This window comes from Antechinus flavipes, chromosome 4 (genome assembly GCF_016432865.1).
Source record: "Antechinus flavipes isolate AdamAnt ecotype Samford, QLD, Australia chromosome 4, AdamAnt_v2, whole genome shotgun sequence".
NCBI lineage: Eukaryota > Metazoa > Chordata > Mammalia > Dasyuromorphia > Dasyuridae > Antechinus > Antechinus flavipes.
The window spans coordinates 213064001-213136089 of record NC_067401.1 but is presented as its reverse complement, the minus strand read 5'-3'; positions in this window follow the sequence as shown (position 1 = coordinate 213136089).

The following is a 72089-nucleotide window of genomic DNA, read 5'->3' as shown; positions in this document are numbered from 1 at the left end:
AAAAAAAAAAAAAAAAAAAAAACAGTTCACTAGATCTGGAGTCAGGAAGACCTGAATTCAAATCCAGATTCAGACACTTATTATCGAGGTGAACCAGGAAAAGTCACTTAAATCTGTTTGCATTGGCTTTCTTATTTGTAAAGTGAGCATTCGATCAAATGAGATAGTTGCAAAATGCTTAGCAAAATTTCTGGCACACTCTAAGTCCTATATAAATACTAGCTATTAACTACTGTTATTCCCAGTATCTAGGAAATCCTACTGAGAACTGAGCTGGCTAGGATAAGAAATCTTAGAACATTTTAAAGCAAAGCTGCCAGAGAAATAGAGACCTATTTACTTACTCTCCAAGTCTACCTACAAATGGACTAGGATATGTGCATATGTACATAATGATGGAATCAGGAAAAGAGATATGAAGGACAAAGAAGCAGAGAAAAGTAAGAGACCATCTGCTGAGTGACTAACAAACTCTTCCCACCTGCAGCTGTGGATAATGCTTCTAGTCTTGTTTATTTCCTGTGGGAACAATGGTTTCTAGTTAGAAGAGGCAAATAATTTTGTCAAAGTGAACAAAATTGCATCCCTGTGCATCCTGCTGGTCAGGAAAATAATGCAGAGATCAATGAAAGTATTCAGAATGCCCAGCTCCCAACAGATGTTATAGATAGAAAGAGATGGGATTATGCTTTAAATGGGTGAGATTTCAGAGTCTATTTCTGGTACTCTCTTGTTAAGGAGACATTTTTTATGACCTGTGTAGAGACCTGAAAAAAGTAATTTCAGCATGTTATAGAAGACTATTCCTTTCAATTCCCTTTACCTTCATAAAATCCATGCTTTATTTCCTTTTTCAAAAATTGTATTTATTTTTAATTTTTAATGTTTTTTAATTCCGAATTCTCTTCCTCCATGTTTTCTCTCTCACCATCTAAGAAACAAGCAATATGATATCAATTATACACATGAAATCATGTAAAACATTTCAATATTAGCTATTATCATACTAAAAATAAAATTAAAAGTAAGGAAAATAAAGTGATAAAACTATAATTTATATTCAAGTCTCTAGAGACTTACATGAACTGATGCTAAGTGAAATGAGCAGAATCAGAAGATCATTGTGTACCTCTACAAGATTTTATGATGATCAATTCTGATGGACATGGCTCTCTTCAACAATAAGATGATTCACACCAGTTTCAATTCAGACTATCATAAGACCAGATCTTATGATGAAGAGAGCTATCTACACCCAGAGAGAGGACTGTGGAAAATGAATGTGGTTCATAACACAGCATTTTCACTTTTTGTTGTTGTTTGCTTGCATTTTATTTTCCTTCTCGTTTTTTCCTTTTGATTTGATTTTTCTAATGCAGCAAAGTAATTATGTAATTATATAAATATTTATATAATTATATGTATGCATATATTAGATTTAACATATTTCTATACTACATTACTTGTCATCTCGGGGAGAGGGTGGGTGAAGGGTATGAATTGGAACACAAGATCTTGCAAGGGTTTGTAATGCGGGAGAAACTGAGTCAAAATAGAGATTAGAGAGTTCTTTAATATTTTATTTGAAAGGGAGAGATTTAGTAGGACCAAATGGATGCATGGTTTGGGCCCAGGACTGACAATTGTCTCCAAGAATCTAGCAGCCAGCAGCCAATGTGAGTTCTCCATGACATATTTATACATAGTACCTACACAAAGGCAAGTGGGTGGAGTCCAAACTCTGGTGAGTGGGAATCTCTAGTTAGGAACCATTAATTCAGTTCTGATAGGTTGGGGGTAGGACCATAAATTCTTACTAACTGGGAGGTAAGAAAGTATCTGGCTAGAGACAGAATGTCTGGATTACCCCTTTCTGACTTTACACATTGACAATTTATAACCTCTGAATTATACCAGTCTCAATGAACTGGGGGGGTGGGGAGAGTTGCAACTAAGGGGATTGAGTCAGAACAATTAAGGAAACTGAGGCAGAACAATTTAGGGAAACTGAGGCAGAACACTTTAGGGAAACTGAGGTAGAACAATTAGGGAAACTGAGTCAGGACAATTAGGGAAATTGAGTCAGGACAATAAGGGAAATTGAATCAGAACAATCAAAGAGAACTGTGGCACAACAGGTTAACTTTGAAAAATTATCCATGTATATGTTTTTGAAAATGAAAAGCTTTCATACAAAATTTACATTCAGAATTCATCAACTGTTTCTCTGAGGGTACATAGGAATTTTGTCATCATGAATTTTTTGGCATTTTCTTGGGTCATTCTATTGATCAGAATAGCTAAGACTTTCACAAGATAATTATCATTACAGTTTTGCTAATGCTGTGTACAATGATTTCCTAGTTCTACTTATTTCACTTTGTATCAGTTCATATAGATGAAATCATTTTATCACAAGCTGGAAAAATTATCACCATGACCATTCTGCTGCTCCAAAATTGTATTTGAGGACTAATTTTAGTTATTTGGAGGAGTGTTAAGAAAGGCAAAAGCTGATCTACTACTACCTCTAATCTGCCATCTTAGCTCAACTTATTTTTTTTTTCTGTTTTCTTCCTGTATCATGTGACAAGGGATGGGAAATATTTAATTCAATTAAACATTTAGTAAGCTTACCTGCTATATTTGTACTGCTATTCTAAGATACTGGATGAAAAACAAAGTTTTGAGTGAAATTCCTGCCATAAAGGAGCTTAGCACTTGGATGTGTTTGCCATAGCACAAGGAAGCATTCCTAAGGTTCAGTGGGCATTTCCACTCAGTCTCAGTCTTCTCAGCCTAAAGATGCCTCTTCTCCTGCAGCTAATCCCCTTTTTCACTGTTGAGCTCTTGCAGTCATCTTGATCAATATTTGGTCACTGGACCCAGATGGGTCTGGAGAGAAAAGTAAGGCAGATTACTTTGCACAGCCCTCCCTCACTTAAATCCAATTCACCTGTATGTCATGGCATCAGCTCCCTGATTTCATGGGCCTCTGCAAGAATTAAGAACAAACAACAACATCAACAGCAATAATCCTACTTAGAATCTCCATTTAAGATAATGCTCAGGAGATCACTTCATCTCTCCTCCACAAAACTTTTGAATTCATTTTTATTTATTGTATTATCCTATTAAAATGTAAATCCTTTGAGTTATCAAGATTGTCCTCATTACTTGCATGTAAATTCCAAGTTCTCTGCACAATGCCAAATGCCTAGTTAAAACTTAATAAATATTTAATAATTTAACTTCCCATTTACTTTACACATATATGATTCCTACCACTATAGAAGCACAAAATCTAGCATAAAATGACAAGTTAGGACATATGGATTCCAAAATTTTCAAAACACTCCCATTACAATCACTTCATAAAGTGTAAATATAGATAAATAAATTGAGACTCAGAAAAAGAAAATAATATATAACATATAATATGTCAAACCTGGGACTTGAATTGAATTTTTCCAACTCTTGAATCATTTCCCCCCATTTGAGAGTCTCTAGATGAGAGTCCTTATCAACTATATAGGTCGCAAAATCATTCCAAAGCTCTCTTAGCAACAAGATGCCAAGAATGGTAGCAGTGTGAGAGGTGAGGAAAAAGCATATTTTAGAGATTTTACAAAGGTAAAATTGACAGTTTTTGCAACAGATTAGTGAGGAGGATGAGAGAATGAGAAGTCAAGGATGATACATAGGTTGTGACTCTAGAGACTAAAAAGATAGTGCTGCTCTTAATAATAAGAGGGAAGTTGAAAGGAAAAGGGGTTTGGTGGATGTGTGTGGGAAGGATAATGAATTTGGTTTTGGACATATTGAGTATAAGATGTCTACAGGATATACAGTTCAACATGAGTAATAGGCCATTAGAGAAGTGAGTTTGGAGGATAGCCAGAAAGGTTAGGGTAGGATAAGAAGATTTAAGAATCATGAGCATAGAGATGATTATTGAGTCTTTGGCAGCTGATATAATCCCCAAGTGAAAGAGAATAGAGAAGAAAAAAGGACCCAGTTATCCTCCATTGTTTCAATACTAATTAAGTATAGGTTATAATAGTAACTGGATATAAAGTCAATGAGAAAATGGATATGAAAGTCCTAGCAGTAAAAACACATCATGTCTATTAATAAAACTGGGTGAATACCACTCTGTATTTAAAAAATGTGGCAGGATCTGTGGTGGATTAATGGGAATATATTTTCCATACCGATTACTAGGTGGGGATTATCAGCCTGATTGTGTCTTCACTCTCCACACCATCAATACAATTTTCATTTTACCAATCTCATTCATTCCAAGAGTCTACTAAGACTGGTCTCTGCCTTCCTGCTCTAATTTATTAGCACTGCTTCAGCTGAGGCAAGTGGGGACAAACTACCTATGCCTCCCAAATAATAAATAAAACAGTCTTTTATTCAGAGGTTCTGATAAAAAAATAATAACTTCTGGGATCTGATCTCCATAAGAACAAGGTCATCTCAGATGAACTCAGAATCCCAGACTGTCCACTAGGATGGCTTTATTCCACTTGAGACTCTGATTCACCATCTGGAATAGACTAGCCTAATTTATTACAGACCAATGTCTCTGCTAGCACTATTGGAAGCGTTGTTGGCAGTCTAGAATTGTGCTCTGTGATTCTTCCATGGATTTTTCTCTACTAGTTATCAAAAGGTCTGTTTGAAGGAAGAAAAAAATAAAATCTACTATTGCAGATCAGCACCTACAACTTAAAAAGCTACATAGAGCACTGAAAAATTAAAAAACAATAACTTCCCATAATAACACAGCCAATACTGTCTCAGAAGAATTTTATTCCAAGTCTTCTTGGCTCTTAGTTCAATTCTCTATTATCACAACATACTGCTTCTAGGTGTATGTGAATATATGATGTATATAATGCATGTTTCTCCCCATATCCAGATCAACACTCCATTTCAGCTATCCCTTTCCTTCTTATTAAATTTATGCAATAGCATACATACACACAAGATATAGACATAGTAGATAGATAGATACATAATATATGTTTCTTTCTCATATAGATAGCTGCTAAAACTACAGACAGATTCGAGGAGGGGGAGGATTCAGAGAAGGTTCATTTTCTCTCTCTTTATCCCTATCTTTCTTTCCCGGTGCCCACTTTCTCCAAATAATGAAACCAGAAAATAAATTAGAATAAATATGAAAAATGAAATCTTTACTTAAGTTTAAAATTTGTTTAACAAAAAATGGGACCAATATCAGAAGCTGGTGGCTTAAGTAACTTATCTTCACTCAAATCTCTCCTCATTCTACCCCCTACCCATTTTAATAGTATTTTATTTTTTCCCAATCACATGTCAAGATAATTTTTTTACAATGACTTTTACAAGATTCTGAGATCCAATTTTTGCTCCCTCTCTTCCCTCCCTTGGTCTCTTTCTAAAATGGTGGGCAATTTGATATAGATTATGTATGTGCTATCATGTAAAGCATATTTCCATATTTGTCACAGTTGTGAAAGAAAAAAAGAGATCAAATGAAAAAAAAATGCACACCAAAATAATGTAGGTGAAAAAAAGTATCCTTCTGTCTACATTCAAAGTTAATCAGTTCTTTATCTGGATGTGGATAATCCTTTATTCTTATTTTGGGATTATTGTGTTACTGAGGAAAGCAGAGGCATTTATAATTATCAAATATTTTTAATATATTAAATACAATGTTTTCCTGATTCTGCTCACTTCACTTTGCGTCAGTTTGTACACATCTTTCCAGTTTTTTTCCTAAAATCTACTTGTTGGTTATTCTTATTACAGTAATACTCCATTACATTCATATACCACAGCCTGTTTAGCTATTTCCAATTGATGAGCATTCCCTCAATTTTCAACTCTTTACCATCAAAAAAGGGCTGTCATAAATATATATCTTTTTCATATGTAGTTCCTTTCCACTTTTTATGTGGTTTTTATTTTTATAAAATGACAATATTTAAGAAATTAAGTAATGCTGGGTCAAAGGCTATGCACAGTTTGGTTGCATTTTGGGTATAGTTACAACTTGCTCTCCAGAGTGGTTGAATCAGTTTACAACTCCACCAACAATGCATTAGTGTTCCAATTTTCCTATATCCTCTTCAATATTATCGTTTTCCTTTTTCTGTCATAATAGTCAATCTGGTAAGTATGAGTTGGTACCTCTGAGTTATTTTTATTTGCATTTCTCAATCAAAACTCATTAAGAACACTTCTTTATATGCCCAAAGACAGCTTTCATTTCTTCATCTGAAAACTTTCTATTCACGTACTAGGATTATATCTCAATTGTGGAATGGCTTGTATTATTATAAATTTGACTCAGTTCTCTATATATTTAAGAAATGAGTATCAGTGATACTTGGTGTAAAGATTATTTCCCAGCTTTCTGCTTTCCTTCAAATCTTGGTTGCATTGGTTTTATTTGTGCTAATACTTTTTAATTTAATATAATCAGAATTATCTATTTTATATTTTGTAATGCTCTTTATCTCTTTTTTGGCCATAAACCTGTAACTCACTAAACTTCTTTCAGAATTTGTATGTTATTTGTACCACTTGGTACATATATATTTAGTTTAGATATTACTTCATTGTCTACAATACCTTTTAGCAGGATGGTTTCCTTCCTTATCTCTTAATTAGGCCTAATTTTACTTTTATATTGTCTGAGATCAAAATTGCTATCCTTTTTTTTTTTTTAAACTTTAACTGAAGTATAATACATTCTACTTCAACTCCTTACTCTCTGTATATCTTACTTCAAATGTGCTTCTTGTAAATAATATAGTAGAACCCTGGGTTTTGGTTCACTCTACTATCTGCTTCAATTTTATGAAAGAGTTCATCCCCTAAACAGTCACAATTATTATTACTATTTCCCTCCATCTTATTTTTCTCTTGTTTGTCCTCTATCTCCTTTCATCCTTTCCCTTCTTGACAAAGATTTGCTTCTGAAATTACCTCCAGCAGTCTGCCTTTTTATTGATGAGGACAAATTTCATGTAATTCCCATTGCCCACCCTCCCGTCTTTCCTTCCATCGTAATTGGTTTTTGCATATCTTGTGAAATAATTTACCACATTCAAACTCTCCCTGCCTTTTGCACTCAGTGTACTCCTCTTTTTCATCCCTTAATTATTTTTACATCATTCTCTCAAATTCATTTTATACTTGTAACCCTCTGTCCATGTATGTTTCTTCTCGTTGCACTATTAGTATATTATTATTGAGAATTACACATATCATCTTTTCATGTAGAGATGTAAACAGTTCAGCTCCATTGAATCCCTAATGTTTTCTTTTACTTTCCTGCCTCTTAGACTTCTGTTGGGTCTTGTTACTGGAGATCAATATTATTGTTATTTGATTGTGGTTTGTGCTTAAGTAAAGCTTGCTATCTTTCTATTTCATTGAATGACCATTTCTCCTCCTTGGTTTATAATGCTTAATTTCAACAGGTAGGTGATTCTTGGATGTAGTCCTAGCTTCTTTGCATTCTGGAATATATTTTCTGACCTTCAATTCATTAATGTTGCAGCTGCCAAGTTCTGGGTAATCCTCATTGTGGCTTCCTGATGTTTAATTTTTTTTTTTTCCTGGCAACTTGCAATATTTTTTTCCTTGACCTAAGTTATGTAATTTGGCTATTATGGTCCCTGGACTTTTCATTTTGGGACTTATTTCCTGAGGTGATAGGTGGATACTTTCAAAGTAATTTTTCTCTCTTCATTCAGAATATCAGAGCAGTTTTCCTTGATAATTTCTTGAAAGATGTTTTATAGGTCCTTCTTTTAATTACAGCTTTCATATAGTCTAATCTGATATTGATTCTCCTGAATTTATTTTCTAGATTAGTTGTTTTTCAAATGAGATGTATTTTTTTTCATTTTTTTACATTTGATTCTTGATGTTTTCCAGAGTCATTAGCTTCCACTTGCCCGGTTCAACTTTTAGGGAGTTCCCTCCCCCCCCCCCAATCAGTTTTTGTACTTCCTTTATTGTTTGACCAATTGTACTTTTGGGGAGCCGTTTTCTTCAGTGGATTTTTGTATTTTGTTTTCCTTTTGGCTAATTCTACTTTTTAAGCAGTTGTTTTCTTTTCCCAAGTTATTGACTTTTTTTTATAATTCTCTTGCACTACTCTCATTTCTTTTGCCATTTTTCTTTTTTCTGCTCTTGGATGATTTTAAACTCCTTTTTTGAGTTCTTTTATGAGTTCTTTCTGAGCTTGAGAACATTTCCCATTTTTCTTTGAGGTTTTGTCCATGGCTTTTTTGCAGTCATTGTCCTCTTTTGAGTTTATGCCTTTATCTTCCTTGTAATGATTCTTTTGTTGTTTGTTGATCATATTTTTTAGCCTTATTTTTTCTTTAAATTTAGGCTTCATGTGACAGAAACTATAGGCACTGACTTTACTTGATGCTGTCTCGAGATCCATGGAGAAACCTTTAGACATGCTATTGCACTAAGGAGATGTAGTGTGTGTGTGGGGGGGGGGTGGATGACTGGTACTGCTGATTGCCATAGGGATTTGGTACTTTGCCTGATGCTGAGTGGAATCAGTGCTGTAAGGTAAGGCCAGTGGCATGTTTCTGCATTTCCCTGGGTTAATCGAAACACCTGATTTCCCAGAGTTATGCTGAAGCTCATGAAGGTCTGGTCACTGGATGAAGTCTGTTTGCCTACTTCCTACACTGAAACTGAACTTGTTATACTGAAGCATGTGGTGGTTCTGGCAATGAGATTCTGACTGTTCCTCTGGCTATGCTGAGGGATGTGTGGGGAATGGGAGGAAGGGATGGTCTGGGTGTGTTTTTCTGCTTCATCACACTGGAGCTCAGGATTTCCCAAGAGCTTGTGGCTTCCATTTTTCCATAACTTATTATCCTGAACTTCTCTCCCCTTTTAGTGAGACAGACCTTTTTATATGATCTTATTTTCTTGTCCTCAGATACTGTTTCAGTCCATCTTTTTGCTGGTTCTGCTGTTCCATATGTGTCTGGAGACATTATTTTATGGTGTTGGGAGGTGAATATGGGAGAGTTATGCAATTTACTGCTTACTCTAGTATCTTGATTCTTTGAAGTCCTCTTCCTCTTGCTTTTGAGATTTTCTCTGCTACCCAGCCCCAGCATCAGAGGGAAAAAAAAAAAAAAAAAAACAACTTGCCCTTTTAAAACTCAATTTCTACTTCTTCCAGAAGCTAATGTGGCCAAGCAGTTAAGACTTTTACTCTGCCTGTGGAATTCTGACCTCCAAAGGAAATGCTCTTTTTGTCATAAATTCTCTAATTTTATTAGATTTTCTCATTTATTCTTTGAGAGCTTTAACTTCTATCTGTATTGCAGTTATTTAATTCAGTTATGTTTCTTTTGAATTATTCTTGGAATTGCTCCATTATAATTTGAGAGCATGTTAAAGAATTTGTTTTAATATATTTACCTATTCCAGGGGATTTTGACTTAATTTCTTTTTGTGTGAAGTACTTTTTCATTGAAATGTCTCTTTTCTTTGAATGTTTATTCATTTTACTACTCAATCAGCATATATATATATATTATATATATATATGTGTGTGTGTGTGTATGTATGTATGAATGAGAAAAGGATATATTTATAACTTGCTATGTGCCAGATACTCTGCTATGTGCTATGTATACAAACACAGACAATAAAATAGAGCCATCAAGGAACTAACATAAGAGATAATAACACATAAAGAGGAATTAGAGTTGGATATCTACCCAGAGGGGTAGATATGTGTGTGGAATGGGGGAAGAATTGCATATGTATTCATAGTTGTGATTTAGAAATAGCCAGGCTGTAATAGTGTGAAGTCCTCATTCCAGGAATAATAAAATAAAAGCTACCTTATCAGAGCCCAATATCCCAGGAACAAAGATTGAATTGTGATGAGAGGAGGAAGAGGGATCAGGCTGCATGGTTTGGAGATGGACAAGAAGTGACTTACATATCTTTATTCATTACTCTTCTGCTTTTCTATATGTCTTTGAAATAAATTAATAATTATAAATGTAAATATACATTTCTCTTCTATAGGGATAGAAATGTTGTTCCTCCTTTAGCTCTTGCTGCCTGGTCTTGGTTCTCTCAGATGTATTTTGTAGGGTTGGGTAAGATCTTATAATTCAGGGAATGAAGGCAACCTCGTAGAATGATGGTTTGTAGAAGAGACTCTAAGGAGTCACTGTAGTTGGGTCTATTTACTTCCCAACTTCAATCTTATGGGTTACACCTTTTTTACTCTGCTGAGTTTTCTTTGGGCGCTTTGAGCTGGTTCAGAAAGATTGAACTATGAGAAGCAAAAGCTTTTGAAATGTTGCATCATTCATTCTTATTTCCTACTGGGCAACATTAAAAAGTTATGAACAGATGTATATTTTTGGTGGCCTTCATTTTCTAATATATTTTTCTTCTCTAATACACTGTTTTTTCATATTTCAAGCTACCTTGGGAACAGGGACTCCCTGGAATAGTGCAAAAACTGACTCAAAAAATAATCTGTGTCTAAAATCTCAGAAACTAAGGAGAATGGCTTTCATAGGCTGGAGTGGGGATAGGAAAGAGAAGGAAGTAATTAATTGGCAGGCAACAATCTAGTTATTATTTTCTAAAATTAGCTGCTAGTGGGTGATTTTGATTTTCTTATGATTTTTATGTTTGGTTCATTTATTGATGTTAAATTTATTTGGGGTGATAATTATGGAAGAGAAACTATACCTTAGATTATATCTTATTCTATCTTCTCTCTATGATTCCCTATTCTATTTTTTAATTAAAGCAATATGGAATAGAGGATAATGGTCGGCTATTTCTAAGGACTTTGGGCAGAATTTAATATGGTATTCAATGACTATTATAATGCTCTGAAAATGTAATAAATATTTATTAAAGAAGGAGTGATTTAATTGATAGGATTGGAAATTTAACTTACCTATGGCTGACAAAACTCATGAAAAGAAGAGATGCTTGTACTCTAGAATTCATGGCTGGGAGAAGTGTATAAAATTATTTGCCACAGATTAATAAAAATGAAAAATAATGCCTATAAATATTACTGGAGACAAGGAAGTGGATTAGCTTCTTTCTAGGGATCCCTTGCAATAAAGCAGTGCTATAATTATATGTTCATAAGGAATTCAAAATTTCTTTCACTCTATGGACCCTAAACTTCTTAGTGTCTAAATTGTCTACATAATCAAAGTGGAAAGACAGGTGTATTGTCCTTGACTTTTGCTTCAATAACCATGGACACTGGCAATCAACAAACTTGTCAGCTTACTCTCCAGGAAGCTCTTTAACTTTTATATATATATAAAATTAATTTATATTATATATTCATATGTGTGTATTTATTTATTTATCCCATCCAGATTGAAGAGCTTTTTCTTTTTCTAAATAGTAACATCTCATATTTATATGGGTTTTTAAATTGACAAGAAATTTTATTTTTAAGAATATAATGAAGTTAATAGCATGAAGTCTATTATTCCCATTTCACAGATGAGGAAACTGAGTGATTAAATAACTTTCCCAGTCACAGCCAATGTGTCAAAATCATCATGTGTGTTATCTTTCTTTCTTAAAATGTTAACTCCTGCCCTCATGTTCAAAAATGTTTGTAGCCACCCTTTTTGTAGTGGCAAGGAACTAGAAATTAAGTGGATTAGAAGTGGGAATGGCTGAATTAATCATGTTATGTGAATGTAATGGAACATTATTGTTTTATAAGAAATGATGTACAAGATGATTTCAGAAAATCCTGGAAAGACTACAAAAACTGATGCTGTCTGAAGTGAGAAGAACTAAGAGAACATTTTATACAGTTACAAAATTATGTGATGATTAGCTGTGATGGCCTTGGCTTTTTTCAACAATGAGATGATTCAAGGCAATTCCAATAAGAATTGGAATAGAAACTGTCTTCCACGTCCAGAGAGAGGCCTATAAAGACTGAATGTGGATCAAAATATAATATTTTTACCTTTGTTGTTGTTGTTTCTTTGTTTTCTTTTTTCTTTTTAGTGATTTTTCTCCTTTTGATCTGATTTTTCTTGTGCAGCATGATGAATTTGAAATATGTTTAGAAGAATTGCATATATTTAACCTTTATTGGATTGCTTGTTGCATTTGGGAAGGGGTTGGGGAGAGAGAGAGAAGTTTGGAATACAAGATTTTGCAAAGGTGAATGATGAAAACTATCTTTTGCATGTACTTACAAAAAAAATACTGTTAAAATAAAATTAAAATATCCTCCTGAAGGATAGAGAATTCTTTACTTTTATATTATCTTCAATACTTAATACATTGCTTGAGAGGCACTGGAATGAGCATCCTGTAATGTAAAACTTCCTAGATGAGGTCATCTAGCCCCAATTATCAGTTCTGGCACTCTTATTGACAATTCATCCTTGGATAAGACACTTCCGGATCAATGGGCCCCATTTTCTTATCCCTAACATGAAGTAGCATAGATTTAGTGCCCAAAACCTCTCTACAGGATTTCAGAGACTATGTAGTCATAAAGTTGTGCTTGCAGGTGGTGCTATAGTGTCCTGGAGTTAGGGAGACATCTTTCTGAGTTTAAATTTGGCCTTATACACTAACTATAGGACTCTGGGCAAGTCAATTAAAACAATCTACATCAGTTTACCTCATCAATAAAATGATATAGAAAAGATTCATGCATTATCTTTGCCAAGAAAATCTCAAATGGAGTCATGAAAAAGTCTGACATGATTGAAATTACTAAACATTCCAGCCTCGTGACTTGAAGTAGTAAGAATTTTTTTTGAAGGGAGAGGTTAAAATAATGCAACACCTTCATTTCCCCCAATAATTTTCTAAGACCTCCACTGGTTAGAGCTCAACATTATTCTCTACTTTGGCTCACCAATTACAAAGATAGGCTCTCAGTCAAAATCTGTATTAATTAATATACCAGATTATATCCAAACTATCATCAGAAAAGGTATGATTTTAAATGATGATATAATCTTCCACGTCTCAAATTTAGTAAAGTAGTATATAAATGGCAAATTATATTTTTACCATTATCATCACACCTGGAATAATAGGTAGAAAGACAAAACTTGAGTCAGAAAATTCATAGCAGTAGCATTACTAAGTCAGTATCACAAAAAGGGGGAAAGAACTTATGTGTACAAAAATTTATTATGGCAGCTCTTTTGTGGTGGCAAAGAATTGGAAATTGAGGTGATGCCCATTAATTAGTGAATGTCTGAACAAATGCTGGTATGTGAACATAATGGAATACTATTGTTCTATATGAAATGATGAGCACCCAGATTTCAGGAAAAAAAAAACCTAGAAAGGCATATGTGAACTGATGCAAAGTGAAATTAATAGGTCCAAGAGCATATTGTACAGTGACAGCAACATTGTACTATCATCAGTTTTGAGTAACTTAGTTCTTCTCAGCAATGCAATGATCCAAGACAATTCCAAAGGACTCATGCTGGAAAAAAGCTATTGATCTTCAGAGAAAGATACGATAGAATCTGAATCCAGATCAAAGCATATTGTTTTTACTTTCTTTGTTTTCTTTTTTCTTTTGTTTTATTTCCTCTCTTACAAAAATATTCATTTGTAAATATGTTTTACATGATTGTTATACATAACCTATATTTAAAAAGGAGGAGGGAGGGAGGAAAGGAAAGGAAGGAGATAATTTGGAAATCATTGATTTTAAATAAATGTGAAAAATTGTATTTGTAGTGGAAAATACTATTAAAATAAATTGAAGCAGGTAAGAGAGAGAGAAAGAAGGAAAAACGAGAGAGAGAGAAAGAGGAAGGGAGGAAGAGAGGGAAAGAGAGAAAGATGTGGACCAAATTTTACCCCTGACACATATTAGCTATGTGACCATAAGCAAATCACTTACTTTCTTAATGCCCCAGAGAACTAAGATTTCAAAATTTCAAAAGTTGCTCATCTATATCAACAGAGTTTATATACTTGTAATTCATTATATTGAAAAAATAACACATCTGGGATAATAGATGTATAAATGATAGAGATCACTGATAGACAATATAATAAGAACTGAATAGCTCACAATGATCCCTTTTTTTCTCTAATCTTACTCTCCAAGAGCATCCACTTAAGATAAATAAATAAATACAAATGCTGAATAAAAGAAAGAAAATAATATTCATAAGCCACATGATGGTCTTGGATGAAGAGTTCTCTCCTAACAATATTATTTCTCAAAAAAAAATTAAAATATAGCTTCTCTTCTCACCTTAATGTGTTGTCACACATAAATAAGGTAAAAGAATTGAATTGAATTGTATTTTGAATGTTCCCTATCCCCCAGTTCTAGCTACACAGTTAACCATCCCAAAAATCTTATTCACCACATGTTTAACAGACCAGTACCAATTACAGAACGTCTGTACCTGCTTCACAGTTCACATATGAATTACACTGAATATGTTCATAAAGACATGGCTCATTGGATAGTCTCCTATTACATTCTCTACAGACTTTCCCCTCCATGTGACACAGGGTAAAAGGGAACTAGTATCTTGCTATAAACTCAAGTGTCTGACTGTCAATCCCCCTCCCCTCACCCCAAGAGGCAATCAGGATTTTATATTCTACATCTGTGTTCCAAGTGAGATTTTTTTAAATGCTGTGAAGTTAAGTCTTGTTTTTCAGCGCCTAAAAACAGAGGAATTAATTAAAAGAGAAATTTGAACAATCTATGTGTGATAGAGGGCCAGCAAGACTGGAGTATAATTCACTCTTACTGGCTATGTGGCAAGTCATTTAATCATATGTACAATGAGGTGTTTGGACTTGAGGACCTCTAAGGTTCCTCCCAGCCCTAAATTTCTAATCCTATGATCTATGTGCTTAAAGTTTTATTTCCCTATGCGCAAAATAATGCATATGTGAATAAATAAATGTACAAGGGAGATAGAAAAAAATTAACCTGAAAACTACAAATCTGATGTAAAACTGCTAAACTCAATCTCTGGCTATAGGGTACCTTGCAGTAAGCATTGGAATATAATACTACTGCAATGTACTATACAAATTTCAGTAGTATTTAACATAGCTGGGTGCTTTTGTTCTCTTCATTTAATTAGCATTCAATCCCTACATGCTCTCTAATCTTTTTAAAAAGAGAAACAGCCTGCATTTTTGGCTTTCTTTGATTTAAAGACAAGCTAAGATTATAAGGAAATTATATAATCAGATGTCACATCACTTACTAAAATAATAATGTCAAGAGTTTATACAATTTTTAAAATAGCTAATCATTAGGTAAGGTACACCTCCTGCTTAGAAGGTTAATACTATAGTAGTACCCTGCTTTTATAAATGAGAAATTAGGTAGAAGGCTGACAAGAAATAGCAACACGATGCAGAAGACTTTCATTTCCATAATGAAAAAAGTATAGGACTGGAAATACTTGGTTTGAGAAAGAATACTTGGATTTCAGAGCTGGTTCTATATGATTACACCTAGGTGACATAACACTAATATTGAAAAATGCAACAATAACAACTACTGCTGCTACTACTACTACTGCTACTACTACTACTACTACTACTACTACTACTACAACCTGATGCTGCTGCTTCTATTAATGCCCTTACAACTGTTGCTCTTCCTTTTCTTCTCCTTCCTTTTCTCCTTTTTCTTTTTCCTCTTCTCCCTCCTCCTTTCACTAATACTACTGCTATTATTGCTGCTCTTTCCTATGCTACTGCTATTATTGCAATTTATGTAACCTTTATTATTTACAAAACATTTGATGTAATAATATATTACTTGATCTTTAGCATAGATGTATAAAGTAAATAATGAGCTTATTTGTTATTTCTGTTTTTTTTTCAATGAGGAAAATGAAATAGAGAAAACATATCTACCAATGATCACACAGCTTTAAGTAGCAAAGACTATTCATACCTATGTCTTCTGTCTTCAAATTCAATTTTTTAAATCCCACATTTACAAATATTAATTTTCTTATTTGTGAAACTGATATGATGCTTATTACCTACTTAGTAATATTGTATAGTACCAACTGTCCCTGAGCAGGAATTCCTTCTATATACCATCTTTATACCACTTAAATTATACTACTCTTCCAAAGGATTCTAATAAAGAGGTTCCCATTACCACTTGAGGCAAATTATTCCCTTTCTATATAATTAGGAAATTTTCCTTATACAAGGTGTGTGTATGTTATGTGTCTGTCTATCTATTTATCCATCTACCTATCTAATTTTTTCTCTAAACATGATTACTGGAGGTATTTTAATAAATATCTTGGGAATGTTATCCACCCCTCTCCAAGGGAAATTTTTATTTCTGTCAGAAACTGAGTAGAGAAAGGGTGCTTTGAGTCTGGCTGCTTTGTTCTTTAGAGAAATCAGGTCCTGGACTAAAATTAATCCATTCTGCTCCCATAAATATTGCCAACCTAAGGCAAATGATTTTTTTTTAATTCAAGCTATTTCTCTATTCTCTATCACTCCAAGTAAAAGGGGTGAGGCTTATCTGAAGGCTTGAGCCCTCTCCACCAAGTAGGTATTTATCTTCAGGGTAGTGGTTAATACATAGTAAGCACTTAATAAATGCATATTGATTGACACAAAAGATTCAAATAGAAAATACTTAGAAAATGAAAGTTAGTTGATCCTAAATTTCTATTTTCAACCTTTTCATTAATGAAAACAAATCTATACACTTTGTATTTGCTTTTAGTACTTCTTTTTCAACATATTGTCTTTGTTTATGTGTGGAAGGTAATTTGATTCTCTTCCTGAATATTATCCATTTTATAGGTTCCACATGAAAGAAAACTGCTTTTCATTATATCTATCAAGTTCAGTGTTATAAACTTTTTTTGTTGCTCTTTGAAATGATCATTCCACAAGTATTTCAATTTTTAAAAACTTTATATATGCTCTGAAATCATCTATCAATCTTTTTCATTTTTGAGAAAAGTAAATATTAATCTTTCTGCACTGTCTTTGGGGTTATGGTTCCTATATTTCATTAATATTTCATGAGTTTTTTGTTAGGATACTTTAAAAATCTGTTTGCATATATTTTACTGTTCTAAAAATAAACATCAGCTCTTTTATTAACACCATTAATTGATCTAAACATATTCTTCCCAATGATCTTGAATGTTAGAGTGTCAGTATGTCTTTTGAAATACACAACAATATTTCAGGATACCAGTAAATCACTTAACATTCATAACCAGCTTTCTCCTTGACAACTCTATATTTGATGTGTCTTGGCAGGAGGATTCTAATGAATTTTGGTACTTCCTCTATCCATTGGTTTAATATTATCTCAGAATCCAAACATGAATTCACTAGTTTTATTCTGTCTTGCTAGTGTACAAGTATTTGATCACTTAATCAAATGATATTTTGATATTTTTAGATAAAGATTATATAAATTGAGGGATCTGTTTGATGTGTCTTTCAACAGAGCTATAAAGCTTGATGTTGTTAATGCAGATCAGGTAAATGTTTAATGACTTCTTTATTTTGAAAAATATTAATTATAATTGAGAGAAAAATAATGAATTTATGGTGAAGCAGAATCACAAGCCTTACTTGGAAAATGTCATATTTTTCAATCATTTTTCAGTTGTGTCTGGCTATTTGATGTTTTCTTGGCAAAGATACCAAGACTATTTGTCATTTACATCTAAAGCTCTTTTACAGATGAGTAAACTGAGGCAAGCAGTAACTTGGACAATGTCACACAGCTATTGAGGTCAGATTTAGACTCAGAAAGGTTATTCTTCCTGACTAGACCCAAAAGTCAAATAGCACCTAACTACCCAGAAAAAGGTCATATTTTACATTAATTATTCTTTGCATTATTGTGTGGATAATATATTTAAAATTGAGAACAGTTTTCCATGTGGATATAGCATGCTATAGGATTCTCATTGTACTTGGATCTATTTGTTTTTTTTGAAGTATATGAATAAAACTTGAGTGTAAAACTGAATTAAAGGCTTTGTTATAACCTATAAAATCAACATAAATGTCATTGCATTTTAGGTCATTGTTTAACAATTACTGAATAGTTAGTTTATTAACTAAGTATTCTTTCAATCCCTAAGACATGTTGTCCTACCATTTTTATTGAACAATATATTTGTTTCTTCTAAGTGTTTAGATATTTATTTTAGTAAATGCTTTATTTAAATTAAATAATCATACAATTTTCTATATTTGTAGGGAACACAGTTTTTCCTCTTGTTTTAAAATATATATATACCATCTTCTGTCATGAAAAGTGGGATTAGGTTTATGTATAAATGAACACTGATAAAGAGCTTTGTTTAGTAATTTATGTGCCAATAAAATTTGAATTAATAATTATTTTAATTTTACCTGATCTCATTCAACTTTTCTCTTTTTTAAGGAAGCCAAACATCTAGTCTGTGATAACCCAGTAAATGGTTTCACCAGAATCTTACTCTACAAAACTAGGTTATCAGGATGCCAGCTGCATCTTCATAACTGCCATAATGATCACACGACACACAAAACCTTTATGCTACCTATTCCTTTATTTTGCCATTGCTCTTTTACTCCCACATGTGATGAAATATGTTTTGGGACTTGAGGGAGGATTTGTTGTTGTTGTTGTTGTTGTGCCTTTTCACTGGCTGGCTGTCACTCATGTTTGATATGTGCTTCTGCTTCACTTCTAATTCTTAGAAATTCTACTTTGCTTTAAGACTCAGTACTTTCTTCATTAAGCCTTTCTGCTCTTCAAAACAGATAATATTTAGTAGGTACTTGAGGCAGTTTGCTAGTACAATGCATAGTGTGCCACACTTAGAAGATGTATCTTTATGGATTTAAATCTGGTTTCAGACACGTAATATCTGTATGACCTTGGGCAAGTCATTTAACTCTGCTTCAGTTTCTTATGTACAAAATGAGCTGGAGAAGGAAATAGAAAACCACTTTAATATTTTTGCCAAGAAAATCACAAAGATGGTCAGAAAAAGTCAGACAAAACTAAAATGACTCATCAACACAACAATGACATCAATAACAACAAAATAAAGCATAATAAAGTTTCAAAGCACTTTACATATGTAACCTCATTTGAATCTTACAAAACTCCTACTTAGAATGATTATCCTGATTTTACAGATGAGGAGACTGAGTCTGAGAAAGATTAAATTACAGAGCTAGTAAACTTCTGAGGAAATCGGCAAACTCAGATCTTCCTGAATATAAGTCAAGCACTTTTCATTATTGCACCTAGCAACCTCATCTTGTCTATCTTTTGAATATATATATATTCACATATATATAATATACATATTCACATTTGCATAAACATATGTTTTCTCACCCAATAGTATGTGTGGTTCTGAAAGTCAGGAAAATTTTACATTCATCTAACAACATAATCATAGTTCTTGGTTTTAATATGGTCAATCTTTAGTTCATTCCTAGCATGGAAGTTCCAATTCATTGTTTTGGTTTGTAGTAGATCACTGAGACAATATAACCTTTCTATGCCAGAAGATCTAGATGTCAGGTCTGATTCTGCCATTTAATAGCCATCTTCATTAAAATGAGAGTGCTGATCACTTTCATGCTACCTATCTCATTGGATTGTTGTGAGAAAAGATTTTGTAATATGTAAAATACTTAATAAATGGAAACTATTATTCTCTGCCTCATAATTAGAGGATAGCTGCCCAGTCTTTAATAATAATAGAATACATTTACATAATGCCTTCAGGTTAAAAAGCTCTTTATATACATTACCTCATTAGAATCTTTGAACAACACAGTGATGTAGGTGTTATTATTAGCCCCACTTAAAAATATAACAGAAATATGCTTTCATCAGTATTATGAACTCACAATGAGAAACTTTCTGGAACACTGCAAATCATCACTTCCTCAGAAACTTATATCAGTGAATTAATTACCTGAGATACTGAGAAATAAAGTTATTTGTTAAGGGTCATGTATTTAATTTATATTTACTTCTATTGCTATTAACTATAATCATAAACAAAAGAAGTAGGTGAGCAGCTAGAAATGTTCAATACCACAAGATCTCACTCTGCAATGATGCTCCTGTGTCAGCATTTCCACCATTCTCCCTCATCCAAGGATATCAATCCTTCCCTCTGAAGGAAGCTGATATTTTATTTTAAACAAGCATATATTGTATATTCTTTTCACTTTCCTATCCCTAAATAACAATACACAAAATACAAATGTGAATGCTTAAGCAAAATGAATTTCCACTTCAGACATATACAAAAATTGTGTATATTGGCTCCATTTCTATTCAGGCAGATTAGATTCTTCATGCTCAGCTTTGGAATTGTAGTTGGTCATATCTTTTCCAGATTTGTTAAGGTGTTAAAAGTCATTTGTTTTTACAATATTATTGGTGTTATAGAAATCATTTTCCTGTTCTGGTCACTTAAGTCATCATTAGTTCATAGAAACCTTTCCAGTTTTCTTTAAAATCAATTCTTTGGACTTTACTTTTTGTGCAAGTAAAATTTTTTAAAATTATTTTAAAATTAATTTTATTTATTTAGTCAACAAAGGTCTGTTTTCTCTCCCCTATGCAATTATTGAGAAAGTAAGAAAAACAGAATAATCTGTCACAAATAGGAATATATCGTCAAGTAAAACAAATTCCATTATAGGCCATGTTCAAAACAAAATGGTTCAATCAATCAGAATCCTACATCTCTCTACCCAGATACGAAAGATATGTTTCATTATATGTTCACAAAGCAGGAGGGAGGGGGGGAGGGGAGAGGGAAGGGGTGGCACAGCTAAGACAGCAGAGAGTAGACAAGTCTTTGTCTGAGTTCTCTCTTGCTTTCCTCAGATCAAGCCTCTGAATGAGTTTTGGAGTGACAGAACCTACAGATGTTTTCAGTATAACAAATTTCCAGTAGAAGACATCTTGGAAGAACTCCTAGAAATTTTTGTTTCTCTCAGTCAAGGGGAATTTGGCCCAGAGCAGGCATAACACATTTCAGAGAGGCCCAAGGCAGGGAACCCTCCACAAAGAGAATATATTGGGAGGCTCTTAGCTAAAATACAGCAATATTGGCTACTCTGTCTGGATTCAGAAGCCAGTGGATCAGCAGACTAGCTATGAGACCTCCAACACAACTACTGCATAACAAGCAGGACTTAGCCATCCCCATCCAGCCTAAGGAGGAAGTCAGCAGCAATGGCAGAAAGGACAGTGAGATTGTCCCCTGTGGAGAAAGTTTGGGACAATCATACCTTTCCCTTACTAGCAGAACTCATTCTCATTCTTTAAAAATGTTTGATGTTGAAATATGTTTAAAAAAGAGATGATAGGAAAAGATAATGATAAATGTTGGAAGGGGTGTGGGAAAACTAGGATTCTTTATTGCTGAAGTTGTGAAATGATCCAACCATTCTGGAGAGCAATCTAGATCTATGTCCAAAAGACTATCAAAACAAGCAAAAAAGCAAAAAGATCTCTGACCATAGATATAGCTATTAATGGAGACAGGGAAGAACAAATCTCAAACTCTGAATGTAATGTTCGGTCTAGCTTTCTGGAGGACCTCAGTATCAGCAAAACCCAGCAGCAAGAGATAGAGAAATTCTATTTAAAATAACTGTAGACAAAATAAAGTATCTGGATGTCTACCTGCCAAGACAAACCTAATAATTATATGAACACAATTACAAAATACTTTTTACACAAAGTCAGATGTAAACAATTGGAAAAATATTAATACTCATGGTTAGGCTGAATGAATATAATAAAAATGACAATTCTACCTAAATTGGTCTATTTGTTCAGTGCCATATCAATCAAACAGCCAACAGATTATTTTATAGAGCTAGAAAAAATAATAAAATTCATCTGGAAGAATAAAAGGTCAAGGGGAATTAATTTTTTTAATGATACAAAATACAGTGGCCTTCTAGTCCAGACCTAAAATTCTATTATAAATTAGCAGTCCTTTAAAATATATGGTACTGACTAAAAATTAGAGTAGTGAATTAGTGGAATAGGTTAAACTCCTGCTTCTGAAATAAATACTCAATACTTAACAAAAAATACTAGGAAAACTGGAAAATAATATGTCAGAAAAATGGCATAGACCTACACCTCACAGCCCATACCAAAATAAAGTCAAAATAAGTAACTGATTTAGGTGTAAATAGTGATAGTTTAACAAATTAGAAGAGAATTTACCTATCAGATCTTTGAAAAAGGGGGAAATCATGGCCAAGGAAGAGCTATAGAACATTAAAAAATACAAAGTAGACACCTTTGATTACATTAAATTAAAAAGGTTTTGAACAAACAAAACCAACATAATCAAAATTAGAAAGGAAGCAGAAAGCTGGGAATTTTTTTTTTTTTTTACCAGCCAGGTTTCTTAAAGAGATCTCATTTCTAAAATATATAAAGAACTATGTCAAATTTATAAGAATACAGGTTATTGATTAATTAATTAATAATATATCCCTAATTAATAAATGATCAAAGGAAATGAACAGATAATTTTTAGATAATGAAGTTAAAGGCATCTATAGTCATATGAAAAAATACTCTAAATTACAATCGATTAGAGAAAAGCAAATTGAAACAACTCCAGCATTGATTGAGATGACAAGAAAAGATAATGATAAATGTTGGAGGGGGTGTGGGAAAACTGGGATTCTTTATTGCTGGAGTTGTGAAATGATCCAACCATTCTAGAGAGCAATCTAGATCTTTGTCTAAAGGGCTATCAAACTGTGCATATCCTTTGATCTAGCAGTGTCTCTACTGAGTCTATATCCCAGACACATCATAAAAGAGGAAAAAAAGGTCTCATATATGTGAAAAACGTTTGCTGTAACTCTTTTTGTAGTGGCAAAGAATTGGAAAATATGAAGGTAATGGAATATCATTGTTCTATAAAAAATGTCGAACAAGTTGATTTTAGAAAGCTTTACAAAGGCTTTATGCTGAGTGAAACAAGCAGAACCAGAAATACATTGTACACAGTGAAAGTAAGATTATGTAGATCAATTATGACAGACTTGGTTCCTCTCAGAAGTTCAGTGATCCAAGGCCATCCCAATAACCTTTGGATGGAAATCACCATCCATATCTGGAGAGAGAACTATGGAGACTGAATGTAAATCAATACAGTATGTTCACTTTTTTCTGTTTTTTTTTCTTTTGTTCTCATTGAAAAAATGAACATACATGTATAACCAAAAAAGTTATTGTATATCAATATAAAATATTTAAAATATATGTTAAATATAAACATAAATATAAAATATATTTAAGTGGGGAAAATAAAAATTAAAAAATAAAGAATAAAAATATATTGAGACCTCATACAGTAATTTTTTATCACAGATTTAGTCAAAATACGTAATATATAGTATATTTTTGCTATGTAACAATTAATATAATTGTGACATGTTTGTAATCAATTTTCTAATTCCTATTTCACTGTCATTTCTTTCCATTTGAAAATAGTCTTCTCTCATAATGCTTCTTGTAACTAAGGAAGTAAATTGTTTTTCTGCCTAGTTTCTAAATATGTTCCATAATTCCAAATAGAAATTATGTTTTTAATTTATTTTTATTTTTTTAATTTATTTATTTTAAACTTAAATACAAAATAGGAAGAATTTACATGTGTACAGCAAAACGTAAGGGGGGATTCAAAATATAAAATTTCCATTTCAACAAAGCCTATAAGATAAATATTACACAGATAAATATTACACATTGTATTCAAAGCTGTTCATCTTTTCTTTGCTTCTTTGCAGATTTTCCTTTATTCTTTGCTATGTATTCACTTCATATTTTCCTCTCCCCCACCCCAGTTCCCTAAAGGCTACAATTTAGCACTATATATACATGGAAATTAACAACACTAATTACAATTAAGCACTATATGCACATAGAAATGTACAAGAAATGTGTATATATTTCATTAATGCATTCACATGCAAATATATAAGACTGTATTAGGTTTGTTTGTCCTTGGTTTCTCTGAAAGTGGATAACATGTTCCTTCATAAGTTCAAGTCTTTCCATATTTTTCTAACTCCTCAAAATCACCATTTCCTGTATAGCAGCAATATTTCAAATGTATATCATCTAGGAATTTTAAATAGTCTAAAACAATATTGATTAATATGACTGACATATAGTAAAATTTCCCTATTTTTTGCCTTTGATAAAATCTTTGTTTGAGATCATGATTACTACTCCTACATTCTTTCTATGTAATAAATCCTATGCCTGATCTTTATTTTATATTTGTGTGTATCTGTAATCTGTAATCCTTCTGGATTCCTCTGTTTTATTTCCATGCATTACCTTGCCCTTTTACTATTTAACCTTCTCCCCCTCCAAGAATCCCTCCTTTAACTCTCTGTTGCCACACTTTCCCCCTTATCCTTTTGTTTCTACTTTAATCTGAAAAACTTTTATAGCCTTCCAAAATATTTGTTCTTCTCTTTACTTCAATTTCATTAATCTTTATCTCATTTTATCCTATTCCCTTACAGCCTTATTTCTTTATAAATTTTCTAAATATGTATGTTTGTTCTTTTACCCTGATCAGATGTGAGTAGTATTCACTTTAAAAATTATGCCTTTATCCTCTTCCCTCATTCCTTCACTCGCTTGTTTCTTTAAAAATTTCAAATTTTAGAAGACTTTTATACCTATACATGTATACATATATATATATGTGTGTGTCTGTCTGTCTGTCTGTATGTATGAATACATTGAATGTTAATCCATTCCTTATGAAAGATACCAGAACTTCCAGCTCTCCACTCCTAATTTCTCTGTCAGTTCTTCCTCTTGTACTTCATTTGCATAAAATAATTAATCTTTTTTACCTTTCTCTACATTGTTTTGCTTTTCATAATCCAATCCCAATCTGTTCTACTCCATTTTCCTTGCCCAATTCTAATTTTCAAGGAATCATTTTTTTTTTTTTTTTACTTAAGGTTCTGGCTCTGTTTTCGAGTGAATTAACTTGCTTTTCATAATGTTCTTATTTCACAGTCTCTCTTATTTTGATTTTTAAAGTCTTTTTTTTCAGTTATTCTATGAATTTTTTTTGGGGGGGGTGAGTGACATTTGATAGTACTCTTTCAGGTAGGAGAGGTATTTTTTACTTCAATATATTCTTTTGAAGACAAACCCTGGTCTTCTCTATTCCTATAATATCTTTATATAGTTGATTCTTTTTTTCTTTGCTGCCTTTTTTTTCTTTTAAATTTATAGAAGCTTATTATTGTGATCATCTGTAGGGTTGAGGTATGGGGGGCAGTCCCTCTGACCTCATCCTTCTTTAATTCTCCCCTTTGGCCTAGAACTCAAACCAAATATTTTGTCTTACTGTAAGTGCCCACACTCAGCAGGGATTCTTCCCTGCTTTTGCACTCTCTAGGTATGTGCTGGGTTTTTTTCTTTCCCAGGGATGAATACAGCTATGTCTAGTATCTCTTATTAGCAAAGGTTCTCTCAATCTTCCCCAACTCAAACACCACACTCTGAGAAAGGTGAAAATACCTATTTCTGGGGCCAAGGCTACCTCCCAACCCAGGTAGTCCTGGGGTTCCCCACTTCTTGTTTCAGTAGAACTACCCTGGAGGGGTTTATACTTTACATGGGACAAGTTTTCATCCTGGGATCTTTTTTCAGATCTTCTCCAGTTGTCTCAGGAGGACCAATGTTCCATTCTAATTCTTTTTTTCATTTGAGGTACTACTATTTTGTCTTGTTTATGGGGAAAATCAATAGGAGGAGCAGAAAGGAAATTTGCCACAAGTATTTCCTCTTATTCATCCTAAAAATACCTCTTTTAAGTTCTATAATTATTTATAATTTACCAGAATTGTTATCTTCCAAGCACAGGCATTTAAACACTGTCACTAAGACTTTCTTTATTGTACTTTTATAAATACAGTTCACAAAATGGCAAACTAATTGGGTAAGATTAGCTCATACATACGTTGCAGCAATAAGACCTTTAGGTGATAAGCATAATTAACAAGAGAACACCAACAAAGATACTGGATGCTATATCATTTCAGCTATTTATTATCTTTGCCTATAAAAAAGTAGCTCAAAGTTTATTATCTCAACTTTTCATTAAAAACAAATGATTATAGTAGAGGGCTCAGTAACTTCACTGGTTTTTAGTTGACCAAAGTCTCATAGGTCTCCTTGAAGTGAGTATGATTTGGAATTAGCTTTGTACATAGAGAAAAAAATCCCTGTGAAGAATATTTCTATCCAATCTGTTCAGGGAATATAAAAGCACTGAAATACTCTTGGATGAGGCAGCTAGGTGGTGCAGTGATTACAGCACCAACCCTGAAGTCAAGAGGATCTGAGTTCAAATGTGACCTCAGGAAGTTAACACTGCCTAATTGTGGGACCCTGGGCAAGTCACTTGACCCCAATTGCCTCAACAAAAAGAAAAAAATTATTTTGGAACTATATACAGTAGAACAATAAATGAAAATATATCATTTATTTTATTTTAATTAATATTCAATACTCAATCTCCCCAAAATTTCTCTTCTATTCCCCTTCACCAAATGCAAGTAAATTTCTTAAGTGTCTGCTTTCATATGATGCAATTTACAATTCACTCATTGTCAAAATATAGATTTAAAATATCTGAACGTAATTCTAAAGAGTGGGATATAATGCAAAAGACACTAAAGATTATAAAAGAAAGGTAAGTCATTTGGGAAGTGCTTATTGAAAATAGAGAGCTAGTAAAAAGTTTAAAAATGGAAAGAACAATAAAATGAAATTGAATAACATGTAATTTTAAAGACCAAGGATAGTCCAAGATAGAAATATACTTTCCTATTTTACCTGGAAAAACAAAGGATTGTGCAAGTGAAATGCTACTTGTATTAAACAGTTGATTTTGATAAACTGTTTTCCTCTCTTGCAATCGAAGCTTTGTGTTGGAGTATAGACAAATCAATTTGAAAACAAATGCAAATAAGATGTAAAATTCTTTAAAATATTCTAAAGTTTCCAAATTATCACACAATTGAGGCTTTTATTCTGTGTGATTTTAAAAAGAAAGGTTATTGATAAAAGGAGAACTTTGTACAAAAAAATCAGAAATACATCATGTTACAAAGAAATAATAACAGTTTTTTCTCTTCCAGGAATAAGAAGTATATCCAGAAACCATATAATCTTGAAATTAGAAGTCATTTAATCGAACTTTACCTAAAGAATGCATTTATTTTCTAACATCTTGTAAAAAAAATCATTATTCATCTTTATTTTGAAGGTCTGCAATAAAAAGGAATTAAGTATCAAACGACAAGTCAATTGAGTTTTTGATCAGCTTAAATAATAAAGTCAGGTTTTTGGAGAGACACTCAACCCAAACTTCCTTCTATATATAATTTCCACCCTTTGGTGCATTCAGTCTTCTAGGGTAATCATGAACATGTATAGAAAGTACAGCCTTGAGACCTAGTACTACCATTATCACACAATAAAGTTAAAAGAAGGACTTAATAGAGATATTGTTACAATAATACATTTAAAAACTGAGTGACAAAAATTCTTTTGAAACCCAAACAAACTCTCTGGAGAAAATAAGGTCTTAGATGACCCAGCAGAGTTCCAAACACAGTGCCACATACATAACAAATGTTGAATAAAGATTTGTTGAATTCAGCTGAAAGAGTAAGGTTCATGAGGACTTAATTTAAAAAAAAAAGTTATTATTCATTTTTTCCAAGTAATTATTTTAAATGACAATGGTGGAGCTTGAGGGAAAAACAAAATACCAGCAAAATTATGTCCCAAGAAGAAATACTCCAACATCATCAAAATTTGCCTTGGACCTATGTGTGTTGTGAGCTTTTTCTTCTCAAAACACAGCCAGGTGATAAAAGTTCAGATCTTTTAATATCTCCAATATAGCCCGGTTAGCTTAGAGGCCTATCTCTCTGCTTGGTTCCAAGAGCTCTCTCCGAATGTCACCAAATCCAAAGGTCTGGTCCTTCAGCCTCTGCCTCAGTTTTCTTCAGTCTCCAGCCAGCTCCAACTCTTCATGTCATTCCGCTGAAATCTCGACTTGTAGCGTCTTCCTCTCCGAAGAACACTTCTGCCACCAACCAGCCAAGTGGAAAATATTCTGCCTTGCCTCGGAGAGAGGGCTTCTGGCGTAACTCTACTGAAATCTGACTGAGAGCTTCTGTCTGTTTCTTTTATCCAAGAGGGAGGAATTGTGGGATACGAGAGAGAGGGATTATGGGTTTTCTCCCATAGTGCTCTCTGGCCCAACGAGCTTCAAGGGAGGTGTGAACTCATTGAACTTAGTTCTACTTAGTACCTTGTTTCAGGTTCTGCCCAAAACATCTTCTTGTAAGATTAGATCAACTCTAATTAGTTAGCAGTTAGTAAGGATTCCAACATCTCCCCCTTTCTTTTGTTAGATGAAAACACCAAAGGGAATAGGAAATCTAATCAGATTAGTGGGTTTCTGAAGGGGTACACATAAATCCATCAATATGGGCCAGAACTTTGTAACAGATATACATGGTATACATAAATCCATCAATATGGGAGGCATTATACATAATTTACAAAAGCACACAGCAATATAACAAATAACATAATTTACAAAAGCACACAGCAATATAACACAGGCTAGTGGTAATGTAACAAATAACATGAATCCACATGAAAATTTAACTACTGCAAAAGTCTCATCAACAATCTTTCATCTCAAGAAATCCAATGATTCTTGCAATTGCTTAAAATACATAAGCACATAGTAATATAACACAGGCAAGTAGTAATGTCGACCTGAAAATTTACAAATGTCCATAAGTCCTAGAAATAGTCCATAAGGAATCCATTGTCCATTAGTTCATGCGCCAGGAATCTAATAATTCCTGTAAGCTCTGAAGTACTGCAAAAAGTCTCATCAACAATTTTTCATCTCAGGGAATCCAGTGATTCTTGCTGGTTTTTCAGGAACTGAAAGCTGAAGATTTTAAAGTTCTTTTGACAGTCTCATTGTTAGCCATCTGATTCCTTTTCCACCTGTGGAAATATAAGCAGATCCTCTTCCCCAAGCAGTTAACCTATCTAATTCTCTTCTATTTACCACTTTTGGGATTTCTCCTCATCATCTGGTAATTACATTGGAGCTGTTTGCATTGGATATTGTCTTGTTGTCTTAAAAGGCCTGTATTCTTCCCAACTGTAATCCTGATTGCTTTTCTGTTGGTTGATGACATCAGAGTTCTGAATTTCTAAAGTCTCTCTGGGTGTAACCTCAGCTGCTATCATGCCCCACCTGTCCTTTGATTGATACTTTAGAGCTGGGCCCTGCCTCTCATTCCTCTGGGTCAATATACATTTAGAGGCCCAATGAAAGCCTCGGTTACATTTTGGATATGGGGTTTTGGGTTTTCTCTCACCCTGTCTTCTCACTCTATCTCCATATCTACAATGAGCTCTCAAATGTCCAACTTTTCCGCAATGAAAACATCGACGAGTTTCTCTAGAATTCCTCTGCCAAGAAGGACCTTGTCTTTCCATGTTCATCATAGTCTGGGCATAATAAGCATTTGTGCCCACTGTGGCACAGCGTCTAATGATTTCTTCTAAAGGAGCATTTTTGTCTAGCCCCCATATAATTCTCTTGCAAATCTCATTGGCATTTTCCTTAGCCAAATGTCTAGTCATTATTTCTGTTGCTGCATTATTTCCAATGGTTTTTATTACAGCTGTTTGTAAACGTCCCACAAAATCTGCAAAAGGTTCATTGGGACCTTGCTCTATTTTTGTGAAAGCATTATTTCCATCTTTCTGTCCAGGGAGAGAATTCCAAGCTTTTATTGCAGCCTTAGAAATTTGCTCATATACTGTTATGGGATAATAAATCTGTTCTGAACTCTCTGCATACTGACCTTCACCAGCTAGTTGGTCAAAAGTGATTTGTACAACAGCTCCTTTTTGCCTATTGCGTCCCAAATTAAAAGGAGTGTATTTTCTCTCTTTTTGACCTGAGGAGTTGAGCTCTTCAATCACAGGATATGCATTTATAAAATCAGATATATCTTCTCCTTCATTTTTTGCTTTAATTAATGCTTTTTCTAATCTTGTCAAATTCTGCTTTACAGGAGAAGCTGACTGTGTTTCTGTCTCTCTCCCTCTCCCTTGTTCTACCCATGAAGGGTTAATTGCGGGGGGAGGGTCATGAGATGTGGAATCACCTAATTCCTCCTGCTGTGAAGTATCATACTCAGAATTGTAATTAACTCCATTCTCATCTGATTTGTCCTCCTTTTCACCTAGTAAAGTTGGCACTTCCTCCTGTACTTTCCTTTTCATCATTCTATCACTTAAATAACTTCTTATAGCCAATTGTATTACATTATATGTATTAATTATTGAGTTAGGCCCATTTTTATCATAGAATTGACAAAGATCCTCTCCAACCAATTTCCATTCATTTAGATCTAATTCCTTATCAAGAGAGAAACAAGGACATATGTCCTTTACAGTTTGTAAAAATTCGGTGATTTGCTGTAAACTTATAATTAAACCTTGGCTTTCCATAACTTTAATAATGCTCTCTAAACATTTTCCTTGAACAGAAACAGGCTGTTTTCTAAATATCTGTCCCATCTTAGCTGAAATTCTACTTTAACTGTTCTAACAAAATTTCTTTGTTGCACTCACCCTAATTTCTGGGTTGAAGTCTTTTCCACTGGATCAGGATCAGAGGCTTTTCCACTTGAATCAGGATCGGAGCTTTTCCACTGAAATCCACTAAGGGGTCTGTTTGTCCCACGTTCAGGGTGCCAAAATGTTGTAATCTTTTTCTTCTCAAAATACAGCCAGGTGATAAAAGTTCAGATCTTTTAATATCTCCAATATAGCCCGGTTAGCTTAGAGGCCTATCTCTCTGCTTGGTTCCAAGAGCTCTCTCCGAATGTCACCAAATCCAAAGGTCTGGTCCTTCAGCCTCTGCCTCAGTTTTCTTCAGTCTCCAGCCAGCTCCAACTCTTCATGTCATTCCGCTGAAATCTCGACTTGTAGCGTCTTCCTCTCCGAAGAACACTTCTGCCACCAACCAGCCAAGTGGAAAATATTCTGCCTTGCCTCGGAGAGAGGGCTTCTGGCGTAACTCTACTGAAATCTGACTGAGAGCTTCTGTCTGTTTCTTTTATCCAAGAGGGAGGAATTGTGGGATACGAGAGAGAGGGATTATGGGTTTTCTCCCATAGTGCTCTCTGGCCCAACGAGCTTCAAGGGAGGTGTGAACTCATTGAACTTAGTTCTACTTAGTACCTTGTTTCAGGTTCTGCCCAAAACATCTTCTTGTAAGATTAGATCAACTCTAATTAGTTAGCAGTTAGTAAGGATTCCAACATATGTGTGTCCTAGTTATATGTATATGTGTGTGTGTATACATATTTTATACTCGTTAAACATTTCTTAACCACATAATTCCTGACAGGTACATATTTAAACATATTTCCTGGTCAAATAGACTGGGTGTTCCATGATCAGATATGTTTTCTTATATTTCTCTTCTACTATCAGGGTGGTCATTTGTGAAAGAAAGTATCCCATATGCATATAGGAAAATCTTTTCTTGTCAATATGTTATAAAAGTGAAGTAGGCCAGATCTAATTTCAAAACCTGCCTTATATACTTAATAGCTGTATGACTGATCCTGGACAAGTCACTTAAACTCTATGAACAGTTTTTTTCATGAATAAAATAGAGAATGAAATGGCACCTATTTGCAGAAGGTTGCTATATGGACATATGTTAAGTAATTTCCAATCCATTGTCCCTAAGTTGTTTGTTCCTAAATACTATTTAATGAAATATTTTTATTTGAATTAAATATGACCTCTGGCTGGACTGAAGTGATTTTGAGGGGATACTCCCAAGCAGATAGTCTTAAATCTGGAGTTGCTTTTCTGGAGGCCCATAGGAGAAAGGAGCATCTAGGTAATAGATTTTCTTTTTTTTTCCAGCTTCTGATAATAGAATAATGCTTAGAGGAAAGCCAGGCAGTTGAAAAGACAATTAAGATAGGCTATAATAAATTTTTTGGTGACAGGAACAATAAAATAATAGGGAACTCCTAAGGAAGACCCAAAGTAATTTATTGACAACATATGTAGACACTGATAAGGAAAGCAATATAAAGTTTCCTGCCTACCAGCTTATCTAGGAGGCTAAAATTCAAACACCAGGCAAAGACTTCAAGAGAGGAGGAAGAAAAATGAAAGGACATCAAGAACATGATAGAACAAGCAATCGCAATATTAGAACAGCTAAGACTTGTCAAGAGTTCAAAGCTAGTTAGTCTCAAATGCTTCTGTAGATTTTGCCCACAGATATAGGAACTTTTATTTGAAGCCTACTTTAAAAATTCTGAGAAGTCACTTAATCTTGAAGTCTTTCTACTGATTTATGATGCAAAGAAATTGAGCAGATATTTAAGCCTGCTAAATTTTTTGTTGTTGTACAATTTGAGAGATTATAGAGATTTAAACCATGATATGCCATGAAAGTAAGACCCAGAAGTGTTGATTTTTTTTTAAAATAATGAACATCATTGCCATTTCTTTCAAGAAACTTGTAGAAAAGCAGTGTGGTGTGATGGAAAAAACCACAAAGGGAAACTTGAAATGGATTTCCAGCTTTTCTACTGACTGCATGATACTAGACAAGTCATGAAATTTTTTTAGGATCTCAATTTCCTCATCTTTAACATAAGAGAATTAGATTATAGCCATTTTAAGATTCCCCTTCATCTGTATTTATTTTATATTTATGACAGTACAGTAAAGAAAGAAAAGGAAAGAAAAAAGAAAGAAACAAAAGAAGAAGGAAAGAAGGAAGGAAAGGAAGGAAGAAAGAAAGAAAGAATGAGAGCGTAAGAAAAATGAAAGAAAGGAAGGAGTGAAGGAAGGAAGAAAGAAAGAGAAAAAAGAGAAAGAAAAAAGAAAGGAAGGAAGGATGGAGGGAAGGAAGGTGAGACAAAAGGAGGGAAGGAAAGAAGGAAGAAGAAAGAAAGGAAGGAATGAAGAAAAGAAAGAAAGTCCTTATTATGATTCTGATCAAACCTATAGCTTGCCAATTTATCTATATCCCAGCTCTTTATCATGTCTAAAGCTCTGTTCTAAGCAGCTGATTTCCCATTCATTTCAGTGCTTGATTTCAGCATTATGGATAACAATAATCCTGAATCAGCATGGTCTTTGAGTTAGGCTTCCTTGATTCCCAATCTATATTAGTTGCCTTTTGGGAAAGGAGAGGGAATTGCCATTCTCTCATCCCTATCCTTTCCTAATTCGACCCTTCCCCATAGAATAATCCTACTGTACCATCTGACTGGAGACAGATGGCCTGTGGCTGACAATGGTAGAGCTATTTTCCATACTGCATACACCTCCATCAAGGGGACCCCAGAGACACAGGAACTGCTGCGACAGCTGGTTTAGAACTCTGAGAAACTGGCTCCCTTGCAATGTTTGTTTCCTTCTCTGAGGCAAGGAAACCTCTGATTCAAGCAGTGGTTGGAGTTAGTCCAGGCCTCAGATACTCTCTTCTACTCCTAGAAACTTTCAGTATATGGGTACAGCTTACTCCAAAATTTCCAAAACACTGTAAATCATTGACCAATCTCCTGATTGTCTCAATGACTGTCATCTCCTAACTCAGTTTAAAAAAAGAAGAAAAGAAAAGCTTTATGGTAAATTTTTATTCACTTTCAGCTTGAATTGAATGCTTAGATAATTCTATAATTACAGTATAGGCAGGAACTACTGCAGAATATATCAGTTACTTTCTGACTCTAACTCAAGGCTTGTGATAGAATACTCTTACCCTAATGGATACTCTTGCCCTAATGGACCAAGATTTTGAGGTACTGGTTTCACTAATCATAATTGTAAACTTTATATTGTGTAATGTTATAGTTTATTATAGTTAAAATGATAGAACTCTAATATTAAGTCATTTAGGCTAAGTTGTCTTAATGTCTGTAAGAGCATGTAAAAACAAAAGCAGTAGATACATTTTTATCTTTATTGCTGTATCAGGCAGATAAGACTCCCAGAATAAAACTCCTGACAAACTTCAGGGCTCTGAGCTGATATTCTCTTCTGCTGCTTTAGATATTTAACATTATAGCCATATTTAGTTTGTGTCCTAGTAGAGAAATTCCCCCTACCTGAGCCTTACTCAAGCCTGGTATTAGTTGGTGACCCTGAGAACTTATTTACTACATCTGGGTCTAAAAGATATCCAATTTTGAAATATAACTTTACTCTTAAATTTTAATTTTGAAAACTATATTTACATGTATTTGGAAAAATAAAATATTATTGACATTAAAAAAAAAAACCCACAACTTTGAGTATATTTCTTCACCACTCACCCTTGTACTGTGTTGAGTTTCTTACATCCATGTGGACAAATCTGCTTTTTTACATTCTTATAACATGTGTGTATGTGTACATGTCTGCTTTTCTTTGCTTGAATCCCATGCCACATAATAAGAAAGCTCAGGATTGTGTCAGCTTCCTGAATACCAGTTTCCTAGAAATTCCTAAACCCATCTATTTGCTTTAATCCAAACCATGGGGCCAAATAAAGCACTTATGCTTGATGAATTTATCTTGGCTTAGGTTAAATGATATCCCTCCTCAACCCAATAAATGCTGGTAGTATACTATTACCTTTATGATCAATCAGTCAATTGGCATTAATTAGCTAAGTACAATGTACATAGTCTTAAGTCTTATGGTATTTAAGAATCTCTGTAACCTGTCTCCTTCTTTTTAGGTTTCTTATATATCACTTCTCTATAAATATACAATATCCTGCCTTCCTTGTGTTCCTCACATAAGATGCTTTATCTCTAACATCCGTGCTTTTTTCCTGGCTTATCCTCATGCTTGGAATACTCTCCTTCCTCCTCTCATCCATTCACATTTCTTCAAAACTTGGATGAAATGCCACATTTTGTTTTGCATTTTTCAGTTTTGCAATGCTAGTGCATCAGTCTTTAAGGCAACTTTCTATCTAGTCTGTGTATATATTGCATATATTTATTTATGTTCATGTCAGAATGTTAGCTTCCTGAGGGAAGGGCTGTTGTTGCCTTTTTTTAGTACTTAGTAAACTGTCTGGTACTTAGTAAATATTTTAAAAATTGTAATTTAATATTTTTATATATTTAATATACATTATTGACTGGTTTACTGATTGCTAGAAAGAGTTCCCAGGGCCTACCCATGGAACATCATAAAATAAGCTGGAGCAAATAAGATAATATATTCATTAGGAGCCCTCCAGCCAGGGCACAGAGTTTTATCCAGATTGTGAACCTCCTTGGTTGAGTTTGAAAGTAACTAAAGCTAAGGTGATGATTAGATCAGGGCCCTTCCCTGCTCTTCACATACCCATGCTGAATAAAAAGAATTCATTCAATTTCAGTTTTCCATATTGATAATTCTTCAATTTATTTATAACCTTCAAGGTAGAACTACAAGCTGCTTATTATTGTGAATTACAGTTATAAGAAGTTTATGAACTCTGCCAAAGAGAAAGTAAGTATCCCAAAGACTCTATGATATGAAATCAATGAGTCTATGTAGATAAATAACCTGCAGTACAAGGGTTCAGGAAGTTTAAATGAGTATATAATGTGAGGTAATCAGAATGAGACAAAGACAAAATGGGACTCAGGAAAAAACTAAGCAGATAAAAGAGAATGGCATAAAATGTAAAGAAAGAAGGAAGGAAGGAAGGAAAGAAGGAAAAAAAGAAGGAAGGAAGGAAGAAGGAAGGAAGGAAGGAAGGAAGATTGGGGAAGATAGAGGGAAAGAAAGTGAAAACTAAAATAATCAGAACTAGCAGATTTTTATTTAAAAAAAAAAAAACCTTTTTTTCCCCAGGTAGTTATTTTCAAGTACAAGTCAAGCAAAACCCACTTCTGAGAGCCAAATTACCCTCATCTAAAAGGCATAATTTCTTTGGTCTTCATTTAGCTGGAAATTTGAGCCAAGCAGGCTTATGTCAGCATTTTACTTCACTTTTTCTTCTTGCATGGCAATTTATTTAAAATGAATACTTTCACTTAGGTCATGCGAAAAATTCATAAGCTGTCTTTGCTGATTTCTTGAAAGCTTTAAAATGATGTCCTTGAATGGAGGATAAAATATCCGAGTGGGTTTTCTAAGGATAATACTTATTGTCTTAGTGGCTTCATCCTCTTAACCCAAGTTCTCTTTGCATCATTGACTAGAGGAGCCCAAGAGCTGTTATGATGTGCAGGTTTGAGTTTTGTAGGCAGAATTCATACAACTGGTATAATTTATTCTTTCTCTATCTCACTAATTCAAGACAGGAATGGGGGAAGACTTGGAATTTAAGATGGGTAGGGATATTTCACATACACGCTCATGCACGTGTGTGTATGTGTACAGAGTTAATCCCTCCAGATGATCTCCCTTATAAAAAAGAAAAAAAATAATTAAGCCAAAATATCCAATGTTAGATATGACATCTTACAATATCTACAGCATTCTGCACACATAGTTTCTCTGTCATGGGGAAAAAATATGTCATATCATTTGTTATCCAAGATTATATTGTTTGTTTGTTTGTTTTCTTCTATTATTCAATTTGACTTTCTTTTAGTTATTGATATGATCTTGATATTAAAAAAAATAGAAACTACCATTGTGGATAGAGTACTTACCTCAAAGATAAATTAGAACACAATTCAGTGATTAGAAAGTTGGACCTAGAGAAAAGAAAATAGGAATTCAAATTTGGTCTCAGATGGTTACTAAATGCATACCATTTCACTCCATATCTCATGTGAAATGAGCATAATAATGACACCTTCCTCTCAAAATTGTTATGAGGATAAAATAAAATATTTATAAATATTTTGCATACTTTAAAGAACTAAATAAATACTATTATTATTATTTCACCTTTCCATGGTTCGTGCTTTCATGCTTTCCATGCTTCAATCAACTAAGAAATCAATCTTCATTAGTAGAGGAAATTTCTTCACCATTATGTTCCATTTACCAGTAAAATTACAGGCCTAGACCTATAGCAATTCTTTTTTTTTTTTTAATTTTAATAGCTTTTTATTTACAAGTTATATGTATGGGTAATTTTACAGCATTGACAATTGCCAAACCTTTTGTTCCAATTTTTCTCCTCCTTCTCCCCACCCCTTCCCCCAGATGGCAGATTGAGCAATACATGTTAAATATGTTAAAGTATAAATTAGATACAAAATAAGTATACATGTCCAAACAGTTATTTTGCTGTACAAAAAGAATAGGACTCTGAAATAGTGTACAATTAGCTTTTGAAGGAAATCAAAAATGTAGGCGGACAAAAATATAGGGATTGGGAATTCTATGTAATGGCTCTTAGTCATCTCCCAGAGTTCTTTCGCTGGGTGTAGCTGGTTCAATTCATTACTGCTCCATTGGAACTGATTTGGTTCATCTCTTTGCTGAAGAAGGCCAAGTCCGTCAGAATTGATCATCATATAGTATTGTTGAAGTATATAATGATCTTCTGGTCCTGCTCATTTCACTCAGCATCAGTTCATGTAAGTCTCTTCAGGCCTTTCTGAAATCATCTTGTTGGTCATTTCTTACCAAACAATAATATTCCATAATATTCATATAGCACAATTTATTCAGCCATTCTCCAATTGATGGGCATCCACTCAATTTCCAGTTTCTGGCCACTACGAAGAGGGCTGAATGGCAATTCTTTTAATTGATCAACTTCTGAAATGAGATCCTCCCTCCCACCCTAAAAATTAACTCTAATGTGAAGAATTTATATTTGGCAATAAATGATGATCCATTTGATTATTCCCCCTCATTTGATTTTAATTTTCCAATCTAAAAAATAATTTGATGATTTGATTAATGAAAGTGAGCACTATCTTGTATGTGAGAGGAAGAAAGAGAAAGCTACTTTACAATAATCATTCAAAGAGTTATGAGAAAAAGAATATTCTACATTCAGTTATTCTTCTGTTTGATTAAAAAAAACAGTTCAAAATGTTTCCAGTTTCCAGGGTTTAAAAAGTGTTAGAGGTTTATAGCTATTCACCTTTTATAACAGGAATTATCCTTGGATAGTCAAATTGAAAGGGAAATCAAAGTTCATATAGTCCAAATCTCCTATTTTACAGATGGGTATGTTAAAAATAATTGAGGTTTAGTAGAATGTTTGTGGTCATATATGTACTATATGACATAGCTGGGAGTAGAACCCACACTCTCTGACTTCAAGTCCAGCCAGATTTTTCTTTTACCTTACTTAGAATTGTCAGAGAAACTATAATTTGCTTTTTCACATAGCAAATGCATACTATGCTGAATGAGACAAATTTGGACCCAAAAACTAACTCTCACTTTTCTTGGATGGATGAGAAATAAGAATATTGGGAATTGAATTATGTCTCTTCCCATTTCTTAGTGAATTAAAATACTGTTAGCTCTCAAAAGTCACAGAAATGTCATTTCAGGAACATATGACTCATAAGATGGTGAAGTGATTTTTCTTTCCTCCAAACTTCAAACTCTAAACCTAAATGAATAATAGATTAATAAATAGATTAATAAACAAATAGAAAAAGTTCCAGGTATAGTGTTATTAAAGCTGAATCCACAAGATAAGGCAGAAATATTGCATAAGGGAAAAAAATCCATTTTCAAAGTTATTGAACTTAAATGTAGAGCTCCTACTTAGCATCTCAGGCTTCCACTACCCACTTCACTTCACATTTCAACATAAATACTCTTAGAAGCTTATGCTTTTGGTAAGCTCCTGGTCTACTACAATAGGAGTCTGCCTAAACCCCCTTATTCCATAAGAGGAGGTTTATATGAACTCTCCTTGGTTTCTTGAAGAAACAGGACACAATTAGAGAATTGCTCATCAAACACATGTATCCCAGAATGACTTAGAGGAAAAAGAGATTCTGCCTCAGGAAAAAAGAAACAGAAACCCAGATGGAGACAGCATTTGACTCTCACAGTTTGCACTGAGCATCAGCCCTGACCAAGTTCTGCAATGTCATGAATTGTTGTTTGTCCTGAAGAGGACCATAACTTAAGCGAAGTGATAATATGAATGCAACTGAGTCAGGTTTAAGTGAGAATGGGGGAAAAGAATGTGGAAAAACAAGATAGATAAATGATTAGTAAATTAAGAGAAGGGACCATTAGGTGGTAAATAGATAGAATGCAGGCTTTGGAGTCAAGAAGACCCATCATAAATTCAAATCTGATCTTAGACATTTACCAGCTGTGTGACCCTAGGCAAGTCCCTTAACCCTGTTTGTATGAGTTTCCTCATCTGTAAAATGAATTGCAGAAAGAAATGAAAAATCACTCCAAAATCTTTGCCAAAAAAAGGTATGAGAAATGAGTAACATATGCCTGACCAACAAAAACAATAATATAACAGATACAATAATGAAACAAAATTAAGAGAAAAGTTAAAAGACTAAAAGACCAAGGGAAAACACTTTTAAGTCAAAACCTAGCTCACAAACTAAAGCTAGAAGGAAAATTGAGCTTATATGCAAAAATAAACCAGAATACAATTAACAAGTATCACATCATGAAAGAAAATGAACTAAAAGTTATCTAGTTATCAAGAAAATTTTGTAAGCTAACCAGAGGTCATGGCATAACAGTAAAAAAAAAAAAATCACAATTCATCAATGAAAAATAAAATGGTACAAAAAATATTGGCAGAAAACTAGGATAAAAATTAGAGTTTTCTTTGTAGAAGTAAAGATTAAAAAGCAATAGCCACAAGAAACTAGAGTACAATTAATAAGTATCACATCATGAGAGAAAATGAACTAAAAGTTCTCTAGTTACTAAGAAAATTTTGTAAACTACACAGAAGTCATGGCATCAACAATAAAAAAAATCATACTCTATTAATGAAAAATAAAATGGTCACAAAAAATTGGCAAAGAAACGAGTATGAAAATTAGAGTTTTCTTTGTAGAATTGAAGATAAAGATTAAAAAAAAAAAGTAGCAACAACACTAACATGGAGAACATAAAAGATATGCTGAACATTCTCTCCAAAATAGAAACTCTGAAAAAAATAATGACAGATTTGAAATATATACTTATGCACACCCACATAAATTTAAAGTTGGGGGAAAATAGCATAAGAGAAGCAGAAACAAAAACAATAGTAAAACAAAGCCAATTCTCATTAAAACAAAGATGTCCCAGAGATTATTTCAGAATTCAAGGTATTCTAGGGGAAAAATTCTATAGAATAATAAAAGAAAACTGCTATGTCACCAAAATAATGTTGTAACCTAAAACTGCTGAATATTTTGACAGATAAAACTCTCACTAATACTCAAAAAAGAACAGGTACAGGCTCTAATGAGGGCTATACTTTGTGGACAATAGATTTGGGGGCAAGGAGAATTCTAGGCTAAAAATGTGAGTAGGAGTCAGTGCAGGAACTTCACTCTTATAGGTTCAATATGAGAGAGACTAGGGAGGAAAAGGTGCCAGAGCGGAGGGCCTAAGTGGTAATGGGAAGTTGTAGAACTGTTCTAGTGACTCAATGAAAGTCCTATGAATTTCCTGACAGTAGGTTGAATTTTCAAGCAGAAAACTTGTCTTCAAATCTCAACTCTAAAACTTATTAACTATGTAATCTTAATCAATTCTTCACACTTCTCTGGGCCTCTGTTTCCTCATGAGCAAAATGGCAACAGATGGACTAACTGGCTTTTGGGCTCCCTTTTAGCTTTGAATTTCTGAAATTGTTTGAGAATCAGTCACTTCTTATGTCTGCAACCTTTAAAGATTCTCTTTATACTGCTCTGGAAACTGGAAAAGGTATTAAAAGTCTAAGTGGCTCAGATTCAAGGGAAATCCTCAAGTCAGTTATGCACACTCCTGTCCTATACAAAATCCCTGTGATTCAATGAATAATTCACACAGTAATGAGCAAGCATCCTTTCATAAAACATGGTCAAGCAAAGTTGAATTGCAATTACTATTTGTCTTAGATATGAAACAGATGATTTGAAAATTGAGAAGGAAGTTGGATGCCTGTCTCCAGTTCTACTTTGAATAGTTCATGATCCTAGTATATAAAAGTAATATTACAGCTAATAATGAATTGCTGGAACACACTTTAACAAAATCATTAATGTATTGGCAAGCTGCTATATCTAATGATAAGTTACTAGAAATCCATGAGGTAAAAGTATAAACTGGAAATTTTTTTTTTAAGAAAGAGCTTTCAGTGGCCAAGAAAGAGTTCCATCAACATTTCTGCATTGTTAATAAAAATAGGGAAAGCCAGGATAAGAGTTCATCTAGGACTTTAAGATTATGAGACCATTTTTTTTCCGGAATGCAATTCGATTAGAAAAATATTGGCAAAGAAATTAGGATGGAAATCAGAGTTGTCTTTATAGAATTGAAGATTTTTTTTAAAAAATAGCAAAATTAATTGGATACTTATATCATTATATCAAAGTAATGTTATAACATCAAATCAACAAACATTTTTAAAAATATCTACTATGGTGTTAAGTATATCATAGATATAAAAAGATAAAATAAAACAAAACAAAAACAGACAGGCAGGCCCTGTCTATGAGGAAACAAAATGTAAACAGCTTGCAAACAAGCTATAGACCACATAAATCGGAGGTACTCTAAAGAGAAAAGGCAGAAGCATTAAGGAAGATTCTGAAGTATTAGAGACCTAAAATCAAATCAGTATTGCTGCTGTTGTATTAGAACTGGTTGCAGGAGCTCCTTGGAAGTCTAAAATATCTTATTGATATCACTGTTACACACAACAATAATCACACCTAAGTAAACAGATTTCACTTCTCTCTTATAATATGGCTAGAATTCAATTGTAACCATTACCTGTGAAACACTATTTGTAAAGGAATATATTACAGAGAGGAGAAAATATAAAACTTAATCACAAAATTAGAGTTGGAAGGGACCTTAGAGGTCATTGAGACCATCCCCCTCATTTTACAGATGAGGAGACTAACACAGAGAAAGGTTTCGTGACTTTGTTCAAATATGTTAGAGTTGGGTCTTCCTGAGTCCAAATCTAGCACCCTATCTCCTAAGTTTTGCTGTCTTGAATGCCAACATTTTACAGATGAGGAAAAGATTTGAGGGAAACCCTCAACTGTTGTCATATCCACATTCATTAAAAATAAAACAAAAGAACTGAAATTCAAACCTAGTCCCTCTGATTCTAAATTCATCTATCTTAAGGCATGAATAGTTTCACTTTAAATTTTTGTCTTGGAAATAGAAAAGCTGAGTCATTTTTAAGGTTTTTGCCTTTTTTTACTAACTGAGTGACTATGCAAGTCACAACATCTGTGTGTTTCAGTGTCTTAATTTGTACAATGAAGAAGTTTCACTTGATGACTTCTAAAAACCCATCTATCTCAAATCCGTGATTCTATAGTTATTTTCCATAAGCCAAAATGAGAGTATTTTATAGTAATTGAGATTTTAGAGGTAGAAATCAAGATATAGAAAAGGTAGCTAATTTGTAAGGACAGACCTGAAACAAATTATGAAATAGATACATTTTGTGTTTCATAATCTTTCACATCCCCTTTTAACATCCATTTAGTACTTTGTGGCACTCCCTTATGTTTAAATGCTATGCTATGCCTGCCCAGTACCCACAACTGTGCAATTATTCCACTAATCTCTGTCTCGCCTATAGCAGTCTATGTTCCTAGCTTTCCCTGACTTTCTTCTTTGCTATGAAAATTTACCATGAACATACTCTATGTTCTCAAGGTTCTACTCTCTGTCATGTGCCAGTGAATAATGAGATGATTATCTCCCAACCATGTTTTTAACTAGCAGTCTATATACTGCCATATAATGCCTTAGTGCTTTAAAGCAGTTAAAATATACACTTTGTTTAAGAAAAGTGGGCGTTGTAAGCACCATGGAAAATTTGGAGGAACATTCTTCATCAGGTACCCTTTCAAGGTCTTTTGGATTAACCATATAAAAATATACTTATTTCATCATTTTGTATATCTTTTTATTCAGTTCAGTAGTGTCCAACTTTTCCTGACATCATTTGGTGTTTTCTTGGCAAAGATATTGGAGTTGTTTGCCATTTCCTTTTTCAGGTCATTTTACAGATGAGGACTTGAGAGAAGCAGGATTAAGTGACTTACTCAGAGTCAGACAACTAATCAATTTTCTGAGGCTGGATTTGGACTTGTGAAGCTAGGTCTTCCTGACATCAGACCTGGTACATCAAACACTGTGCCATCTAGCTGCCCTTATGTGTATTTTTGGCTGTGCCTATATACATATATATGTGTGTGTAAATGTATATGTATATATGTATGCATATATAAGTATACACATATACTTAATAAATAATAAAATATTTTGTATTTAATATAAGTATACATTGCACATTCTGTAATGAATATATGTACAATACACAAATATACATGATATCCACATATGTATGTATAAAAATGTCTTTTAATAAATAAGCAAATAGAACTAAAAATAGAACCCATCCCTCTGCTCTAGTTCATTTTGATTTGTGTAGATAGACATATAGCATATAATGCTGAGATCACATTGCAAGTCAGTAGATGTAAAGCTAGCACACACTAATGATAATAATAGCTTCATAGCTATTTATATCATACTTTATGATCTGCACAACACTTTCTTTGCAACAAATCTGCTGTGAAATAGGCAATAAATTTATAGCAATCCCTTTGGAAATATATTGGAGCAACCCTTTCCCGAGTGTAGCTATCTTCTGACTGCTTCTTGTCTTTATTGGAGATGCCTTTATTTGTCTTCTGAGCTAGAATTCCATGGCTATACGAGATGATAAATCCCTTTCCTATAGGTGTCTTCTTCCTACTCTTCAAAGTATTAAGATGAACCCCTGATTTCCAGAGAGCAGGAGTCGTGGGGTGTCCATCACCCCTTCCCATCCAAGTCATAAACCATGAGATCATAGCTGACGTCTATTTACCCTCTTGTTTACCATTTCTTTCCTTTGATATAAGGGCATTATAAATTTTGAAAAAAAATCTTATGTCTTCCTTCTTCCAGAGTATTTAGCCATGGTATTTCAGCTATCAGTACACCTGTGGCAGAAACAGCAACAAAAGCACATTTGTGGAGAGGGCAAAGTAGTTGAGAGAAAAAAGAACATAAGAGGAAGAAAGAGACCATTTGTTGTTGATCCTACTGTTCTTAGTAGACATGAAATGTAAAATAGTTAATGAGCAATGCTGTGTAAATCCCCAAAGTTTGAACACTAGCCTCTTAACTGATTGTAATCATTCTGTGATTATTAATTGCTTAACATTAACCATTCTGAGTGGGAATACAACTGTCTTTTGCATACATGATGTGTACTTTTTTTTTTTTGTCTCCCCTATTAAGGAGGACCGCTTAGACTGGAGCTTAAAATAGAATTGTGTTTTAGGAATATGAAATGGATGTGGTAAAGCACTGAAAACTGTGTTCTCCTACTGAGAAACCAATAATAATAAAACAATGGAGTCAAAATGGTCTTCATGAACAAATAAAGTATAAAGATTATTGAAGATCACCAGCCATCTGGGTGGTCACTATGCTAAGCAAGATATTATCATCTACATTTTACAAAGGGGAAAAAAGGAAATTCAAAGACTTGTCCAAGATCACTCAGCTAGTGATAACCTTTGTACTTAAACGCAAGTCTTTGATTTCCAAGATTTTTGTCAAGATAACATATATATGTAGATTAGATCATCTTTGAAAATTGTATCCTTCATCTCCACCTTCTTTCAGAGTTACTATGAGTAACTAACTGTAAATAATACACTTTTTTCATTGTGTTTACTAATGCTGCTAAACTTTCTTTTTTTTCCAAATTTTATTATTTGTTATATGGGATGTCTCTTTAGATAGGGGAGGGAACAGAGATATTCTGGGAAATGTAGATGATATAAAAGCAAAAATATATATATCTATAATCCTTTAAAAGAAATTGTCCTCTTTTTACATTTTCCAACCTCTTTTTAAAACTATCCTCACTTAGTCCATACAGATCTCCCTGGAATAATTAAATATTCCTTAAATAAACTTATTTTAATAGATACAACTTTTCACACCTTGATATTATGACAAATCTGAAATATAAGTAATGTAGATATTCCTCTGAACCCTTGATTCCAAATATACAAATGACAAGCTATTCACGTCTTCTACATGGCTCTCATCCACATTTTCTTACAATTTCAGCATAGAACATATATCCAGCATGGTAGGAGTATTCCTCATATTCTATTGACATTTAGAAGATATTATCTTTTGCCATCCCCTATATGATTGGTTGTCTACTTTCTTTTTCTTTCTTCTAATTGTACCTTAACATTTACTAGCTTTGTGATTGTATTAGAGAAACATTCCTCTAGACAAAGATAAAAAGGTTTATCTCTCTGTCTATCCACACACTCATACATTGATCTACAGAAGATTTAAATGTATGTGTGTGCATATATGTTACTATCTGTTTCAGATGTGAATAGTTGTATTTCAGAATGGGATGGAAATAGAATATCTGTGTAAGGAACACTAATGGAATCCATTTGTGATGAAAGAGTCAGATAAAATATTGAGGAGGAACACAGACTGTTCTGAGGAACAGACTGAGAACTATTCCACAGATGAATGTACTGAAAGGATGTTTGAAAACAGATCAATGACTGAGGTTACAATAGTGGGCAGGGCATTATGATCCAGCTACATGGTTACATATGATTACTTGTAAAGGTTTTATTTTTCCCTATATATTTTATTGTATATTTTTCCTATGTAGTGTACAGAAAAAAAATTAAACATTTTTATTTATTCATATATATCTTTAGTTTTCTTTTTCTCATGGCCCCAAGGACAAAATTTGTCTCAATTAGCAATAATAGGAAGGTAAAAAGTTGTGGCTATATGGGCCTCACTAAGGAAAGGGCCAGAGGCATTAATATAGTCAGGAAATTATAGTCAGATCAAAAGTAGAAGTCAGTGGGACAGCTAGGTAGTGCAAAGGATAGAGCACCAGCCTGAGTTCAAATCTAGCCTCAGACACATAACACTTCCTAGCTGTGTGACCCTGGGCAAGTCACTTAATTCCAATTGCCTCAGCCAAAAAAAAAGTAGAAATCAGCATTGGGAGTTCAGTATGCAATAGAAGAGCTATAGTGTTGTGTCAGTCAGAAGGATTAAAATATAAACTTCATTTATTCAAATATTATGATCATTCTAAAAGGAAAAAAGACTATTTGTAATATGAGGGCAATTAAGTGGCACCATTGGGTACCTGGAGTCAGGAACACCTGAGTTTAAATCTGGTCTCAGACACAGACTTGCTCTGTAACCCTGAGCAAATTATTTAACTCTTTTTACCTCAATTTCCTCATCTGCAAAATGGTTGGAGAAGGAAATGGCAAAACTTTCTAATATCTTTGTAAACCAAAAAAAATATCATAAAGGGTTAAGACATGAGTGAAATAACTAAACAACAACAAAATTTGCAGTATGATCATCTCTGGAATTAAAACTTTCCTGAGTCTCAAGGCTTCTCCAGTTTGTTTGTTTGCTTGCTTGCTTGTTTTTTACTATTTCTCCTCACTCACAGCATTGATTCTGCAGCTATTTTGTGAGCACCAAATATAAATATATCAATAAATCAGTGCTATGATAGCTAGTTGTTAAATTTTCAGTGTGAGCATTTATGCCTGGGAAATTGGTAAATGATACAAATCAGTACTTGCTTTATTGTTTAGATGAGTGTCTACAATTAAGAAAATAAACTGAAATGTTAACAATTTAGATTAAATTTAGAAGACGGTGTGTATACATCTTTATTTTCTGAATAATAGTTTGTTAAACATTTTCTAGTACACCCTAGTTATAACTGACACAATTATAAACTTTGTCCAATTGTAACTTTCATTTATACTAATGAGCTATAAAATTGGAAGAAAGCAATGCAAAATAACTCCTAGAAGCAATAGGATGGGTACTTCCTTCAACTTCTATTTTGTAATGGGGAATTCCCTCTAGAATGAGCAGGAAATTACTATCCACTGTGGCTATTATTGGACTATACAATTTCCTTGTAAGTACTAAAGTACTATACAATGTCCCCTTAGAGTATCAGTGCCTTCTTATTCTCACTTTTCAAGAAGATACAGTTGACATTTAAAATATTCTTTTTATGGGCAACCTGCAGTTCACCAGTGACACAATTGATGTGATCCATGGAAATCCTCCTAATTTCTGAAAAGATCTGGGACAAAGATCTGGGACAGAGTCTATATGTTCATTAAATATTTTCCATGGTTTGTGCAATGTCATATTTTATCATACATAGTCATATAGGGAAACTAGTGGCAAAGTGGACAGGATACTAATTTCGGAGTAATGAAAGTCTATGTTTCAATTCTACCTCATTTACTATCTGTGTGACTCTAGGTAAGTCACTTTACGAGTTGTTTTCTCAGTTTTCCTATTTGTGAAATGCAGATAATAATATCATCTATCTCCTAGATTTCTTTTAAAGATAATATTTGTGTCTATATCAATATTGCTATATAATTTATCTATTTCAATATATTGATTTATTATGCAAAGTCAGCTATTTTTGCTGAGTCAATTGAGTGACTTTTTTTTCCTATATATATTTTCACAATTATCATGCTGCACAAGAAAAATCAGATCAAAAAGGGAAAAAATGAGAAAGAAAACAAAAAGCAAACAAACAACAAAAAGGTGAAAAAACTATGTTGTGATCTACATTCAGTTTCCATAGTCCTCTTTCTGAATGCAGATGGCTCTCTCCATCACAAGTCTATTGAAATTGGCCCGAATCACTTCATTATTGTAAAGGGCCAAGTACATCACAGATGATCATCACATAATCTTTTTGTTGTTGCATACATTGTTCTCTTTGTTCTATTTATTTCACTTAGCATCAGTTTATGTAAGTCTCCCTAGGACTTTCTGAAATCATAGAATTCACTTATAAATCCATCTGGCCCTGAAGATTTTTTTCTTAGGGAGTTGATTAATAGCTTGTTCAATTTCTTTTTCCAAAATGGGACTATTTAAGTAATTTATTTCCTCCTCTGTTAATCTGAGCAAGCAATGTTTTTGTAAGTATTCATCCATTTCACTTACATTATTAGATTTATTGGCATACAGTTGAGCAAAATAGCTCCAATTACTGCTCTAATTTCCTCTTCATTGGAGAAAAGTTCAACCTTTTCATTCTTGATATTAGTAAATTGATTTTCTTCTTGCCTTCTTTCTAAGCAAATTAATGAAAGTTTTATATATGTTGTTCCCTTTTTCATAAAACCATTTCTTAGTTTTGTTTATTAATACAATAGTTGTCTTATTTTCAATTTTATTAATTTCCCTTTTTATTTTCAGAATTTCAAATTTGGTATTTAATTAGGGGAGTTAATTTGTCATTTTTCCTAGCTTTTTTCATTGCATGCCCAATTCACTGATCTTCCCTTTCTCTATTTTATGCAAGTAAGCATCTAGAGATATAAAATTTCCCCTAAAAACTGGTTTGACAGCATCCCACAAATTTTGGTATGTTGTCTCATTATTGAAAAATGATCAATTTGTGGATTTACCCACTCATTCTTTAGGTTTAGATTATTTAGTTTTCAATTAATTTTTGGTCTGCTTTCCCCTGGTCTTTTAATACATGTAATGGGCCAGAACTTTGGAGAAATATACTTGAGGCAAGGATTCTTACAACAAGATGTTAACTCAGTGGAATGTCTTATCTAGTTTAGCACAGTGACTAATAAGTTGTCTAGTTCAATATGATTGATTTAATCTTACACAAATAATGGTTTCCTAGAGATATAATGATTGGCTTATGCTCAGTATGATGAATGGATTTAATTGAAATAGAGTATTTAAGAGGTCAGAATCAGACCTAAAGGAGGACTCGGAGATAGACAGAGAAGACAGAGGATTGGCGACTGAAGCTCAGACTTGAAGACAAAGACCCTTGTTGTGACTGACCTGTCCTCCTTCACTTCTCCACTAATACTAAGGCCCATCTGAAGGTCCCCCAGAAAGCTAGCCTCGCCCCAGGCAAAGGAGACAACTGTGAAGGAGATAATAAAGACTTTGGACTTTATCTCTGATTATTCTTGTAGTGATTATTCTGCTGAAACCAAGGCCCATTAGGAGGACCTCCAGAGAGCTAGCCAGAACATTACAAATACATGTAATTTTTATTGCATCATGATGTGAAAAAGATGCATTTATTATTTCTGCATTTCTGCATTTGATTTTGAGGTCTTTATGCCTTAGTATATGGTCAGGTTTTGTGTGGGTTCCAGGTACTGCTGAGAAAAAAAGTTTGTTTCTGTCTATCCTATTCAGTTTTCCCCAAAGATCTATCCTAACTAAATTTTCTAAAATTATACTTACCTCCTTAACTTCTTTCTTGTTTATTTGGTGGTTAGGTTTATCTAGTTCTTATAGAAAAAAAGTTGAGATCCTCCACTTGTATAGTTTTGCTGTCTATTTCTTCTTACAAATCACTTAACTTTTCCTCTAAAAATTTGGATGCTATACCAGTTGGTACATATATATTTAGTAGTTATATTACTTCATTATCTATGGTATCCTTTAGCCAGACATAGTTTTCTTCCTTATCTCTTTTAATTAGATCTACCATTACTTTTGCTTGGTCTGAGATCAGAATCTCTATCCCTGTTTTTGTTTTGTTTTGTTTTTTTCACCTGAAGCATAATAGATTCTGCTCCAGCTTTTTATCTTTACTCTGTTTGAATGCTTTAATTGTGCTTCTTATAAACAATATATTGTACAATTCTCATTTTTAATCCAGTCTGCTATCCACTTCCATATTATGGGAGAATTCATCCTATTCACATGCACAGTTAAAATTACTAACTCTGTTATTTCCTGACATCTTGTTTTCCCCTAGTTATACTTTTCTCTTTCCTTTCACTCTTTCCTTTCTTCTCACTGTTTTGCATCTGACCACCACCTCCCTCAATATGCCCTCATCTTTTACAGCCCCTCCCTCTTTCTTATTCCTTCCCCCTTCTACTGTTTTTCTCCTTTCTATTACCTACCCCTTTCCTTTCCTCTTTCTCCTCCTATTTCCCTCTATATATAGGATGAGACAAGTTTATATAAATATATATGTATCTTATATTCTCTCTTTGAGCCAAATCTAATGAGATTAATGTTCACACAATGCTCATTCCCCTCCCTTCTTTCATTCAACTACAATAGGTATTTTTTACCTCTTCATGTGATGTGATTTGCCCCATTTTACCTTCCCTTCCCTCTTATTCCAGTACAATCCCTTTACCATCCCTAGTTTCTTTTTTATATCATCATAGTAAAATTAAATTATAACTATATCTTCTAAGTATACCCCTAACAAAGATATAATTCTCAAGAGTTAAATATATCATCTTCCTATATAGGGATATAAACATTTTAACCTTTTTTTTCTTCCCTTTTTACTTTTTATGCTTCTCTTGAATTCTGTATTTGAAGATCAAATTCTGTTCTTTGCTGGTCTTTTCATCAAAAAGTAAATGAAAATCCCCTATTTCAATGGTTCATCTTTTCCCCTGAAAAATGCTTAATTTTGCTGGATAGTTGATTCTTGGCTGACGTCCAAGTTTCTTTGCCTTCTGGAATATCTTATTTCAGGCTCTTAGATCTTTTAAAGTGGAAGCTGCTGGGTCCTGAGTAATTCTGATTATATATATCTTCAATCATTAAATTGTTTATTTCTGGCTGCTTGCAGTATTTTCTTCTTGACCTGATAATACTGGAATTTAACTACAATATTCCTTGGAGTTTTCATTTTGGGGTCTCTTTCAGGAAGTGTTTAGTGGATTCTTTTGATGTTATTTTATTCTTGCTTCTAGGACATCAGGACATTTTTCCTTGATGATTTCTTAAAAGATGTTGCAAAGCTCTTTTTTTACATCATTGTTTTCAGGTCCCCAATAATTCTTATATTTATTTTCTAGGTCATCTGTTTTTGAGATGAGATTTTCTTTTTTTGCATTTTCTTCTATTTTCTTTACATTTTTTGGTTTTGTTTCACTGATTCTTTGTGTCTCATTGAATTGCTCACTTCCATATGTTCAATTCTAATTTTTAGTGAATTATTTCTTTCAATTAGCTTTTTTAGTTCCTTTTGCATTTGGCCAATTTAACTTTTGAATAAGTTGTTTTGTCCTTTTTTTTTTTTTTTTTAACTTTTCACAAATTTTGTTTTTCAAGTTGTTTTCTTTTTTCATTTCACCAAAACTATTTTAAGGAGTTATTTTCTTTAGACAACTACTACGTTTCCTTTTTCATAGCTCTCATTTTCTTTCCCAATTTTTCTTCTAATTCTCTTTAAAGACCCTTTTTTTAATTCTTCCAAGAGAGTCTTATGTCACCCTTTGAGGTTTCATCTGGAGATGTTTTGCCTTTAGTGTCCTCAGGATTTGAGGCCTATTCTTTTCTGTCTTAATAAAAGCTCTCTATGATCACAGTTCTTTTTGCTTTTTTGCTCATTTTTAGAAATTGATATCTACACTTATAGCAAAAGAGAGATTGTCCCAAGTTTCTTCTCAAGGCAATAGTGGCTTTATGCTACACTGGGGCTGGAGCTGAAGGCTTCTTTCTCATGTTGAGTGGGCATGGCCAAGTCCCACTTGATATGCTGGGTTTCAGGTGCTCACTATTTACCTTCTGTAGTTGTGTTGAAGGTCACACAACTAGTCTACTGATCTACTGACTTCTGAATCAGGATAGAATGGCAAATTTGACTGTATTTTGTCTACAAGACTCCCACTGTCTTCCCCCAGCAGGTAGAAACCTCTCAGCCCTGAGTCTCCCTGCACTGTGATACAATTGCCTGGGTTGCAACCTCTCCCCAATCTGGCTGAAACATACCTTTCCTGAAGTTCTTCCAAAATATCTTCTGCTGGAAATTTGTTACACTCCAAATATTTGTGGGTTCTGTCACTTTAAAGCCAGTTCAGAGGCTTGATTTGGTGTTGATCTGAAGAAAGCTAGGAAGAGCTCAGAAAAAGGCCTGTCTACTCTTGGCAATCTTGGCTCTTCCCCCAGTGACTCCTTTTTAAATACTTGCATTTAAGCATTAACTAAGTAGCAGCTGCCCTACATGAAATGGTAATACATGTGCTCACTAATTCTATCACTTCATAATTTTTGTTGCTGTTAGGTTGTTTTCACTTGTGTCTGACTCTTCATGATTGGTGTTTTCTTGTCAAAAATATTGTAGTGATTTGCCATTTTCTTCTCTAAGTCATTTTATAGATGAAGAAACTGAGGTATACAGGATTAAGTGACTGGTTCAGGTTAACCAAGCATATGAAGTCAGATTTACATTGGGGAAGTTGAGTCTTCCTGAATCCAGGCATGATGTTCTGTCTATGCAACACTGTGTACTAATCAAAATATTTAAGGAGAAGCTGAGACAGCATGAACCCCATATATTCATTTAAACATGTGCAAACTATAATTGTCTTTCTCTCTTAAGGAAGTATTTCACTCCTATCTATAAAAAGTAGCTTGCTATTTGAATTTGAGATCCTTTCTTAAACAATGTTGCTGGCATTGGGAGCTACTATACAGTCTAAAAAATACCTATTTGTATTATTGCCTTGTTTGTCTTGTTAATCAGAGCAAGATTGAATGAAGATTTTTTTTATATATGTATATGTTTGCCTGCCTATCTAACTATCTGCCTGTCTGCCTGTCTATTTCTGTCTAAATGTCTCTGAAAACTAGATTATGCTATTATTATAAAAATTATATTGTGCTGGACAGAATCCCAAGGAGAATGAAGAATAAACTTCTCTTCTCCCCATCTTATTCTATGGAATCGGAATCAAAGTCACTCTGAATGCTCTAATATCTTTCCTTCCCCACTCAGATCTTTAGGTTTCAGTTAGATTATATGGAAAGAACTTCTATGAGAAACTTAAAATCTCTTTTTGAAATGTCAATTATGTTAGTAATCGAGCATGAAGGCTATCTTGTGGGGAAGAAGAAGAGTTGAAAACTGAATTAAAAAACAAACAAACAAATCTCAAAATTATATTAAATTATATTTGTAAAATTACTGGAATGGACTCATTAAATATCCAAGCCTTCTTTTAATGCTACATCAGAGTGAAGGTGACTCTGGGTTTTTGAAAAATTATGCTGTTAGAAAAAAATCCCTTCCAGATCTTTCCAATTCAATTCAATTTAATTCAGCCTACATCAATTAAGTGCCTATCATTTGCCAAGCACTGTGCTAAGTGCTGGAGAAATAAGGAAAAAATAAAAGGTAGCTCCTGCCCTCAAGGAACTAATAATGTAAAGTGGAAAGAAAAAACACAAAAGTTAACTGAACAGTAGGAAGAGGGAGACTAAAGAATATTAAAACCAAGCAGAGCTCCTGATGAAAAAGGAATTTCCACTAAGCTGGAAATACAGACCCAATGTCAAAGCGTCATCTGAGGACCAATATAGCTCAATTTAGAGTTTTGTTACCAATAGCTTGGTCACAAGGTAATGTTTCATTGTTTTTTTGTTTGTTAATGTTATTTTGCCAAAGTGACTTGTGAAAGTATCTTATAAAATATGATGGAGTTACCCTCTCTTTGTGAAACAGCATGGGCCCATAGACTAAGAATTGTAAGGACCCTTAGATGACTGATAAAATTACAAAAGAAGTATAAGCAAGAGAAAAAAGGGTTAGGGAGAGTGTGATTTATGAATATGCAGTATAATCTGAAGACATAAACTGAGTATGGAAAAACAACTAATTATGCAATGTTGAATTATTTGCTGGAGAAAATAAATATCAATTATAATTATTTATAATATATATGTAAAATATATAAATGTCACCGAATATAAATGTTATTTATAAATGTATTTGAGGCATACTAGTTGTGGGATGCTAGGTTCCAGGACCAAATATACAATTCTCTGTTTTGCATTGAAAGCCCTTCATAATCTGCACCATTTTCCAGCCCAATCCTACCTTATAATTCCTTCGCCACCCTTCACCCTCATATACTCTTTGATTCAGTGATAGTAGTGTCCTTGCTATTTTTGAACAAAATACTCCATTTCCTAATTTAGGGCATTTTCAATGGACTTTCTTATCTCAGTCTCCTGGTTTCCCTGATTTCCTTTAATTCTGAGCTAAAATGCTGTCTTCCATAGCAAGCAACAATGTAGTCAGTCCTCTGGAGTTTCCTTCTCTGCAATAAGATTTGAATGCTTATTAATTCAGGTAGAGAAAAAAGCAAAGTGTCCAATACCTTATATTACCACATGATCTTCAGAAGCTTCCTAAGACAATTCTAATGGAAACAATTCAATTTCCTGGCATGGCACTGGTAGCTGATCCAGATTTCACAGGCATACAACAATGAAGTCAGCACAATGGCTCTATAGAACTTCTAATTGGTAAGCAGTCTAATACTTCTTCTCTGCCATGCTATCTTTTGGAGATTCTCAAACACTGAACTAGCACTGGCAATACATATGTCAACCTCCTCATCTGTGTGTTCAAGCCTGGAAAGTTTACTGCAAAAGAAGATGAACTTATCCAAATATGCTATTTTTTTCTTTTTGCTATAATGAATGGTTCCATGAATAGATGATGTAATACTGCCTGGTGAAGAGACTCTATTTTCTTGGTGTTAATTGTTAGATCAAAATTAGCTTAAACAGCAGAGAATCAATCCATGATTTCTTGCATCTCAGCCACAGAAATTGCACTGAGTGTGCAATCATCTAGAAACACAGCCCACATTAACTCTCCCTCTATAAGTCTTTGTAGTCTTTTCAAGGTAAATAATTTATCATCAGTGTGGTAGCTGACTTGATGCCATTTTTATCCTCAATGAGGGCGTTTGACATCACTTGAAAATATAATGTTAAAAAGCATGGAAGCAAGCACACAACCCTGCTTTATTCCACTGATAACTGGAAAAGCATGAGAGCCTCATCCATAATCCAGAACCCAGTACATAACAGGTGTTTAATAAATGTTTATTGACTTACTGAGTCCAAGTCAATTTTTAATACTATAAGTTGTGGTTGTGGAACAGTTACCAATCTACATTGGTTAGGAGTGATTCTCTACTAGATGTTCCTTACAGCAGTAAAATAAAGATTTAAATATAAGGGAAGAAGGAGAGAAGGAAATATTAGTGTAATAATGCTAAATAGGGCAATCTTGAACACTTAAGTTTTTGTGCTTGACTCTGGTTATCTATGATCTTTCTGTAGGAAAATATTTCCTGGATTTCAGATAGTTGGTTTATAGAAACTTACAGCAAATATTCAAGAAATATTGTTGAAATTACTAATGAAGGTCTAAATGGAAGCAAAAGTTACATAATCCAATGCTGTCTTGCACATTCAATTTGTTTCAAAATTGTTCTATTTTAAGAGAATGAAAAGATATTAACTGTCCAAGAAATAGTTCCACCAAAATGGGAAGGTACTGAAATACCAAAGGAAAAAAAAAAGGCACTCCACATTCGAATGGCAGTAAAGTATTGGTGCTTATTGGGAGTATTGGGTATAAATTGGGAGAGTTTATAGCCAGTTTATACCAGTTTATACCAGACCTTGGTAGCAGGAGGATGGTAGTAGATCTCTGCACCTGCTTTAGGCCAGCTCATCTAGTATACAGATACTGGACAAAGAAGCCATAATCCCAGGATGGCCCATGGTCACAGGCAAGTTTTTTCAGAGGATAGTTAGAGTTTCTTTGGCTGTTATGTTAATTGAGGAGTCACAATTTTACATTCTGATACTGTGATTGCCAGCTCACAGAAGAAGATATATTAGTTTGATGGAGGAGAGCTACATATGCAATTAGAAGAAATTAGATTCAAATTTCAGCGTTGCCACATTCCATATATGTGAACCTGGAAGTTATTTCATTTTTCTCAGACTCAGTATCCTCTTTTCTGATGGGGGAGAAAGGGGCTAAACTATAGTTTTTAATGTCCCTTCCAATTTTAAATTTATATCTCTTATGAATCTGGGGTGAAAGTAAAAAAAAATGATTATGTCTTTAATAGCCTTCTCCCTCCCCCCCCCAATCCACTCCCTTATTGTTGTTTATTTGTTCAGTTGTATTTGACTCTTCTTGATCCCATGGACTGGACCCGTCCTCCCACTATTTCCCAAATCTGTCTAAGCTCATGTTTATTGCTTCCTTGAGATTATCTATTCAAGCCATCCTCTGTCAGCTCCCTTCTCCTTTTGTCTTCAGACTTTCCCAACACCACAGTCTATTCAATGATTCCTGTCTTCTCTTCATGTGGGTAAAATATTTAAGCTTCAATTTCAGTCTTTGTTCTTATAATGAGTAGTCTGAATTAATTTCTTTATGCATTGACTGACTTGATCTCCTTGCTGTCAATCTCCTATGATGAATGTGGTATTTTAATTTTTATTTCTAGAAAGATTGTAGTTCATAGAACTGAGCAAATTTATCCTTTCTTTGTATCAATGGTTGAAACACAGACTTGTATTATTGTGATGCTGAATAATTTGCCTTGCATTTGAGCAGATATCCTTCTATCGTTTTTGAGATTATTACCTTTGTATTACTTTTCTCACTGTTTTATTGACTATGAAGGGTACTCTTATTTCTTATAAGTGATTCTTACCCATATATGTAGTGATCATCTGAATTAAATTCATATATTAACATTCATTTAAGTCCACGGACACCCAAGATGCAATGTTAAATATGATCATCTGTTTGACTTCCTCCAGCTTACCTGGTTCCTAGATCTTATATTCAAAGTTCATAAACAATATTGATCTTTACAACTTTGGACTTCCCTTACTTCACAAGACATATCTGGAGCTGAGATTCCTTCTGGCTTGGCCCAGCTACTTCATTATTTCTGAAATTACTTATAGTTGTATTTGTTCTTCCTTAGTAAACATGTTGGACAATTTATGATCTGAAGGTTGTATCTTCCAGTGTCCTCTTTTTTTTTTATCATTTTTATACTATTTTGGGTGTTTTCTTGGCAAAGATGCCAGAGTAGTTTGCCATTTCTTCTATAGTGGGTCATCTTTTGTTAGAACTCTCTCCTATAATACATCCATCTTCACAATAGCTCCCGGTTTCATTCCCTCCATTACACTAAAGGTGACCCATCTCCTGGCTTTTCCTTTTATTTTCTTTTCCTTTAAGAAGAATCACTTAACAAAAAGCAAAGGCAATGTCAGTGCTTTAAGAATTGCATCTTTCCATCTCTCTTTTAGGGAATGGGGAAAAGAAAGAAGAGTAAATAGCTAGACCTGTGATTTCCTCAGTTTAAGGAACTCCATCTTATGTCAACTGCCTCCTCTATGCAAATAGAAATCCTTGTGTACTTGGGAGTCTTCAGAATTTGCCTGGGGTTCTGAAAGGCTAAGTAACTAGCCCAAAAGCACACAGCCAGTATTCATTTGGAGGCCTGACTTAAACTTAGATCTTCACAAATCCAATGCCTCCTTTTTGGTCACAGGCTGGCAGACAATAGCAGCTGTATTTGTTCTACCATTTACCTTTTGAGGGATGTAATCACAATCAGAGGAAACCAAATATTTCTTGGTTGTTCTGCTTTCAGAAGGGCATCAACAGATATTGGGAAACAGTGTAGTACTGTGGGAAAAAATGTGAGATTTGAAGTACAAAAAAAAACAAAACAAAACAAAATAAAACTGTGACTGAGTTGACTTTCTCAATCCTATGTAAAATTTGGAAAAACACTTAAATTCCTACATCTCAGTTTCCCCATCTATAAAATGAAATTAGATTAGATACCTTTTAAGTTTTTTTTTCAACTCTACGAAATGCATCTAAAAATTTTGAAGACTATTATCACTACAACATTTCATTTTCATGGTAAATTTGTCATCTCTTTCCCAAACTACTGATATCTTTCTCAACAATATCACTTTTTCTTTTTCCACACCTACATGTCCTGTGTCATTTTTCTTATTCACATGGATATAAATTATTAAAATGTAATAAGTTACTTTTATAAAGTGTTTTTCTTTTACATAAGATATATGCCCTTAGTAATAAATTTCAATAATAAGTTCCATCCTTCAACATCTCAGTAATTCATATGAGGCCAAAGTAGTTTCCTTGAAATATGATCTCTTGTTCATCCTAGAATCTCTCTCCTCTGCTATTCTTCCTTCTATTTTGTACTGCCTCCTCTATGATATTAGGCTTGCTAAGCTTATATCAACAGTTTTCTCTTTTTTCTTTTCTTTTTCAGCTTAAAATCACCATCTCAGGGTTAGAAACATTATTGCAGACAAAAATGCATTTTACTGATGCTTTGAAGATGGACAATATACCTCATCCATCAGTTGTGATCCAGAATGTTAATTCTCAGGCAACAATGTTGTGGGAAACTAATTTTTTTTTTGCTTCTGAATCCCTTCATTTCAAATGGCAATAGGATATAAACACCTCCTATTTCTCACAGGATTTTTAATTGTTTTCTTTTTTTTTGTCTAAGATTTCATAATTCTTAGAAATGCTTTTTACGGCTTTATAATTTTTTTTCATCTTACACAATTCATTAGGTCAGTTTTGGTCAACTGATTTAATAGCTCTAAAAGCTTCTCTAACAAATCCATAGTACATATCCCAGGAGGAAGAAGCAGAGTACTCTGCATATTTGTGTATCTATACATATATCTTCTACTAAAATACAATTCCAATGCCTCATCATGATGTGAAGGTGACTTTGGGCTCTCAATGACTGTACTAATGAAATGTAATCTTTGGAAGATCCTATCCAAGCTGGAAAGGCTTCAAGTACAAAGCTAACAAAGTTCAGAGGATCTGCTCACAAGGTTGACCACAATGTGATTGATGTGTTGGACTCAGCAAGGACTGAACAACTATTTATTTTTAGAGAGACTGCAATCTGCATTAATGGTGAGAGTATTCTTACCCATGAAATAATAAATCTTTGGAGTATTTAAGAACATTTTAATGTGAATATTTAAGGAGACAGAGAGAGAGAGAGAGAGAGAGAGAGAGAGAGAGAAGAGAGAGAGAGAGAGAGAATCTAAATTGACACTCCTTTCAAGAGGGAAAGCCAGCTGAATCAATATTTACATATGAGCTAATTATGTTTGGCCAATTCCTTTGAAACTGGACATAGTCACATCTGTCATCTAAATATTGATCCATGGCATCAAAAATACTTCATATTTTAATTTTAGATTGTAACACTATAAAATATAAATGCTAGATAATTTCTAGGGCAATTATCCTTTAGGAAAAAAAGAACCTGTACAAATATGGGTATGAATGTATTCCCACATGTGTAATTTACACACACATATATGCATATATGTACAAATATAAGTGCCTACATATGCATATATTTACAAATAATTTAATATCTTTAGAAGGACAGTTTAGCACAAAGAATAAAAAGCTGATTTTGGAATCAAGCAACACCTCTTCCACATATTATCTATATGATAATGGGTCAGCCATTATTACAAATGATTACAAAATCACTGTGAAGATTATATGATATTTACATCAGAATTTGTCATTACAATCTAGAAGTAGAATAGTTTGGACTTCATAGAACAATGAGATGATTGATATGACTATGGTATACAGAGTGCCAAAGGATTTGCTGATGCATGATTAATTCACAAGTAAATTGCCATATAACTGTCTCTACCTCATAAAGCAAGTTATTCCAAGATAACATTTACTAAATCATTTAGACTGAGATATTTTTATATGATTATTTGCAGGCAGCAGTCAATGTCTCAAGCTAATAGCTGTTGCCTTCTCTATCTTAAAGCTAAATTTATACTGGGAATTATTTATGCAAAGAATCTAGAAATTGGCTGCTTATTTGGCCTTCTCTTTTATAACATTTCAGTAGTTGCCCTGATTTTATAGTCTGTTGATCTCACATTTGCAAGTGTGTTTAATGCTTCTAAAATGGAAACTAGTATTATATGTCTGAGTTTTTAGCATTTTTACTCACTCTCTGATCATCTTCCCATTACAATATCTATGATATCATAACGAGGGTCTGTGTTAAACAACTTTAAAAATTTAATTTGAAAGATTCACTCTGTTGACAAGGACACATCATAGCACTATTTCTTAAAACTGTCACCAGGTAACTCAAGTATGGTTACTGAAGTATAGATAGCTCCTAAGATGCTTTCCAAAGTAGAAATGAGAAAGATTCAGAGAAAGAGAAATATATAACACACCCACACATATATAGGAGTGTACATATACATGTGTATACAATATACCCATATTTGCATATGTATATATATATATATAAATTCATTTTAAAACTATATATGTTATACAAAATACATGTATGTGATACACAAAAATATATAATAACTTTAATAGGTAAATTTGAACTAGACTTTGGGGACATCCTGGGGATATGTATATGTATATTTCTACTTATAAATCTGCAGTGCATATGTGCATGTATTTATACTTATGTGTACATTGCACATGCATGTACATGCATTCACAAATTATGTGTAATTTATATGCATAGATAACAATGCAAGTGAAATTTCATGGGATTATTAAATTTTTCACTATTTTTTCTACACAAATATATTTGTATGCACAGATATGTACAAGTGTGTATATGTATCTGTGTATAAAATTACAAAATTTTAAAGTTAGAAGAAACCTCAGAGTTTCCATCAGGAGTTATTTCATTATGGTTTTGGGAATTCTCTATTAGTATAGTTTGATAGTGGTTGCTTGTCCTTCGTTCTCAAAGAGGACCATGCCATCAGGGAGGTAATCACTACTAAACTTCCAAACAAACCAAATAAGAGTTTCAGTAAAATCCCAGATTCTAAAATAAATGCTCCAACAACTATTGGAATTTCTACATATTGCCAACTGAAAACAAGAGGAGAAATAGAGATCAAAAAACTTTAGAAAGATAGCTGCCACACAAGCAAAATAAAGTAAAGTAAAAGTAAAAATTATGTTTTTTTTCCAAAATTAATCTTCATATTAATGACTGTAACATTCAAATTATGGGGGGCATACTTTATGGAATTAGACAATTTATTTTGAAAATTCATAGGGAAGAGAAAACATCAATTATATCAAGCATAATGATGATAACAAATTATTTCAAATTATATTACAAATTAAATCTGAATAGATTCAACCAGGTAAAATAGCAATCCAGTACTCAGTAAATCCCCCAAATGCAAATTATTTTGGAAATAATTCTTTATTCAATAAAAATTACTGGATAAGTTTGAAAATCAGTTGGTTGAAAATAAACTTAAACTAGCTTTTATGCTACTTATAGGATAACCAATTCCAAATTGATAAATTTTATAAAAAATAAAATAAAAATAACAGATGACTGGAAGATTATGTTTTTTTACAACTTTGGATTGAGGGAAATTTACCATCATATGCAGTCTCTTCAGCTTGATGCTATAACAAGATTATGAGACAAAATAGACAATTTTAAATGTATAGAAATAATGATCATATAAGCAATGCCAATGCAATAAAAATTGAAAATTTATGAATTAGAAAACAATTTGCATCAAATATTTCTATTAACAAATGATATTTAAAATCTATAGGAAATCTACAAGATGTGAGAACCATTCTCCAATAGAAAAATGCTCAATGAATGTGAAGAATTAATTGGAATAGCATAATATCAATTACCATCTGAAAAAGAATTCTACATTATACATTTTCACAAATACTAAATCTACTCTCATGTGTCACCCAATACTCATCAAACTGAAAAAAATAGCAAAAGATTGAAAAATCATTTTAAAAAGCAATCTAAAGGCCTGGAGAGACTCACATGAAGTGATGCTGAGTGAAATGACCAGGACCAGAAGTTCATTATATACTTCAACAACAAGGCTATATGATGATCAATTCTGATGGACATGGCCCTCTTCAATAATGCGATGAACTAAATCAGTTCCAATAGGCAGAAATGAACTGAACCAGCTGTGACCAGGAAAAGAACTTTGGGAGATGACTATGAACCACTACATAGAATTCCCAATCCCTCTATTTTTGTCCACCTGCATTTCTGATTTCCTTCACAGGCTAATTGTACACTATTTCAAAGTCCGACTCTTTTTGTACAGCAAAATAACTGTTTGGACATGTATACATATATTGTATTTAATTTATACTTTAACATATTTAACATGCCTTGGCCAACCTTCCATCTGGGGAAGAGGTTGGAGGAAGGAGGGAAAAAGTTGGAACAAAAGGATTTGCAACTGTCAATGCTGAAAAATTACCTAAGCATATATCTTGTAAATAAAAAAAAGTGATAATAATAATAAAAAAGAATGGACTGGGAAAAAAGAAAGACAAAAATAGAATTCCATTAAAAATGTAATTAGCAAACTGGAAAAAAAATCCACTGAAGGAAACAATTCTTTATAAAGTAGAATTGGTCAAATGGAAAAGAAGGTGCAAAAGATAAATGAAGAAAATCATCCCATAAAAATCAGAATTGGGCAAGTTAAAGTACCTGACTCTGTGAGAAAATAAGAATCAGCCAATTAAAAATAAAAGAATGGGAAAATAGAAGAAAATATAAAATGCCTCATTTGAAAAAACAACTAACTTGGAATAAAGATCAAAGAGAGAAAAGTTCAGTGTATTTGAAAAACTTGAAAGCCACAATAAAAAAGTACCCTGGACAGCACCCTTCAAGAAATTATAAAGGAAAACTGCCATGATATCCTAGAATCAGAAGGTAAAATAGTCATTGAAAGGATCCATCTCTCATCACCTGAAAGAGATCCTCAGAGGAAAACTCAAAGGATATTTGATAATGATAATAATTCTGTTCAAGGAGAAAATATTGCAAACAGTCAGAAAAAAACAATCTAATATATAATGTAGTACAAGTGAAGAAAGAAGGGAGAGCTGAAGTAGGAATGCTAAGGAAAGAATAAGTGAGGAGTATTCGTAGAAGAGAGGGTGAATTGAGGAAGGTGGTGATCAGAAGCAAAATATTAGTGAGAAAAAAAGAGGGTGAAAAGAAAAAAAGTATTAGGAGTAGGAAAATAGAATGCAAATAAATATATAGTACTCATAACTATGGATGTGAATGGGATGAACTCTTTTATAAAATGGAAGACAATAGCACAGTGGATTAAAACCCAGAAGCCTACAATATATTGTTTAAAAGAAACACATTAGAAGCAGAGACTTATACACACTACTGGAGTAGTATCTATTGTGTACTTTTTGCAGATGATACTATATTTATAAAGTCAGTTTTAAAAATTAGTTGAAAAAACTAAATTTGTCAAATTGTAGCAAAGTTGAAGAATATAAAACAAACCCAAACAAATCATTAATATTTATACATATCACTAACAAAATCCAGCGGTAAGAGATAGAAAGAGAAATCCTATTTAAAATCGCAATGGCCAACATGAAATACTTGGGAATCTAAACTGCCACAACAAACTCAGGATTTATACAAAAGTAATTATAAGGCAGATATTTTTAAAAGTTAGAGAAATATTCATTGTTCATAGATATGCCCAACTAATATAAAAATGCAAATTATATCTAAATTAACTTCTTTCAGTGGAACAACAATTAAACTACCAAAATTATTTCATAGAACTAGAAAAAAAGTAATAAAATTCATCTAGAGAAATAACAGTCATGGAGATCAAAGGAATTAATGAGAAAAAATTGGGTAACCAACTATATCAGATCAAAAATCGTGTTATAGAGTAGTAGCAATAAATAAAATAGTGGATAAATGGAATAGATTATCTTTACAACACATGCTATAATAAGTGAAAATAGTAACCTTTGAGAAATGCAAAGACCCAAGATTTGGGGACAAGAACTCATTCTTTGACAAAAAACTTCTGGGAAAATGAGAGTAGTTTGGCAGAAACTAAGCATAGATCATCATTCAAAATATATATCAAAGTAAAGTCAAAATGAGTACATGATTTAGACATAAAGAATGATATTGTGGACAAATGGAGTATTTGCCAGATCTATCAATAAAAGAAGAATTTATCATCACACAAAAAATAGAGCATCATTGGAAGTGAAATGGATAGTTTTGATTATGTTATTTTTGTACATAAACAAAATCAATGCATCTAAGATTAGAAGAAAAGCTAAGAACTCAGAATGTTGTGACAACAGGATCCACCAGCCAGTGGCTGCTAGAGAGAGATCTAACTCAGACCTTTAGAATGGATCTTCTTCATGTGAGAGGATGATGATGATGATGATGATGATGATACAAGGAGATTGAGAGGCAGTTGCGTTCTCTGATCTCTCTCCTCTTCCCTCTTGCCATCAATTTATTTCATTCCCAGTCCACAAGGACCATCTGCATTAGCAAAGGCTGCTTTGCAACTCTTTCAAATTTATGATTTACAGCTGTGGAGGCTCTTGGAGAATTGACTTGTCCCCTCACTTAGGCATGGTCCTTAACAATTTCCCAGTTTTTGTTTTATAAGAACACAGTTAATTTCCCCCCAATATAGCAAAGTCAGCAAGTTTGTGCATTAGTTGTTATTTAAGTCCACATGCTAAGGTATCTGAGTGCGCATGCTACTACATAAAATACAAAAAAAGCACTATAGCAGATGTTGAATCTTTTGAGATATCATGGAGGCAAACTTTCAAATGGAGAAGAAGACTATAGTCAGAACAAGCATTTAAGTCTCTCATTAGTGTCCTGGCTGGGACTCTTGATGTATTGATCCATTTAATTACCCTGACAAAAAAAAAAAGTTTTACCGGGTCTCTTTTCCCTTTCTTTCCCTGCAGGTTACTGAAGGAACTTTGCTGGGAGAATCCTACTCACGAACAGCCCTCAAACACTGCTGTTTTGTTTCTTGTGTTTCTTATGTCCATGTTCAGGTGTCATATGTTGTGATAATGGGAGCCATCTGCCAGTGGCATCTGGAGATCTGAGATTTGTAGAATGCATCTTTTTTTGTGTGAAAGGATGATGATGACACAAGGAGACTGAGAGGCTATTGTGTTCTCTGACCTCTCTCCTCTTCCCTCTTGCCTCCAATTTATTTCATTCCCCATCCACAAGGAACATCTACATTAGCAATGGCTGCTTAGCTACTCCTTCAGGGGTGTTATGATTCACAGCTGTGAAGTTTTTCAGAGAATTGACCTGCCCTCTCACTTAGACATGATCCTTAACATCAGAGGAAGACAGGGAATTTAAAGAGTCTTTTATAAAGACCTAATTTCTCAAATATATAGAGAAATGAGTCAGTTTTATAAGAATACAATCATTCTTCAATTGATAATTCGTCAAAGGAAATGATCAGATAATTTTCAGATGAAGAAATCAAAGCTATCTAGAGTCATTAAAAAAAAAGTTTAAAAAAATCTACTGTTTATAGAAATGAAAATTAAAGTGACCCTGAGATACTAACATTTTAGTTAACATGATTTTTTAAATTTTTATTATTATATCTTTTTATTAACAAAACATATGCATGGATAATTTTTTTCAGCATTGACCCTTGCAAAACCTTCTGTTCCAATATTCCCCTCCTTCCCCCACCCCCTCCCCTAGATGTCAGGTAGTCCAATACATGTTATATATAACATGATTTTTTTAAAAAAAGGTAAGTGATAAATGCTGTAGGGGATGTGGGAAATTTGGGATACTAATGCAGTCTTGGTAAAGTTGTTAATTGATCCAACCATTCTGGAGATCTATTTGGAACTATGCCCAAAAAAGTATAACACTGTGCATTCCTTATTCCATCATTATCACTACTATCACTGTATTCCATAGAAAACAAAATAATGATAATCATAATATTGATACACACATACATATATTATATATGTGTGTATGTATATATTGTATATGAATACACACGTGCATTTTATTTATATGTATTCAAATGTGTGCAGTAACTTTTATTGTAGGAAGAAATCGAAAATTGTGGGTATATCCATCAGTTGAAGAACACATGAAGAAATTATGGCATATAATTTTGATAGAATATTATGGTTCTATAAAAAATGACAAGCAGATTGATTTCAGAAAAAAATACATGGAAAGACTTACATAAACTGTTATGGACTGAAGTGAACAGTACCAGGAAAATATTGTACATGATAACAGCAATATTGTACAATGAACATCCATGAATTACTTAGCATTCTAGACAAGAAAATCCAAAATTCCAAAGGACTCATGCTGACAAAAGCTACCACCTCCAGCAAAAGAACTAATGGAGTTAATAGGCAAAACAAACATACTATATTTAATTTGTGTGTGTGTGTGTGTGTATTTGGTTTATATTTTCTTTCCCAGTGTCACTAATATGGAAATCTACTTTACTTAATTGTACCCATATCAAATTGCTTCTAATCTCAAATTGAGGGCAAAGAGGTAAAAGGAGAAAGGGAAAAAGAAATTGGAACTCAATTTTTTTTTAAAGTTTAAATTTTTAAAAATTCAGTTGGGGAAAATATATATTTTTTAAAGTGACTTGTGGGGGAGAGGAAATCAAGAACTGAGCTGATATAGCAGAGAATATGTTCTCAGTTGTTGAGGAGAAATGTTTATAGTTTTATTTTTTACCTATATTATATCAACTAAAATAGCACTATAAAACTTAATTGAATTGAATTAGGTAAATGAAACTTGAGCCCTAATCATTCATCATTAATGTTGCAGAAAACTTAATAGCATAGATGTTTGAACCAAAAGCATTAGTATGACAAACGATTATTTCTCAGGGATATCCCTTAAAACCTTGAAAATGAAATCTAGTTACTTACCCTTCCTTTGAATAACCCAATTTGCCAAGGTGACAATTGAAGGAGAAAATCATTTAGAGTCTCAATACATGTGAATTGATCCAACTATACTAAAAATCACTTGGAATCATTAAAAAGTCACCAAATTCTTTATCTTCTCTTGTCCAAATATCCCATTCCTAGGGTTTCTAGGCTATAGAAATAAATGGGTATAAGAAACACTGTAGTATACAAAAATATGCACACCAAGAGTTAATATCTTCTTTCCCTCTGTTGGACACATCTCATATATAATGAAAGAAAATAAGTTATCCTATATTATAAAACTAAGTTCCCAGTAGTGTCACTACTTTCCTTGTGTCCCAAGGAAATCATAAAGGAGGGGAAAGGACCAACATGTGCAAAAATGTTTATAGCAGCTCTTTTTGTGCTAACAAAGAACTGGAAAATAAGTAGATGCTCATCAATGGGTAAATGGCTGAATAAGTTATGGCATATGAAAGTAATGGAATATTACTGTTTTATTAAAAATTTGTGAACAAGCTGATTTTAGAAAAGCTTGAAAAGATTTATACAAACTGATGCTGACCAAAACAAGCAGAATCTCAAACACATTGCACAGCAAGATTATGCAGTGATCAACTATGAAAGATTTGGTTCTCTGTGGTTCAATGATCCAAGGCAATTCAAATAAACTTTCTGTAGAAAATGCCATCTACATCCAGAAAGAAAACTATGGAGATTGAATGTAAATCAACACATGCTATATTCTTTTTTTCTGTTTTTTTTCTCATGTTTTTTTTCCTTTTGTTCTGATTTTTTCTCTTCCAACATGATTAAAAAATGTGTATGTGTACATATATGTGTATATAATTATATATATGTATATGTGTATATATATGTGTATGAATTTTATCTGTACTTTTTAATCCACCACCATTAATAGCAGTTTGCTCTGTCCATATGAATAGCATTAATAAGGTCAATATGGTTGGAATATATCATTGATAAAGGGAACTAATGTGCAATAATGCTAAAAAAAATAAGTAGGGAATTCATTATGCAAATTTTTAATCTATAACAGAGGAATTTCCATTTCATTGCAGGGGTAGTAGGTAGCTGATCTATAAAGGCTTGAGTCTGTGTGAATTAGAAAAATCATTTTGTCACTATATGGAGAACGGATTGCAGTAAGGACTTGGGGCAGGGGAACTAATTATGAAAATTGTTCAATAGTTGAAGTGGTGAATGTGTGCTGATTGTAAATGGTAAAGAAAAAATATGTATGACACATACTGAGATGACAGAAGTGGCTACTTACACTGTGAAATTAGTAATTCTAAGCACTTGTGGATGATTAAGTTATGAACTTGATTGATTATTAGGATGGTGGTACCCTTAAGTTTAATAGAAAAGTTAAGAAGGATGGTTGGGGAAAGAAAGATAATAAACTGGGTCTTGAACATAGTACGTGATGTGACAAATGTCTTTAATCTTTTTTTAGATTAGTTTTTTTTTAATTTTCAAAACACATGCAAAGACAATTTTTAACATTTAACCTTGCAAAACTTTGTGTTGCATTTTTTTCCTCCTTTCCCCCACTCTTTCCCTTAGATAATACATAATCCAATATATGTTAAACATGTACAATTCTTCTACACATATTTCCATTATTATCATGCTGAACAAGAAAAAACAAATCAAAAAGAAAAAAAAAAGGGAGAAAGAAAACAAAAAGCAAGCTAACAACAACAGAATTGTTGTTACTCTTGCTGTTGCTATGCATAATGTTCTCTTCGTTCTATTCACTTCATGTAGTATTAGTTCATGTAAATCTCTCCAGGCCTGAAATCATCCTGCCGATCTTTTGTTATTGAACAATATTATTCCATTACATTCATATACTATTACTCATTCAGTCATTCTCCTACTGATGGGCACCTACTCAGTTTCCATTTCCTTGCTACTACAAAAAGGGCTGCCATAAATTTTATTGCACATGTGGGTTCTTTTTCCTAATTTATGATCTCTTTGAGATACAGGTCCAGTAGAGACATTGCTCCATCAAAAGGAATGCAAGCTTCATTAGCTTTTTGGACATAGTTCCATATTGCTTTTCAGCATGGCTGGATCAATTCATAACTCCACTAGCAACATATTAGTAACCCAGTTTTCCCAATCTCCTCCAAAATTCATCATTATCTTTTCCTGTCATCTTAGCCAATCTGAAAAGTATGTAGTGGTATCTTAGAGTTGTCCTCATTTGAATTTCTCTGATAAATAGTAATTTAGAGCAATTTTTTTCATATGGCTAGAATTGGTTTTAATTTCTTCATCTGAAAATTGTCTGTTCATATCCTTTGACCATCTTTCAACTGGACAATGATTTGTGTTCTTATAAATTTTAGAAATGAGGCCTTTATCAGAACCCTTGGATGTGAAAAATTTCCCACTTTTTTGCTTCCTTTATAATTTTGGCTGCATTGATTTTGTTTGTACAAAACATTTTTAACTTAATATAATCAAAATGATACATTTTGCCTTCTTATTCTAATTCTTCTTTGGCCACAAATTCCTTCCTTCTCCACAGATCTGAGAGGCAGGCTCAGTTTTTTTTTTTAATTTGCTTATAATATCACTATATTTAAATCATGAACCTATTAACCTTACTTTGGTATAGAGTGTTAAATCTTGGTCAATGCTTAGTTTCTGCTATACTATTTTCCAATTTTCCCAGCAATGTTTGGCAAACAGTGAGTTCTTATCCCAGAAGTTGAGGTCTTTGGGTTTTTAAACATTAGATTAATACAGTCATTGTCTATTACAGATTATGAACCTGACTTTTTCTACTGTTCAACTACTCTATGTCTTAGCCAGTACCAAATGGTTTTGATGATCACTACTTTATAACATAGTTTTAGGTGTGGTACAGCTAGGCTGCCTTCATTTGCATTTTTAAAAATGTATTCCCTTGAAATCTTTTACCTTTTGTTCTTCCAGATGAACTTTTATTATTTCTTTTATCTCTCTAAAGTAATTTCTTGGCACTTTGATTGGCATGGCACTGAATAAGTAGATTGATGTAGGTAGAATTGTCATTTTTATTATATTAACTTAGCCTAGCCACAAGAACTTGATATTCTTCCAATTGTTTAGATCTGACTTTATTTATGTGGAAAGTGTTTTGAAATTGTTTTCAGATACTTCCTGACTTTCTGTTGGCAGATAGCCCCTAAATATTTATATTATCTACAATTATTTTAGATGAAATTTCTCTTTGAGGGCAGCTAGGTGGTACAATGGATAGAGCATCAGTGCTGAAGTCATGAGGACCTGAGTTCAAATCTGGTCTCAGATACTTAACACTTCTTAGCTATGTGACCCTGGACAAGTCACTTAACCCCAATTGCCTCAGCAAAAAAACAAAAAACTTTGTATCTTTTGTGGCTGGACTTTGTTGGTAACATATAAAAATGCTGATGAGTTACATGTATTCATTTTATATCCTTGCTAAAGTTGTTAAATGTTTCTAGTAGTTTTTTTTAGTTTTTTAGTTGATTCTCTAGGATTCTGTAAGTAAACCATTCTATCATTCACAAAGAGTAATAATTTTGTTTCCTCATTATCTTCTCTAATTCATTTAATTTCATTTTCTTCTCTTGTTGCTAAAGCTAACAGTACAATATTGAATAATAATGGTGATGGTAGGCAACCTTTTTCACCCCTGATCTTACTGGGAATAGTTCTAATTTATGCACATTACATATGATGCTTTCTGACAGTTTTAGATAGATACGACTGATCATTTTAAGGAAAATTCCATTTATTCCTATGCTCAAAATACATATTTTTAAAAGGACTGAGTGTTGGATTTTGTCAAATGCTTTTTTCTGCATCTATTGATCTAATAATATAATTTCTGTTAGTTTGGTTATTGATATAGTCAATTATTCTAATAGTTTCCCTAGCATTGAGTCAACCATGCATTCCTAGCATAAACCCTACTGGGCTTCCCTATGATGCACCTACATGGGCCATCTCCCCTTGCCCGATTGAGACAGATCTTTCTTGAACTTCTTACAAAAATCTGTAAGAATTTCTACTGGAAATTTGTTACACTCCGAATATTTGTGGGTTCTGTCACTCCAAAACCTGTTTAGAGGCTTGATCTGGTGTTTTTGTGGAGGATTTGGGGGGAAGCCAGAAAGAGTTCAGACAATGACCTCTCTACTCTAAGCCTTCTTAGCTCTACCCCAGTCTATTTTAAGTCTTTAAAAGGAATTAAACAAATAGAATGGAATATGGTTATAAAGTAAGGAATGATGAATAGGATCAATGTGAAGAAATGTGGAAAATTTATATTGATGTAGAGAAAAATAAGCAGAACAAAAAAAAACTATATACACTGTTAATGATGTGAACTAAAATTTCATTAGAAGAAAGCTAAATAATCAGAAATAGAATAAAAAATTATACAGATTATCTAATTAAACATAACTCCTTCCTTGCAACAAAGTGGAAGACCAGTAGAACAGAATATTATGTAAAAATGAGTAAATTTCTGTATCAAATATTTTTCACTAACTCTTCTTTATAAATTATGTGACTCACTGGATAGAGTTCTGAGTCTAAGTTCAAAAAGACCTGAGTTTTGGCTTTAGATACTTAGAAGCTGTGTGACCCTGAATAAGTCACTTAATCTAGTTTGCCTCATTTTTCTCATCTGTAAAATGAGGATAACAATAGCAATCTACTGCCTAAGGTTATTATTAGGATTAAATGAGATAACAAAACTTGGCATAGTGCCAGGGACATAGTAGGCAAATAAATGTTATATTCTTGCTATTATATATATATATATATATATATATATATATATATATATATATATATATATATATATTATTAATGTCATATTAGATATATATATGTATATGCATACATATA